Below are 72,089 nucleotides of genomic sequence, written 5' to 3' on the forward strand. Positions count from 1 at the left end.
AAATGTAATTAGCTTGGGGTGTTACACATAGTATATCTTAAGCCCATACATGTGCTGAAGGTGAGTAGCAAATATGGTAAAGTCAACAGAGAGCTCACACAAAATCAATAGAGAAGAAATAGTTTGTTATCTTAAAACTACATGAAGATTTCTAAGACATTACAAGTTCCTAGAGACACAGCTGGCAGTCGTATTCCTTAGATTAAAGTGTGTTGAACCAGAAAACCTTTGAGGGTGTTGAACAAAAAAGCACAATATCATAAAATGTTTGATCAGATCAACTGAGAAAAACTGGCAATGTACAGCCAAAGCCTTGCAAGACGACCAGAAGAAAGGAGGACAAATATTTCATTGCTGTGTATAAGAAGGACACTAGACAAGTATAGTCTTCATGTTGAGGAATCTTGCTGAATACCATTCTTGACCAAGAAGAACAAAAAGCTGACTTGAACATGCTAAAATTCATTTAGTTAAAGACCTGTGGAGTTCTGGAAGAATGTTTTATGGAGTGATGTGACCGAACTGGAACTTTTTTGGATGTATGGATCAGAGGTATGTCTGGTGCCAAAAAGACAAAGTTTATAAGCAGAAGAACACCATCTCCATCATCAAACACGGAGGTGGGCCAGTCCTGTTATGGGGTTGTTCTACTGTAGCAGGAAGTGGAAAACATGACCATACAAAGGATATCATTGATTTATTAAAGTATCACACCATTTTGGCAAACATTGTGATGCCTTTTGTGCAATGTCTGAAGCTAAAAATCAATGGACTTTCCTGCAGGACAATCATCCCAAAGTATACATTCAAATCTACTTACGCTTGGTTCAGGGATCAGTCATAGAATGTTTTTTTAATAAGTGGCCTGTTCAGTTTCCAGATGTAATTCTCACTGAAAATACATGGTTGAATTTGAAGCAAGCAGTGGCAAAGTAAAAACCAAAGATTATCAGTGATCTGAAAGCTTTTTCAGGGGAGGAATAATTTTGAACATGAATGTTTAGAGCCAATTCGATTTTTTTAATTATTATTCATCAACTTACGTTCTCAGAATTACTCAAATGTGTCTTAATAAACTTTCTTTAATAGTTTACTGATGCCTTTGTTTAATTTGTTTCACAAAATGTTGTTCTCTGTAGCAAAATGTCTTACAAGTCAAGGGGGTTGAATAATTTTGATTGCAACTGTATATATATATATATATATATATATATATATATATATATATATATATATATATATATATACACCGTTCAAAAGTTTGGGGTCAGTACATTTTTTTTTTAAAGTAATTAATACTTTTATTCACCAAGGATGTATTGAGTTAATAATTAAAAATGTATTCAAAGTTAATAATAAATAATTTACATTGTTATTAAAAAAATACATATTTTGAATATATATACTTTTTAAACTTGTTATTCATGAAAGAATCCTGGGGGGAAAAAATCACAGGTTCCAAAAAATATTTGGCAGCACAACTGTTGATATTTTCCAACATTGATCATTCTAATAATAAATCAGCATATTAGAATGATTTCTGAAGGATCATGTGACACATAAGACTGGAGTAACAGCTGATAAAAATTTCATCACAGGAATAAATTCTATTTTAAAGTATGTTAAAATAAAAACCATTATTTTATATTGTAAAAACATTTTGCAATATTACTGTTTTTTCTTCTGTATTTTTAATCAAATAAATGCAGCTTTGATGAGCATAAGAGACTTCTTTAAAGACTATTACAAGTCTTACTGACCCCAAACTTTTAAACGGTAGTGTATATAAAAATAAAAATATAAATAAAATAACATATCAAGGAAAAAACATGTAACATGGGCAGCACTAATGCATTTAATTTGTCTGCTACTTTTTGCCAGCCCTCTCCTGGCTTTTGCATGCTTTGAAATGTTTCCTGTCATTTTAATTAAAGACTCAAATTCGGCATAACCTTCCAATAAAAGCTCTTGTTCTGCTTGGGAGAAAAACTGGGCACGTTCTTTGGCCATGCTGAACAGCCAATAACAGCGTTGCTAATCATTGTTTCTACTATCGATACATATCCCCTTTTAAACCAACGCATGAACGCGCACTTATCTCAGATAACTCAATCCAGCGATACTAATCATGAACAACAGGTGTGTTCGAAGAACCCAGTTAGCCGGATCATGATTAGCCCGATCTTGGATGTCTCATTTGATCTCGGATGTTGTAAGCAACGTACGAAGAACGAGCCCCAGGTCTCTCAGCGAGCGGCGATTCGAAACAGTTAATCATTTTGTGAATCAACCGATTCAATTGACTCGGAGTTTGTAATTCGTGTTTCTGATCTGAATCACTAACAGAGAGAGAAATCAGACTGATCTGTGGATGGGCTTTACTCTCTCAAAATAACGTTCATTATTAGATCAAATATTACAATGTTACACGCAGTAGTTATACAGTTTAAATCGCCTGTAAACCATATAAAATAGCCTGAACGCATATGAATTTAAACACTTTAAATCATTAAGACTGCAAACCTTTCTTCAGCTGAAACCATTCACAGATGCAGCAGCGCGCCGCAGCCTCATGACGTCACACTCAGTGTTGCCAGATCAGGTTGACGATTTCCAGCCCAAAAGCTCACCAAAACCCGCCCACTTCAACAAAAACCAGCCCAAATTTTAACTGCCAAAATAATGAGAATTTTATTGCCATGTCAAGGTTGATAAGGACCATTTTTATCTCTTTAAAAAAAGAATAATGACAAAATAAAATAAAGATAAATCAATTTCACAGGAATATGGATCAAAACAGTCCGAAAATATGCGTAAAATGTCCAGAAATCTTTTCAAAGTGGAAATTAACCGATGACTTTAACCCTTGGAAAAACGCATGCATCATTTTCAAGGTCCACAGTAAAAAATATGCTAATTTCTGTGCAAAAAGTGCACAATAAAGTGATGATCAGAAACAAATGTAATGTAAAACCCCGTCACTCACAAGTCATCACATCTCACTAACGTAAAAGACGTAAATTGATTGACAGGTCTCTGTTAAACTAAACCAGTAAGGGTTACGTTAAGCAAAAATGAGTTGATGACTGCACTTCACATTATATTACTGTGATACTTTGATCTCGAACCGAACGTACTAAAATAACATGACTAATGGTAAAAGCGAAGAAAAAAACAGCAGATTGGGCGGCTTTTAATTTTTTTAAGCAGCCCAAATTTTGTCTACCCGCCCAATGCGGGTCCAAGCCGATTAAAAGAAGCCCAATTGGGCGGAAACCCGCCCAATCTGGCAACACTGGTCACACTACCAGATCAAAAATAAAAGTCCTGTTCACGCGCTTCTGTGTCTATAATCCAAAGAGTGCACTGATATCTACAGGGAAACACATATGAACTATAAAAGTTATGTCAGTGGTTATGTCATATTTTTTCTTGGTGAAATACATATTAAGGTATTTATAAAGAATGAAATGATAAAACTATTATTTTACAATTGTTTACAAATGGTGATTTATAATTTTAATTACTTATTTGTGCATTTTTTTATTTTTCCAAAATGCATTCATTCATTCTTTCATTTATTCATTTATGTATTTCTGACAATGTTTATGTCCACAATGGTTTCTTTCCATGTTCATTTAATATTTACTTAATTTTGCATTTATTCCTGCATTATGTCTACATTTATTTACTTATTTACTAAGACATTTATTTAGACCTTTCTTTGTCAGAAAGGGAGAAGCTAAAGGTAAAGGTTGCGTAGTTGCCACTTTTCTGTCTCTCACAAACCTTCATGCTAAATTTTATTTTAGTATGTTAGAACAAAATGTGTGTTGACTGAAAACTAGCCTCTACATGTTGCTGAAAGGTAACCTGAGACAAATCGAAGGAATGACTGAAAATGTAAAGCATGTGAATGATAATGATAAACACACTCCTGAAGAGGATTCCAGCATTTTTTTTCTACCACTTCCAAAACAACCCCCTTTCAAAAATTTGGGGGCATCTGAGTCCTCAAACATGCATTTAACATGATGTGAAACATTTATAAAAACATTTACATTTTCATTTCAAAGGTGAAGAAACAAATGACTTCATTAAGTACCCAGTACAGCTGACTACTGAAGCCCAAGATGAGCTGCAGTGGAGATTCATCTATTACAGCAAAGCAGATCTGGCTTCTTAAAAACACAATGCCATGCCTCACAGAGACTAGTGTAAGTATTCCACTTTATCCTCCATACCTAAAGTTTGTTGTACTGAAGACAGCGAGTTGTGTGATTTGTAATACGTAACTGTGGACCTGGGCATATCATAAAAAAAAAAAAGTTATTCCACACTTTCTAGTACAATTAAAAATGATAATTGTGAACTGACAAATTCAGATCCTCTTTTGAATGGAGAAATATCATGACAACGATGTTGAAAAACTGATTTAAACTGAAGTGTAAAAGAAAATTTGATAAATGTATGTTCCAATTTTATTACACTTTTGTCTATTAAAATTACTCTTATTGCTTTTTACTTAAGTGTACTGTTTTATTCCAACAGCAAACAAGGAAATGTTTTCATAATATTAAATATTACTTTTGTGTGTTATATGTATTCAAATGTATTGCAATACTTGAAAAAATATGTGTAATATGTAGATCATAAAACTAAATAAATGTAGTTTTATGAAAGTTTAGTATGAAAGTTTTATGAAAAGTATATGGTGTAAATATCTATACATTAAAGAAGCATAGTTTAGCAAAAATGGAGACATTGTGCATTTGAAACCCCATACAACAAAGTTTCATGTGAACATCTGACAACTGGACAACATTTAGCGTTATGAATGTGTTTATTCAGAGGCATGTCATTAAAAATGACTGCAGTAACGCAACATTTAATATATGTCAGAATAACCTGGAGTACTTGTTATTTAACACATATTAGATATTGCTGACACTTCTTAGATAATTTAAAACATTGTTGAAAAACCATTTGTAGCAAAGTTTGATTATTTATTACTTTCCCATACCAAGATTCAGACAATGCAGCAGTAAACCAACAATAAAGTCATGACATTTAGCTTCAGTTCTGTGAGTTTATTATGCTTTACAAGCCAGTGAAATGTCATATTTTTAAGGAAATGTATGCTTTTCATTATTTTCTCTGTTGATATGTTTGCTTTTTTAACAAATAGATCAACTCTGTACGTTAGAAATATTGTTTATATTAGGTGTAAACAGTGATTGACAACTATTAATCTTAAGAGCAGGGTCGGGGGGGGGGGGGGTTGCTATAAACCATTATTGTTTATTTGATTGGAGAGAATACAACCTTGTACCTCTTTTGCAATGTCTGTGTCACACCTTCCACCAAACAACACACTACACCACGCTCAGCTTCACCCATCACCACAGCCCCGCAGCCCTAAAATTTACTTCCTGTTCCTAGTGCTTGCTTGTGGAGAAAAAACATTCACTAGAGTGCATGTGCCTTGAGAAACTCTTAAACGGAGTTTAAAAGAGAAACTGAGACCTAAAGCCTCATTGCACACAAAGTACTACATTTTTGTCTGAAATGTTTGAATGTTAAAATATAAATTCGATCAGGTTAAATTTTCTGCGTTTTTGCATCCTTAGCAAGAATTTTGATAGGAATAGATGACGAATACGGAACTGGATTAGGGATTAAGTGTGAAATGAATCTGCATTCAGAAGCTTCAAATGAAGATCAAGGATTCCAAACATTCTATTTCTGTTAATGACTCTGTCATTGTGACATCATATTCCGTATCTTAATCTGGCAGTGTGTTTTTTGTGAGCGGTAAGTAAACAAATTGAACTCATTATATTGCCCCTCTGCAGGACTGGTGTAGTGTGTGTTTGGTGGAGGGTGTGACACTGATTAACAAAAGAGGTGCAGGGTTGTATTCTCCCCAGTTAAATGAGTGTTAACAGTTTATAGCGACCCCACACATCCTTCAGATTAATTGTTATTCATCAATAGTAACACCTGCTATTAACCTTATTTACATCATATCTGTAGAAGAAAATGTGTAGAAAAGGTGCGTCTCATTTTGCTTCCTATTATCATGAATCAGTTCATCTTCAACACGAATTCAGTCCCTGGCAAAGTAGCAATGGAGAAACGTATCTTTTGGAATCATGAGTCAATGAAACCAATCTGTCTTTTCAGGTGACATTACACTCCCAACAACTGAAGTGCATTTTGGGTATCGCCGCCATTTGTAAAGTATCAAAGCAGAGCTGTTCTGTAGTTTTCAAAACGGTATGTTCTTGTTGTGTTAAAGTCTGCGATAATACGATAGAAAAAGTTAAAAAGTCACTATGAAGAAAGATATTTAGATCTCCTACTTGAAAGAAAGACTAGACAACATGCAGTGGAAGTAACCAAAAGGTGTCAGATGGCCTGGAGCTGGGCATGTAGATAGTCAGCATGTTGCAATTTGACAGATAGGCTCCCTGCAGTATTTCATCTTCTTCAAGAGATTGTTTATGACAGTAGTGGGCATCGCTCAGTAGAAGCTCGAGGGTTACTAGCACAACTTGATCTAAGTTTTATTGGTCTTTTGACCTTCAGCAAAATACTTGGCAAGTCAAATTTTCGTCTGATATGCTCCAGTCATCTTCAGTGGACTCTGCAACAGCTGTTAATCTTGTTGAAGCATTGCTTGACACGTTTCAGCAGCACAAAGCTAATAACTTTTTTGAGGACATGTGGAAAGAGGTGGAGGAAATGGTTGTGAAGTGCCAAGTCAGTTTTGAAAGAGACCGTGGAAAGAGATTGTAGATCCATAATTACTTCCTCAACTGGTGCACGCAGACAGAACTTGGGTGACTTTAAAAGGCATATATTTAATCCAGTGATTGACTCCTACATAGGTGATATGCAAAGACGATTCTGTAAAAGAAATTGTGAATTTATGCATAGAATCCAAGCGCTCTACCCTAAAAGCAGCACTTTGTTGCATGAAAAACCTGGATCAAAAACTATCTAAGAACAACAATAGAGGAAGAAAGACTGAGCCATCTAAGAGTTTTGAGCATTAAATCAAGACGGTCTAAATCATTAAATATGGACAAATTTGTAAGGTATTTTAGCAGCAACCATAAAAATCGCAGAATTGTACTTTTTTATGAACCAGGTACATATACCTGTCATAGGCCACATTTTACTTAATTCACTGTAAACTAAATTCAACGTATTAGGTCTTGTTGTTTTTTTTTGTTTTGTCAGTATTTACAGTTGTGAGGCTGAAAGGATTATATAAGTTTATATATATAGTTAATATTTTGAGTTTTTTTGCTGTCTGAATCATAAAATAGATGCTGTTTTTTTTTCTTCAGATATCTTGTAGTGTGTGGCACAATCTGGCTAAATTCTTGAATTTTGTGTGAAGCAAAGTGAAAAAAAAACAAAACAAAAAAAACATATACCCCCAGTTTCACAGACAAGGCTTAAGCCTAGTCCTAGACTAAAATGTAAGTCTGAGCTGTTTCAACTGAAACAAAATTGCACTGATTGATCTTTAAATATATCAGTGCCTTCGTTTGTCTCAAGATGCACACCAGTAATGTTTTTTTCTAAGCATGTTTATAAAAATTACTTAAATGTCCTAATTGAACTATGGCCTAATCCTGGCTTAGCCTGAGCCCTGTCTGCGAAACCGGGCCTTAGTGTGTACTGCATGCAGTTTCTCTGAAGAAAAGCATCTGTAATGATTAATCCACTGAAGGTGAGTTGAAGAACCCAAATGCAGTTTATTTACAGGGAAGACAAAACACTTCAGGCTTTCATAGTTTTCTGCATTCTACCTGAGGCATGGCAAATCAGGTGACGTTTGTTTGCTTTATTTCAGACAAACCAGAAGCTATATAAATGCTGTTATTGTTGCATGAATTTGAGCACAATGAGCAACGAAGGTGAGTAAAGGTTCAATGTAACTAGTATTGTTTTTTTTAAATAAACAATTGATATGCTTGATGAAACTTGATTTTAAAAGGTACTACCTGATCTGAAGAAAACAAAATACTGTATTACAAACCAAATTTAATTATTCAAATTGTTTCTAGTTTTAGTGTTAAATAAATAAATATTAATTATAAATAAATTGCTATTGGCATAATTACAGAGAGCTAGTTATTTTCTGTTAACAAGTTTCATTCAAAGTTGAACATTCCTGTAAACCCTCATTATCTGAAATGTATCCCAGTTCAACATAAAACAGTGAAATTACAATTTTAAAGATTAATTTTTTGCCTTTATTGTGATGGGACAGATCAGTAATGACAGGAAGCAAAGTGGGATAGAGATAGTGGGCGGGATCGGGAAAGGTCCACGAGTCGGGATTCAAACACGGGACGCCTAATACGCAATATGTCGACACACTGACCACAAGGCTATCTGCGCCAACATGTGAAATGGCAATTTTAGTCATTTACATGTATATAGTAAGTACAATTAATGTTTCTGTTATATGGATCGGTTTCCAAAAATACTGAATTTTGTGAAGAAGGTTGTCCCTCCATACAGTCCCACAGAATTTCGAAGTCATTTCAGGCTTTCCAAACAACAAGTAGAGGTGCATATTAGATAATGTAAAACTCATTTAACTATTCAACACACATTTGAAATGAAAGATTTTTTAAGAGAATACATTACGGCCAGAGGCGGACAGAGTACACAGCTTCATTACTTGAGTAAAAGTACAGATACCCTTTGCTAAATTTTACTCGAGTACAAGTAAAAGTACTACAGTCAGATGTCTACTTAAGTAAAAGTACTGAAGTACTTGTTTTTAAAAGTACTTGAGTATCAAGAGTACATTTTCTAAATATTGCATTACTACTCCCACAGTGCTTATATTTATGTACAGAAACGTCCTACATGGAGTTGGAAAAATGTTAATGTTAATACTGTACCTTGGAGAATGTAAAAGGAATTGAAAGTAAAATCAAGTCATTTTCATCTTTTTACTATGTTGCTTTATTTAACATTTCTCACTTGCCCACAAGGCAATACCACAATGGCAATGCTCTGACAAACCTCTGCTAGAGTTTTAATGGATTTTTTGCTTTGGCGGAAAGCTGAAGGTGATTGCTGATAGGCTGTCCCAATCAGTGGCGCCTGCACAATCCAGACGATAGTATTGTGTATCGACAAGATATTATATAGATATTGCCTGTTGCTGATGCCTTTGACCACAGCAAGACTATTATCATTTTTATCTATTATACATCAAAAATCTTTACTGATGCAGCACAGAGAGCCGCGTAAGATGCTGCAATCAGCTCTGTTATCTGTGTCAGAGCCGTAACGTACCGCAGACATGTGTAGTGTAAAAAAGGGGTAAGAGATTTATTAATCATACAATGCAGATAGCTTTACTGATTGTAACGGGATTGTTTTTTAAAGAGCACAATACTTGCTCTAGACTGAAGTCAGTTATAATGTCCTTTGCTCATTTTGAATTACTGAGCAAATGTAACAATTTGATTGACTAACCATTTAATCAAATATTTCAAAAACGTTCCTTCTCTCCTGAAAGATTTGTGCATGTGTCTGTCCCCACAGCACCATCACGAGCCCCTACTGTAAACTTCTAACCACTTGAGAGACCCCCCTTAGTTTTAAGAAATTTGATAACTTGTTTTTACACTTAAGTTTGAAAGTAGGAGTACATTTCATGAATTCTCAGCACTTAAGAATAAAATGGCACTTTGAGAAGCTTGATAAATACAGGCCCTGGAGATTGTGAACGGGTATAGGAGGCTGGTTCGCCTGGTGTGGAAGGTGATTCCGTGACAAATTGCACATGTATCTGTGCTGTTCTTACCTAGCAGTTCTCTGCAAAAGATCTGAGTTAAAACATTCTTTGTAGTAGTCTCAGATTTAAAAAATTTAAAAAAATAAAAAATAAAAATTAATTACAGTAATATACTGTAAAGTGGCTAAAGAACTGTAAAATTACACTAAACTGGCAAATGTGCTACCAGTATTTTACTGTTAATTTACTGGAGAACTTTAACTATGCTGTAATTCTCTATACAGCAAAAAAAGGTGAGGCTGCTGCCAATTAATTACTACAAATTTACAGTGGAAATTTTTACAGTGTGCAATTATTAACCTGGAATTTACTGGAAAATGTTATAGTGCAGTTAGTATGTCCAATCTACCTAAAATGTTCCCATAAGACTGGAAAAAATCTAGGCTGAATGAAAATGAAAAACAAAATCACTTCACATATCAGCATTTGTCCAGGTGACAGTCTTGTTCAGGATGTGTTGTTTTGAGTTTGTGGAGCTTCCACTGTCAAATACTGTACAATAAAGAGAAAGATAAAATACACTAAGAACTGCTTTAATAGAAGATAATAAATACAAATCATTGACGCAGTAACTTACTATAGTTTCTTCAGTATACAGTGTGGATCCTCCAGTAGAGCAGACTGCAGCTTAATTCCTGAGACTCCTGGTTTATTTTTTCTCAGATCCAGTTCTCTCAGGTGTGAGGGGTTTGATCTCAGAGCGGAAATCAGAGCAGCACAGCCTTCCTCTTTAATACTGCAGTAACCCAGACTGCAGAGAGTGAAGAACATGAATGATCTGAGATTGTGTTTAAATTTTAGGGTGAGAGTGTGTTTATATGAGCACTACACTGTAACTGTCAGGGTTGTGTGCAGGACGAGACGAGACGAAAGACAAGATTAACAATTAACAATCTATTTAATATAATACTTCAAAGGATCAATGCAGGAACAGGCAGGTACAGGCAGGAACACACATCACAAAACTTTAAAGACCGACATGAACTGAAGATACAAACAGACTTATAAAGGGTGACTAGATGATTAAACACAGGTGACACAGATGACTAATAATTAAACACAGGTGATGGGGATGACAGGCTGATGAGGGTGAAACCAAAAATGACAACATGACAGGGGGAGACCAGATGAACAGACAGGACTGTGACATTACACCCCCCTCCGAAAAGGCGCGTCCTCGCGCCGTGGGGAACAACAAAAAAAAAAAAAAGAGAAGGGGAGCGAAAAAACAGAGTCCATGTGGGAGGAGGCTTTGGCGGAGGACGGCACCCCTGGAGGGGGACAACAAACAAAGTCAACAGAGTCCAGGGGGGCGACGAAGGTGGGAGGAGCCAGGGAAGAAACAGGAGGGACCCGGAGCAGGAGGCACAGAGCAAGACCCAGGCCACAGCCATGAAGATCCATGGTGGAGCCGACGGAGGGAGGAGCCATGGTGGAGGATGGGCTGACGACTCCAGGGGTCCGACCGACAGAGGCAGAGCAGGTGAAGGATGAGCCCGAGGCGGAGACGGAGAGCCGAAGATCCTGGGCGACACCGAGGATCCGGAGGGCCAAGGCGGAGCCAGAGGCTCTGGCGACCAAGGCGGAGGCGGAGATCCAGAGGGCCGCGGTGGAGCCGGAGCGACAGAGGACTGAGGTGGAGCCGGGGGGAGGGAGGAGCCCAACGGAGCCGATGGGACGGAGCGACGAGGCGTAGCCAGAGGAGTAGAGTCCGTAGGCGATGGCGGGACGACAACCGACCAAGGCGGAGCCGGAGGGACGAGGAAGCCCGGTGGAGCGGGTGGGCCGACGGGCGACGCTGAAGATGAGGGAGCTGAGAGCCGTGGTGGAGCCGCAGGGTCGGAGGGCCGAGGCGGAGTTCTGGACTCTGAGGCTGGAGGTGGAGATGAGGGATCCTCCAGCCGAGACGCCGATGGAAGCTGGCAGACCTGCGGCGAGCCCACTGCACAGATGGAGGACTGAGGGTGAGCAGGGGGATTGACAGGTGACAGCGGGGTTTCTGGAAGGCTGGATGGAACCAGCAGAGATTCAGGATGGCTGGACGGAACCAGCGGAGATTCAGGATGACTGGACGGAATCAGCGGAGACTCAGGAGAGCTGGACGGAACCAGCGGAGATTCAGGACGGCTGGACGGGACCAGCGGAGATTCAGGACGGCTGGACGGGACCAGCGGAGATTCAGGACGGCTGGACGGGACCAGCGGAGATTCAGGACGGCTGGACGGGACCAGCGGAGATTCAGGACGGCTGGACGGAACCAGCGGAGATTCAGGACGGCTGGACGGAACCAGCGGAGACTCAGGATGGCTGGACGGAACCAGCGGGGATTCAGGATGGCTGGACGGAACCAGCGGGGATCCAGGATTAGGCAGAAGAGGGCGGGTGGGTGGGAAGTTCAGGCAGGCCAGTGTTTCTGAGAAGAAGTCTATTAAATCCCCAGAGTGTTGCTCAAGCTCACCCCCAGTGGTGGTGCAGTGGGCAGGGCTCTCTACCGCCCTCTCTTGCTCCACGCAGCACTCCACCGTCGCAGATGTAGAGGTCGGCTCACGCTCTTGGTCGGAGGTTTTGATCCCATCGGCAGTCCATACTGTGGCCGCTCCGGGCTCAGGCTCTCCGTCCGCGGTGAATGCGGGCTCATACTCTGCATGTCGGGGTGATGTTTGGCTGGGCTCTGGGTCTGGAGTGGGGCTGGTGTCATCCTTCGCGGTCAACGAAGCTCTGCTGGACACCAGCACCCACTCGATGTAACCGGCGAGGCTCTCTCGAGGACCCTCCCCGGACAGCTGCGCTTTAGTGGCGATGTTAAGTCCTGCACGGAAGAACGTGCACAGGCAGCGGTCCGGGTAATGCGTCATCGGCGCGAGGTACATAAAGTCACTTATGTGGTCCTCGAGAGAGCGGTTCCCCTGCTCCAGCAGGATGATGCGGACAGCAGGGATATTCATAAGGGAAAAAAAAATAAAACAAACACTGATTCAAAAAACGGAAAAGAAACGCAGGGGAAGACGCCGTGAACTGTTTTGGGTCGGTCTTTCTGTCAGGGTTGTGTGCAGGATGAGACGAGACGAAAGACAAGATTAACAATTAACAATCTATTTAATATAATACTTCAAAGGATCAATGCAGGAACAGGCAGGTACAGGCAGGAACACACATCACAAAACTTTAAAGACCGACATGAACTGAAGATACAAACAGACTTATAAAGGGTGACTAGATGATTAAACACAGGTGACACAGATGACTAATAATTAAACACAGGTGATGGGGATGACAGGCTGATGAGGGTGAAACCAAAAATGACAACATGACAGGGGGAGACCAGATGAACAGACAGGACTGTGACAGTAACAAATAGCTGTAAAAATTACAGCAATATTTTACAGCAGCGGGTTGTATTTCTTATAATACAGCATATTGCTGTAAACCACAATGCATTCTGGTAAATTTCAAATCTAAAGAGGCGGGATTATCTTCAATGGTTGACATTCGGGAGCAGCAAGAAGAACCATTCACAGCTGTGGTAAGTGACTTATTTCTGTTTTATTTTTATATGTCGTAACTGTATTAGTATATTAAGGTGTCATAAACATTCGCGGTAACCGCAGATTAACGAATTCCTGTCAGTGGAATTACTGACATGTAAGTACACATACACCAAGATCTTTTTCCTTTTATTATGTTCTTTTATCCTTTATCTACACTAGCGTTCAAAAGTTTGTGATCAGTAGGTTTTATGTTTTGAAATAAGTATCTTCTGCTCATCATGGCTGCATTTAATTAATCAAAAATACAGAAAAAAAATATAATGTTGTGAAATATTATTAAAATGTAAAATGTTTTATCCATTTTAATATACTTTAAAATGTAATTTATTTCTGAATTTTCAGCATCAATAGTCTAGTCTTCTAATTACTCCAGTGTCACATGATCCTTTAGAAATCATTGTATATGCTGATTTATTATTAATGTTAGAAGCAATTGTGCTGCTTAATATTTTTAATAACCTGTGATACTTTTTTCAGGATTCTTTCATGGATTTTTTTTTTTTTTTACTTTTATCCAACAAGTATGTTACTTTGAAATTGATTGTAAAGATTTATATTTTTAGATAAAATGTATATTTTAAATAACTGCTGTTCTTTGAAACTTATTCATCAAAGAATCCTGGAAAAGTATCACAGGCTCCAAAACATACACTGACAACATTGACAATAAATCAGCATATTGATAATAAATGAGAATGATCTCTGAAAGATCATGTAACAGTGGTGTAATGATGCTGAACATTCAGCTTTGCATCTCAGAAATAAATTATATTTGAAAGTATAGTAAAATATAAAACTTGTAATAACTTGTAAAAATTGTAATAATTTTTCACAATTTTAGTGTTTTACTGTTTAAAATCATACTGATCTAACTGTAACACACATCACTCACTCTGTCTTTGACTGTATCTGTCATCCCTCTGTTTGTGTCTGACTGTGTCATTGTTTTGTAAAATATCTAATGTATTGCCCTTTTTGTTCTTTTCTATATTTTTAGCCACTCTTTGCATCCTGGGATGGAACAGCATCTGGAGCTGAACTGTTCTCCTTTTTTGATCAGAAGTTTTGTTGGACTCACTTGAGGCCTTGTTGTTTGGCCATGTTGGACTGTTCATGAAGTTGTGAAAATGCATCACTGTCTTTGTGGTATTTAGAACCATTTAATTATGACCATGTTGCTTAACTTGATGTTGGTTAAACTTTGGCTAAATATTGGTTAACCTTAAAATTTAGCAGGGTAATATATTTTTTAAGTAAATATTTTCATGCCCAATTTATTTTGGAATTCAGAATAATACTAAATACACTGTTCTGTGACATTTCTTTCATGCAAATTTGAGAGTTATTAAATAAGAGAGTTGTTGAATAAAATTGGACCTGTTTTTCAAGATTAAGAGGTGTCAAATTATTATTATTATTTTTGTTTTTATTAAATAATAGGTGCACTGAGTTTCATACTATAATTAAATATTGTTTAAAGCTTATGCAGTTAATAAATTGTTTAAATTGCTAGTCATTATTATTCAGCAATCTGGAAAATAAATACTGCAAATACAGAATACACAAATTAAAGTAGTACAATATTTTTACAGTGAAACGTTATTTAATGATTTCCAGTACACTTGTAAAATTGCAAACTATTGCTGCAATTTCACAGTAGCAGCTTTAAATAATGTATATATCGTTGCTTGTATATATAAAAAAAATGTATTTTAACAGTAAAACTGTAGTTAATCATTTACAGTGCACTTGTAAAAAAATTACAGTATTACTGGCAACCAAAGTTGCCAGTAACTTGCTGTAAATTTTACAGTAAATTTTTTACAGTGTACTTTTTCTATACACCAGGATTGGCACTATAGAGATTTTAACTTGCCAGCAGCTAAATTAATCTAAATGCACTCTACCCACATGATTCCTGATTGTAATGCTGAACTAGTTTATAGTACTATATAGGTCAGCGGTTCCCAATTCCAGTCCTCGCGACCCACCGCTCTGCACATTTTGTGTGTTTCACGCATCGCTTCCGACGTTTGTTCTATTCCAACGTTACTGCCCTTCGAAGTGGACATCACAGGATATTCCACCATTATTCATTAGTTCGAAGCGAGCGTATGTGTTCCATTTGAAGGTCATTAAAGCGTGCGAGACGTAAATTTAAAATGCATTTATTTACAGATGCACTTATGTCACACTTCTCTAGTAAGTTTCATCTGTGTGTGTAGACGCTGCATGCGGTGGCGTAGCGTAAATATGTGAATGAATGTTTCGAAGTATAGTAAACAGATTTCCCCCGCTTAGGGAGCAGGGAGCAATGAACACTTTGCAGGGACCATGTCAATCGGATCGCAGTTCCTGCACGGACCTCACTTCTAATGAGCTGGTTATCTGAATCAGGTGTGTTAACTAAGAGAGACATGCAAAATGTGCAGAGCGGTGGGGCGCGAGGACTGGAATTGGGAACCGCTGATATAGGTTATAGACAATGTTAAAATAAGAGTAACATTATAGTATAACTATGACATATTTTTTACTTGTGCTTCTGTAAAGTTCACTTAATTTGTTAGAATTTAGTTTAAATTTAATTGTACCCCCGTGTTTAATCTGACTAATTTTCAAGTGATTCAATGATTACATTTAGAATGTGTTTTTAATTAGTCACTAATCACAAATATTGATTAATATTAATTGAGATATTTGATTATTCTGGACATCCTATCCACCTTATTCCTCCTGTAAAAAAATGTGTCTTACCTTATTATTTTTATGTATTATCTTAATTTTGAACATACTGGTTTGTAGTGCAAACAGTTTTACTATTTACTGCATGCTGTAATTCTTCTGGCTATTTCCCTATAGCAGCAAATTAACTGGAAGTCTCGTCCATAGGCTTACTGCTGCGTTGAAGAATAAGGTGGATACTTTCAATTATTCATTCATTAGGGACCCGTTGTTACATTTGAGTCTCATGCTGACTGGAGGTCGTGGATCTCACAATCACAAACTCGCTAGTCTGAACTTAGTCTTAGTCTTACACTTAGGTTATGTATTTAAGTCGGCCACCTACTGCTTGTTTTGAACAAATGTGTAGTTTGTTAGGTCACTTCGGTACAACTTGCTAAGTCAGTGATAGAGAGAAATCAAAAGGTCTCTGATGGCATTCCTACTGCTCCATTCATCCATGAGCCTTTAGTCTGTTCTATCTTGGACACAGATTTGAAGAAACATCAGCCTATACATGATCTACTACTCATAATGATTTCAGGAGGGTTAATAAATCAATTATAACATTTTATTTGTCAGGTAAGAATGTATAATGCTAGTTACATAATTAAACAATAAGAACTCAATTCAAAGAGAATAAATAAATAACATCAATAACTCAAAGATGAATCTTAGAGTGAGAGGTGCAAACCTGACAGTGGAAAAAGTAGCATTTATGTGTGCAGGCAAATGTGCTGCCAGGATTTGACTCTTAATTTACAGGATATTTTTTACTATACTGTAAACTATAAAAATATACACTGTAAAAACATGAGCTGTAAAACAACAGTAAAATACTGGCAGCAGGGTTGATGTATTGTTCAATTACAGCTCTTCATTTGTACAGTATATTACCATAATCCTACCATGGAAATTAACTCATTTTATTTGATAAACCAATTGCTTCAAACTGTTCTAGTTAACTAGTATTCATAGGGTGTTAGTACTATTTACTTATTTCATATCAGTCTAGAAACAATTATTATTTTTTAATGTAAAGTTGAAAGCAGTTAATGTGTACTAGTGAAATAATTAAAAACTTGACTATAACTCAAATTGTTGCAGTTCATTGTTAGCTAAAAATAACACACATGTATGTGCTAAAGTAGACCATCGCTGCATCAATGACTACGTTTACATGGGCACGAATAATGCGATTATTTTCAATAATCAGAGTAAGGACTTAATCGCAATATGATGTTTACATGTCAAGAGCAAAGTCTTCACTCCGGTTTACATGGAATTTCCATTATTCCTATTATTCATATTGTCCGTCAATGAATTGCATTATGTTCATATCGCGCAAAGTCGACAACATAAACTCAGTTTCCTGAGCTCCCTAAAAGTGTCGCCTTCTTCGCCGTCGTCGTTTCTAGTCTGCAGGCATGCGCTGCACCAGAATATTTTCTCTAACGGGGTTAGGGGGCTAACGGGGGGCTAGTCCAATATGTGGGGGTGCTAAGAAAATAATCGATGTTCGTGACATAAAAGTTACTTAATAAAGAAATTGTGTCCTTTTTTTAAAGAAAAGCCTACACACCACATTTAACAGAAGTATAATTTAAATTTTATTTAAAACGGCCTTTTAAATTATATTTAAAACTGACACGAACTAAAAAAATAAGAGACAAACTTAAAACAAGCCCTGCATTCCAGCCCGAGCCCGACAGGCAGCAGTGAGCGCGCCTTCAGCGCATTTTTTTTTTTTTAGGAGTTCCACAAATCTGCAATCAAGCGCACATAAAAGGCTAACACATTTGCCTCACGATTGCCTAAAGATTCCCGTTCCTGAACAAGAGAGCCCATTCCATTTTTTTATTTTTATTTTTTTATATAGAAAAAGCACATCAATTTGTTGATACTGTTTGTGAGGGCACGCAAATATACATAAATCCTTTACAGTTACGAATAACAGCTATTACTCTTACCTTTACGTGCAAAAAAGTAAAGCGCGCGTTAGCCTCCACTCTCCACACAGACGATAGAATATGAGTCTAACAGCGCACATAGGCCTAGAGGTTAAACGTTTAAAACTAACATTTAAAACTAACTTTTGATATGCTTGAACTCTTTAATATCTATAGATTTTATTTTAGGCAAGTTGTGATGATTTAAGAAAGCTAAATTGATCAAGCATATGAACTCACCGTCTGCCGCTGGTCGCTTCTTAAAAAAACAAAAAAAAACTTAGCCTATATTTAACGGAAAAAAAATGCTTTAAACTTTTTTCTAAATTAACTAAAAAAACCTGAAACGAAATATAATTACATTGTCATTTGGCCTATATACAAAACTGAACTATTTTAATAGCTAAAAAATGGTAGTATAAGCTGTTTTGGGAGAAGTGGCCAAAAAGACGATCTTGGGTCGGAGTCTGGCCAGTCTCTTACCAAGAATTCTGCCAAGAGCTGGGCTAGATTTTAGGCCTTTTCAGGGCTCTATACACAAAACAACGAAAAAACCTGTTACATGCAAAGGAAATACTTCAAAGCTGGACAGCACCATGCGCTCTGTGAGACTGGGTTGTGCGCTCATCATTAACACAATTCATATGAATGCGTAATTCAACTGTGTATACTTTACACTTATATTAAAAATTAAATGAATGGCACATCTTAATCTTAGTGATGTAATGGATTAAATGTAGCCTAATGCACGAAACTGCGCTCACATGACGCGTGTGGAAGAATACTGTGACAAACAGCACGGGACAGCAGCACTCCTCTATCTCAGCTGGTTGGAGGGGGGGCTAAACCGAGATATTCAAAATTCTAACGGGGCTATAGCCCCCTAGCCCCTTTGTAGAGCAGTCCCTGTCTACAAGTGAGTGGCACGTCATTCGTGTAAGTCAGGAGCGCATGCGCACTCTGGTGAAAGCGGCAATACTGCGATTAAGGTGTTTACATGCCGGTATACTTCGATTAAAATCGGCGTGCGCCACCTATGTTAATACGATTATGCTTGCTGCGATTATGAGCTTAATCGCATTATTATAATCGAAGTATTGCGTTTACATGGGGAAAAGTTTAATCGCAATATTGCCAAAATCTCATTATAATCGCATTAAGAGGGTCCATGTAAACGCACTCAGTGACACCATACTTACTGCATTTAAGTAAAGCAGTAGTACATCAGTGTTTGTGGCTCATCATTGACTGATGCACAGGCTCTACTCTCCAGCACAATGGTGACCCACAAAACTAAATTAAACTATCAGATCTCTATTAGCCGGTTAATTTGCCGCTCGCACTCCATTCACGCTTTTAACTCTTGTTTACTATTTTTAGCATTGCGCTGGCCGGTTAACTTGCCATCTGCGTTCCATTCACGTTTTTATTTATTTTTTCTCGTGTTTAATATCGTTAGTACTCTTTTAGCCGGTTCCGTTCCATTTTTTCTCCCCCTGATCTGTTCTTCAGGAACTCTAACAACATTGGTAAGTTGAAATCATTCTACAATCACGGTGAGTAATGGCTTCTTCTCCTACAATTGTAGTCTGCACTGCTTGCCACATGTATAGCTTATCTATCTCTGTCAGCAGTGAGCCTTATACATGTGATAAATGCAGGAATATAGTCAGGCTGACAGAGAAGATTTCAGAACTAGAGTCACGCATCCAAACTTTAATGGAGGATAGTAAGAATGTGAGGGCCTTAGATACGGTTTTGGATGTGACTAGCTCAGAAAGCCCTGTACATTGTTCGGTTCCGGTAACAACGCCCATGCAGCAGGGCAATTGGGTGACTGTGAGGCGGCATAGTCGCGGGTCAAAACACCGCTCTTCCGTTCCGATCAGAACATCAAACAGGTTCTCCCCACTCAGTGAAGCACCCACTGAGAAACCTGATGAAAGTGCTCTAGTAATTGGCGATTCTATTGTTACGGAACGTGAAAATAGAGACACCAGCCAACATAGTCCAATGTTTACCGGGAGCCAGAGCGCCTGACATCTTGGCAAATTTAAAAGTGCTGGCTAATGCTAAACGTAAATTCAGTAAGATCGTTATTCACGTCGGCGCTAATGATGTTCGACTTCGCCAGTCGGAGATCACTAAAAATAATGTTAAAGAGGTGTGTGATCTTGCAAGTACGATGTCAGACACTGTAATATGCTCTGGTCCCCTCCCGGCTTACCGTGGTGACGAGATTCACAGTAGACTGTGGTCACTCCATGGCTGGATGTCAAAGTGGTGCCCGCGAAATAACATAGGTTTCATAGACAATTGGACAAGCTTTTGGGGCAGACCTGACCTGTTGAAAAGAGATGGTCTTCATCCCTCCGGATGTGGAGCATCTCTTCTATCTAGAAATATGGCACATAGTCTTAGAGTTTGCACTTGACTCACTGGGGCCCAGGTCAGGAAGCAGACAGACTGGCTAAACCGACCGTCTGCTAGCCGCCTCACGTCACAGAAATCAGTTAATTCTCTGCACATAGAGACCCTTTCACCTAGATATCACTCTATAGAGACTGTGTCTGTTCCCCGAGCTAGAAAATACAAAAAACGCCTGAATCAAATCAGGACCAACAATTTAATTAATGTTCAACAAATAAAAAATATATATAATACAGAGAAACAATTGATAAAGCTTGGCTTATTGAATATCAGGTCCCTTTCTACGAAAGCACTTTTTGTAAATGATATGATCACTGATCATAACCTAGATGTGCTCTGTTTGACAGAAACCTGGCTAAAACCAGACGATTACATTATTTTAAACGAGTCCACCCCCCAAGATTACTGTTATAAACATGAACCGCGTCTAAAAGGTAAAGGAGGAGGTGTTTCTACTATTTATAGCAGTATTCTTAATGTCTCTCAGAGAACGGGCTTCAGTTATAACTCGTTTGAAGTTATGGTGCTTCATATAGCATTATCCAGAGAAACAAGTACTAATTATAAATCCCCTGTGACGTTTGTGTTAGCTACTGTATACAGGCCACCAGGGCACCATACAGACTTTATTAAAGAATTTGCTGATTTTCTATCCGAATTAGTGCTGGCCGCAGATAAAGTCTTAATAGTGGGTGATTTTAACATCCATGTTGATAATGAAAAAGATGCATTAGGAACAGCATTTATAGATATTTTGAACTCGATTGGGGTTAGACAACACGTGTCAGGTCCTACTCATTGCCGAAATCATACTCTAGATTTAATACTGTCACATGGAATTGATGTTAATGGCGTTGAAATTCTGCAGCAAAGCGATGATATCTCAGATCATTATCTAGTCTCTTGTAAAATCCAGATAGCTAAAACTGTTAATTCAATTCCTTGCTACAAATACGGTAGAACCATCACTTCTACTACAAAAGACTGCTTTGTAAGTAATCTTCCTGACTTATCTGAATTCCTCAGCATATCCAATAGCTCAGAAAAACTTGATGATGTAATAGAAACTATGGACTCTCTCTTTTCTAGCACTTTAGATACAGTTGCTCCAGTGCGCCTAAAAAAGATTAAGAAAAACAGTGTAACACCGTGGTATAACGATCATACCCGCGCCCTAAAGAGAAAAGTACGAAAAATGGAACGCAGCTGGAGGAAAACAAAACTAGAGGTTTTTCGTATTGCTTGGCGTGAATGTAATTTATCTTATAGGAAAGCATTAAAAACTGCCAGATCGGATTACTTTTCATCTCTCTTAGAAGAAAACAAACATAACCCTAGGTATTTGTTCAATACTGTGGTTAAATTAACTAAAAATATAGCAGCAACAGGTTTAGACATTTCCCAAAAGCACAGCAGTAATGACTTTATGACGTACTTTACCTCCAAGATAGACACTATTAGAGATAAAATTGTAACCATACAGCCGCCCGCTACAGTATCGCATCAGATAGTGCGTTGTAGATCTCCTGAGGAACAATTCCATTCATTCTCTATTATAGGAGAGGAGGAATTGTATAAACTTGTTAAATCATCTAAACCCACAACATGTATGTTAGACCCTATTCCATCTAAGCTACTAAAGGAGGTACTTCCAGAAGTCATAGATCCTCTTCTGAATATTATTAATTCATCACTATCATTAGGATATGTCCCCAAAACCTTCAAAATAGCTGTTATTAAGCCACTCATTAAAAAACCACAACTTGACCCCTATGAATTAATTAACTACAGACCAATTTCGAATCTCCCTTTTCTGTCAAAGGTACTAGAAAAGGTAGTATCCTCACAATTATGCTCCTTCTTAGAGAAAAATGGTATCTGCGAGGATTTCCAGTCAGGTTTTAGACCATATCATAGTACTGAGACTGCTCTAATTAGAGTAACAAATGACCTGCTATTGTCAAGCGATCGTGGTTGCATCTCTCTATTAGTGCTACTGGATCTTAGTGCTGCATTTGATACTATTGACCACAACATTCTTTTAAATAGACTTGAAAATTATGTAGGCATTAGTGGTAGTGCACTGGCATGGTTCAAATCGTACTTATCTGACCGTCATCAGTTTGTGGCAATAAATGAAGAGGTATCATTTAGATCGCAAGTGCAGTATGGAGTACCTCAAGGCTCAGTGCTAGGGCCATTACTTTTTACGCTTTACATGTTACCCTTGGGAGATATCATCAGGAAACATGGTGTTAGCTTTCATTGTTACGCTGATGATACTCAGCTCTATATTTCTTCGCAGCCCGGAAAAACATATCCATTCGAAAAACTAACAGAATGCATAGCTGATATTAAAAACTGGATGGCGAATAACTTCTTACTGTTAAATTCTGAAAAAACAGAGGTATTAATTATTGGACCTAAAACCTCCACAAGTAATGACCTAAAACACAGTCTAATACTAGATGGCTGCTCTGTAAATTCGTCGTCATCAGTTAGGAACCTAGGCGTCCTATTCGATAGCAATCTCTCCTTTGAAAGCCACATTTCTAGCATCTGCAAAACTGCATTTTTCCATCTTAAAAATATATCGAAATTACGACCTATGCTATCAATGTCAAATGCTGAAACATTAATTCATGCGTTCATGACCTCAAGGATAGATTATTGTAATGCTTTATTGGGTGGTTGTTCTGCACGCTTAATAAACAAACTCCAGCTGGTCCAAAATGCAGCAGCTAGAGTTCTTACTAGAACCAGAAAGTATGACCATATTAGCCCGGTTCTGTCAACACTGCATTGGCTCCCTATTAAACATCGTATAGATTTTAAAATCTTGCTAATTACTTATAAAGCCCTCAATGGTTTAGCTCCTCAGTACTTGAACGAGCTCCTATCGTATTATAGTCCTTCACGTCCGCTGCGTTCTCAAAATTCTGGCAATTTGATAATACCTAGAATATCAAAATCAACTGCCGGCGGCAGATCATTTTCTTATCTAGCGCCTAAACTCTGGAACAATCTACCTAACACTGTTCGGGAGGCAGACACAATCTGTCAGTTTAAATCTAGATTAAAGACACATCTCTTTAACCTGGCTTACACATAAAATCATTAACACATTTCTATAATTCAAATCCGTTAAAGGATTGTTAGGCTGCATTAATTAGGTCAACCGGAACCGAAAACACCTCCCATAACACCTGATGCACTCGTTGCATCGTAAAAAGAATGGCATCTACGCTAATATTAGTCTGTTTCATTCTTATTCCGAGGTCACCGTAGCCACCAGATCCAGCCTGTATCCGGATCAGATGGTCACTCCAGTCCCCCGGATCCAGTCCGTACCCAGCTTAGAATATGGATCACCACCTAGAGATGACTTCAATAGCCGTGGATGTCAACCAGATGAGCTCCAAGGCGGATCACCAATAAAGACCTCGCCAACCTTGACGGCCATCGGCGCTACACCACAGGATCCTGAAGAGTTCTCTACAATCAGACATTGGTACAAACTGTTGTTTGGTCTGGCCAGAGGAGAACTGGTCCCCCGACTGAGCCTGGTTTCTCCCAAGGTTTTTTTCTCCATTTCTGTCACCTGTGGAGTTTTGGTTCCTTGCCGCTGTCGCCTCTGGCTTGCTTAGTTGGGGACACTTTCCAGCGATATCGTACACTATTTGAACTGAACTGACGATGATATCACTGAATTCATTGATGAACTGTTTTTAACTGAAAATTGATTGTTACAATAATGCGTTACTTACACACTATTGTGCTGTTTAAATACTGTGCAGTTGCTTTGACACAATCTGTATTGTAAAAGGCGCTATATAAATAAAGGTGACTTGACTTGACTATTGTGCAAAAACACACACAAATAGTTCAGGTTAATATTTACTCTGCTTATTAGTTCATGACTTTGCAACATTTTTAATGGACCTTCACTAATATTTCAGTGAAAATAAGTGATTAAACAACTCCTAAATCAGCAATACCAGCTTCACTTATTACTGGATTAACTTTGTTTCTGTCAGATGTTTACAGAAGCTCATACTGAGAATTAACAGGTTTAGATGTTGATGTTTTGTTTTGTTTTGTTTTGTTTTGACACTACCATGATGGAGATCAGTGTATGCATTAGTTAGACTCTTGACCCTTGACTTTTAACATTAACTTTTCTTTGGATGCTCTAACCATGTGTTTTTAAACACATTTGTGGCAAAACGTAGTATTGTTAATTATGTTTTAATTATGTTTTGCTAATCTCAATTGAATATCCAGTGTCTTTTCTATTGATAAAAAGCAATGTTACAATAACACACTACAGTAAAAGAATGAGCTGGCTGTTATGAAATAGTTAAACATCACTCACATCAAAAAAAGCTTTGAAATTCTATGAAACACAGACATCAAGAACCAGCATTTGAATATCAACAACGGTAACCATCAATAAAATAAATAAGCAGATCAACTCTGAACATCACAAAACACGCTACTAAAACTCAACACAAAAACAAAAGCAAAACTAAAAGCACATGGTAAATAGATGGGCAGTTAATAGTTTATTATATATTTTAAGCTTTTGATTGTCACCAAATGTGCTACAGTGGTCACAAGTCACAGCTTTCAGAAGACTACCAGTTCACAAGTTGTAATTACAAGTTCTACGAGGACGTGAATGCTTTTTACATGTTGGAATCTCATAATAATCGGGAATTCCGATATGGCGTGAACGCACCAATATATAACAGAAATAAAGTCAAACTGTAAAGCGTGAAGCTGGTAATGCTGTTTGTAGTTTCATTTCTTGCTCTTTTCTTCTGCTTGTTAACAGCAGCTGTTCATCAGAGTCTGAATTCTGAATGTTTTCATTCTGTCAGGTGGACTATATTAGTAAACTTATGAAGATAATAGTGAATGAGGGTTTAGGGTGTGATTTGAAAGAGTCTCTGAATGTCGACTTTGAACGCTGTTAATGTGCGGTAATGTTCTCGAAAATGTCAAATAATACCCAGAATGCACTGTTTAATGGAAAACAGTATGTTACTGTCAAAATGTAGCCATTTATATACAACCATACATTTGTTTTGGACACATTCAGTATAAGGATTGTATTCGGTCCTTTACATTTGATTCTTGATGAAGCCGTTCACCCAAAACTAAAAAATATCTTAATTTACATAATTGAAAGTCATTCTTTCTTCTTTAAAACACAAAAGATGATATTATGCATACTGTTGGCATCCAAAGTTTTGTGGACAAAAAACAAAAAAAAAACATTTCTGAAAATATCTTCTTTTATTTTTCACAGAAGAATGTCGTACTGTTTTAAAATGACTTGAAGATCAGAAAAGTGATGTCAGAATTTTCATTTTTCTGTGAACTATCCCTTAAATACAAAATGCAATTTTTGTTTGGCAGTATTTTCACAGTTTTTTTGTTCAATAATATAATAACACTCACCATAGTTTCTCCAGTTTACAGTGTGGATCCTCCAGTAGAGCGCAGAGCAGATTCACTGCTGAGCCTGGTTTATTACCGCTCAGATCCAGTTCTCTCAGATGTGAAGGGTTTGATTTCAGAGCTGAAATCAGAGCAGCACAGCCTTCCTCTCCAATACTGCAGTTCCTCATCCTGCAAGGAGTGAAGAACATGAATGATCTCTGAGATTGTGTTTTAGTTTTGGGGTGGAATTGTGTTGAGCACAACTTTTTCTAAAGGATTGGTGCTATAGACATTTCAACTTGACAGCACAAGCACAAGCTAAGAAACTAATGCACAAACTAAATGCACTCTACCCACATAATTCTCATTACTGAACTAGTTTATTTTTTCATTTTTTAAACCTTTTGTAGTACTATATAGGCAACAATGTAAAATATTATGAGTAACATTGAAGTACAACTATGACATATTACTTTGGTGTTTTTTAAGATTGTGGGGCGGTTGAGAGAGCAGGGAAATTTGGAAAATAGAAACCACCATTTTTTCTAACACTAGGGAAAGTAGCATTTATGGATGCTGTTCCTTCTTACGTAAATACTCTAACATTTAGTCATTTAGCAGATGCTTTTATCCAAAGCGACTTAAAATTTAAGAAAATGGAAGCAATCAAAATCAACAAAAGAGCAATGCTATGTACAGGATTTCACAAAAGTGAGTACACCCCTCACATTACAGCATCCATTTTAATATATCTTCTCAAGGGACAATACTATAGAAATGAAACTTGGTTATATTTTAGAGCAGTCAATTTCCTGTCACCTGAAAATTACTCAACATACAGCCATTATTGTCAAAATAGCTGGCAACAAAAGTGAGTACACCCTAAGTGAACTTGTCCAAAGTGTGAATATTAAGTGTTAGCACCATTGTTATGTTGCACTGCCTTAATCATCCTGAGCATAGAATTGACCAGAGGGCAGGTTGTTGCTGGGATCCTTCTCCACTCCTCTATAATGACACCACAGAGCTGCTGGATGTTGGACATATGGTTATTTTTCACCATCCGCTTGAGGATGCCCCACACATGCTTAATAAGGTTCAGATCTGGAGACATACTTGGCCACCCCATCACCTTCAGCTTCCTCAGCAAGGCAGTTGTCATCTTGGTGGTGTGTTTGGGATCATTATCATGTTGGAAAACTGCCGTTCTGCCTAGATTCTGGAGGAAAGGCATCATGTTCTGCTTCAGAATGTACAGTACATAATGGAATCCATGTTTCCCCCAATGAACTGCAGCTTCCCAGTACCAGCAGCACTCATGCAGGCCCAGACCATGATGCTACCACCACCATGCTTGACTGTAGGCAAGACACAATTTTCTTGGTACTCCTTACCAGGGCATCATCACACATGCTGAACACCATCTGAGCCAAACAAGTTTATCTGAGTGTTATAAGACCACAGGAAATGGCTCCAGTAAGTCTTGCTCTTAGACGGGTTGTCTTTAGCAAACTGTTTGCAGGTTTTCTTGTGAACCAGCTTCAGAAGAGACTTTTTTCTGGGAGGACGCCCATGCAAACCGACTTGTTGTGGTGTGCTGCGTATGGTCTGAGCACTGACAAGCTGAGCTTTTACTTTTGCAGCCTTTAAAGCAATGTTGGCAGCACTCATGCATCAGTTTTTTGATGCCAGGTTCTGCACCTGACGCACAGAACGAGTGCTCAACTTCGTTAATCGACCCTTGCAAGGCCTGTTCCGAATGGAACCCTTCTTGATAAAACCTCTGTATAACACTGACCACTGTAGTGTAACTTGGTTTCAGGGTGTTACTGAACCTCTAATAGCCTTGGCCATCTTTGTGATGAGCAAACATTCTAATTCTCAAATCCTCAGAGAGTTCTTTGCCATGAGATGCCATGTTGAACATCCAGTGGTCAGTATGAGAGAATTGTACTTAAAGCACCAAACTTTACCTGCTCTAATACAAGATACACAAATTTGTATGGTCCTGTCAAGCAGACAAAAATATAACTATGATGAATAAGACATGTGGCTTTGCATGGTTAAACAACATACTGCTGTTATCAATTAGCGTGTTCTCACCTTTGTTACCAGCTGTTTGACAATAATGGCTGTATATTGAGTAATTTTTAGAGGACAGTAAATCTGTACTGCTATACAAGCTGCACATCGACTGCTCTAAAATATATCTCTGTTTCATAAGTTTAATTTCTATAGTATTGTCCATTAAGAAGATACTCACATTTGTGACATACAGCAAGTGCTATGACAAGTCTCAGATTAGCTTAATGCAGTATACGACATGTTTTTTTAATTATATAGTAAATAAAAACAAAACAGATAGTAAACAAATAATAAAGAATAGTAAACGAATAGAGCAAGCTAGTGTTTTTAGTGTAATTTTATAATAAATAAAAAGAAAAAAGAGAGAAAATATAAAAAGAGGGTCAAATAAAAATGGAAGAGATTTTAGCTGATTCTTGAAGATGGCTAAGGATTGAATTGGGTAGGTCATTCCACCAAGAAGGAACAATTAAGGTAAAAGTCAGTAAAAGTGAATTTGTGCCTCTTTGAGTCTTCAAACAGATTAAAATATTCAAGTCTTGGTATTCAACTGACTGTTATTTATGAATTGGATTTTATAAAAAAATAACGGTTTCACAAAACATAAAGTGTAATGATATTAATAAAATTCATTTACTTTATTCTTCAGCAAAGCAATGTAGTTCCTCAGAAATGGTTGTGGTTGCAAGAAAGTGGTTGCCGAGCAACACACAGATGTAAACAGGTGTATGTTTGTAGAGTAATTTACAACATCTTTGAACGCGGCTTAACCAGTCAGAATCAAAAATCATAATTGATATTTTGTGACTTACAATACAGCTAAAGGTGGACTCATGTAAAAGGCACACTTAAATTATTACACTTGTGTAGCAAATGAGAATCATTACAATGACAGGATTATATTTTGAAACAAATGTCTTGTTAATGTTTTCAATTTTATTCAAGATATTTAAAATCAACAGATTTTCAGTAGCTGAAACATTTAAAAAGGATGGTATTTGGGGTTAAAAAAAGATAATCATCATATTTTTTAATGCAAAATTAAATTTAAAAATATGATATCCCTCAAAGATAAAACAATCTTTTAATTGAGATGTTGTAAATCCCTATTAAATTATTATGGGATCTTCAAGCAGTGTAAGAATCTTTCACAATCTTTTTCTTTATAATGAAAAAGTCCTGTATTTCTTTTATTATAAATCCTTTTTGCAGTGTACGCCGTGAATAAAAGTAAATTATTTTATCAAAGCAGAATATGGTATACACATTGCTCAATGGGTTTTAAATAAGAATTAACTTAGATATTATGTAAAACATATTACTTTGTATCAGTTTTTTAAATAATTGTATCAGTATTGTGAACCTTTTGCCCCATACTGGTGAATCTTTTTTAATTTTTTCATTGAGTATTCATTTGTCTGATAACTGAGGAGACGTGTGTCTTTGGCCTGATTGTACTATAATACTGGTGTGCAGTAATGAGAGAAGCATTTCTAGATTCTAGCAGTCACTGTAGCTGTGATATTAAAGACAAATTATAAAATGCTGGTGTTGAAAAAAAGGCTCCATCAAAATATAGCAATATTGATAAGATGCCAATTAAATTATTTTTATTTATTTATTTATTTATTTATTACATTTCTTTTAAAAGGGTTTGAACTGAGGATGAGAGAGCAGCAAACAAAGCTACTGCTACAGAAAACACATCTGAGTTTTTACTTTTTACTCCAAAACTTACAAAAGAGTTACTGAGATGTGATGAAACTCACTGTAGTTTCTCCAGGTAACAGCGTGGATCCTCCAGTAGAGCAGAGAGCAGTTTCACTCCTGAGTATTCTGGTTTATTACGGCTCAGATTCAGTTCTCTCAGGTGTGAGGGGTTTGAACTCAGAGCTGAAATCAGAGCAGCACAGCCCTCCTGTGTAATAAAACAGCCGGAAAGACTGCAGAGAATAAACAGAAAATTAAAGAGGGGTTAGTAGTGCTTGACTCTTGTGTCTAATGTAATTGCTGAAAAAAAAGATTAATTATTAAACCAGGCACTGAGCGTGATTCAGAGTCAAATCCCATTTTAATAGACTTCAGACTCAAACTGAAATTACTCCAGATTTTTTTTCTTTAAGATTTATTTTTGGTATTTTTGCCTTTATTGTGATAGGACAGATTAGACATGACAGGAAGCGAAGTGGGAGAGAGATAGGGGCAGGATCAGTAAAGGTCCTTATGTCAGGATTCGAACATGGGGCACCCAGAGCGCAACAATGCTGTATGTCAGCACGCTGCCCACAAGGCTATTGGCGCTGACAAATTACTTCAGATTTGACAAATTTTTTGTATTTTAATTTGTAATCAGCCTGCTTATAGTGGAGCAGTACATTTTTTTTTAAGAAAACAAGCAATTAGAAAATGAATAGAGTGCAAGTCCTAAAGGATCAAGTTTTTTTTCAAGAAATAGAATAGAGAATAGAAATAGAATATAGTGCTAGAGTTTGAAGATGGCTAAGGTCATTTCACCAGGAGGGATTTTGTGCCTCTTTGGTATGAACAATGATACACTGTAAGCTTTTGAGGGCAGTGTTTATCGTGATAATTTGTTTTCCTGATTTAATACTGAAAGCAGAAAAATGAGAAAGCAGCACATTTCTCATTTTATAAAAAAACAAAAAAACAGTTAAACTGGAAAAAGTAATTGTCTGCATTAATAGACTAACTTTGATAGAACCAATATATATAAAAATGGAATATCCTGAAAAAGTTCATTTTTTGTTTGTAACTTATTTCAAAAACTTAAGCTTTCATATATTCTAGATTTATTACATGTAAAATAAAATATATCTCAAATTTTTGTTTTAATTTTGATTATTAGAGCGTACAGCTCATGTAAGTCAAAAAACAGTATTTTTTAAAATATTAAAATATTTCCTAAGATCAATGGATGTGCAAAACAGAAAAGTTCAAGTTCTTTAAAGTATGTTTATTTATGCACTCAATACTTCACATCTCAGAGAACCTCAGCTGGGCTGAGATGTCCGCCCCTCATCCAATGTCTATAGAAGCCTTGTTGAGAGCAACATCACTCTAGCTGAGAAGAAATCGCTGCAAAAGTTCATAAGAACTGCAGAGAGGATCCTTGGTTCTAACCTCCCTTCTATGGACACTATTTATACATAGTGCTGCAGGAGAAAGGCATAGAGCATTCTTAGGGACAGACACCACCTAGCTTATGCTCTGTTAAAGTGGGTGCATACAGGCTATAACTTGAGATACCGCAGGCCTGTAAGTATCAGCACCCACAATGCGTGCCTGTTTCTTTCCAGCCACTGTTAGGCTAGTGGCACAGGATATAAAGGAGGGAAAGAAATATTTCATCCCATAGCGTTCTTTCATAACGGACAATTACTATTTAAATTAATGTAAACTGTTATTTGTTGTGTGTGTGTGTGTGTGTGTGTGTGTGTGTGTGTAATATCACTGTGTAATGTTATTGGTCCTGGGTAAAATTGTTCCACTTTAAAATTTTAGTTAATTGCCACTTATTCTTTTCTTACTTCTTTTGACTCTGTAGTACAAGTACATCAGAATTTGTGTGCGTCTCTCAATGTACCTTTGCAAATGACAATAAATTTGCTTAGGTTAAAGTCCCGCTGGAAAAGGACATCAGTATCTCCATAAAGCTTGTCAGCAAATAGAAGCATAAAGTGCACCAAAATCTCCTGGTAGATGGCTGCATAGACTTTGCACTTGATAAAACACAATAGACTAACACCAGCAGATGTCACGGCTGACTTCATTACTGACTTCAGAAACTTCACACTGGACTTCAAGCAGTATGGATTCTGTGCCTCTCCAGTCTTCCTTCTGACTCTGGGACCATGATTTCAACATGAAATGCAACATTTACTTTTACCTGAAAAGAGGACTTTGGACCACTGTTCACACATTCATCACAGTTGTTTTTCTCCTTAGCCCAGGTAAGATGCTTCTGACCTTGTTTCTGTAATCAGAAGTGGCTTGGTAGCCCTTTTTCTTTAGATATCTGAGCGTGGTGACTCTTAATGTGTTAACTCTGGCTTCATTGTACTCCTTGTGAAGCTCTCTCAAGTGTTTGAATCAGCTTTTCTTGACAGTATTGTCAATCTTGCGGTCATCTGTGTTGCTTGTGCACCTTTGCCAACCCAATTTCTTCCTTCCAATCAACTTTGCATTTAAAATGCTTTGATTCAGCAGTCTCTTGGACCAAGTCAGCAGTCTTCCCCATTAGTGTGGTTTCAAAGAACAAGAAATACCCGGAATTACAGGTCTGCACCATGGGACCCAACCAGATTTCTTGCTATGCAGGAATAAATTTCCAAACAAAATGCGGTAGCGGTCGGTAACTCTGGTGTAATTTGAACAGGAGCGGGCGGTAAGAATATCCCATTCCCGAAGTTCTTTCTGAACAGCATATCTGCGTATTACTTATTCTTATTGAGCACCTGCACAGCCTGCACACACAACTGTTTATCAGTTTATCAATGTTACTCTAGAGCAGTGGTTCCCAACCATGATCCTGGAGCCCCCCCCACGCTGCATGTTTTCCATGTCTTCTTAATCAAACACACCTGATTTCGATAATCAGCTCATTAGTAGAGACTCCAAGACCTGAAATGGGTTTGTCAGCCAAAGGAGAGATGCAAAATGTGCAGTGTTGGGGGGCCTCCAGGAACGTGGCTGGGAACCACTGCTCTAGAGCACAAAGCCACGTTTGGTGTGCCAAAATCTTCATAAGGTTAGATGCTGACTGTTTTTTCGCAAACCGTGTGGTTGTTAACTCCTGACCTGAGCCCATCTTTTTTCTGCTCCTCCCAAAACAACTCACTGTTTTAGCAATTAAAATAGTTCCGTTTTGTATGTAATGGCAAAGTGATTATACTTTTAGTCTGTTTGATCAATTTTGCCTTTTCATATCACGATTTGGCTAAAATAAAATCTATAGATTTAAAACAGTTAAAGCATATAACAATAGTTTAAACATTTAACTTAATGTGTGCTATTATATCATATCCAATCGTTTTATAATATAAATCAAACAAACATGATGCACTTTCTGCAGTCTCAAAAATGAACCGAAAATCAGCTAATACATGCATCACAGACATGATCAATATATATAGAAAGCTTTAAATTACTTTGAGAAAATAAAACAATATCAAAAACAAAAAACTTTCATTCTGTAGCTAATCTGTAGAGATTCATTACTCTCTAAAGGCGCATCGAATGAGGAGATTTATAAAATAAATAATTCAAATATCTCCTTACTATTTCCCCTGACACATTCATGGTAATTACTTTTGCTGGTGTGTTGTGGCAAGCTTTAGCCTATTGCGTGCACTTATTTTGCGGAACCCTTACAGCTGCACTGAAGGTGCGCTCAAGGCTGGTGCTGCTGCTGACGGGGCCATCCAAGCCGCTCTTAACTGTCACTTTGACAGATTACACTGAGGGTGATCTATTGTAATTTGTAGCTCTAATTCCCACTAGAGGTTGGATACCCGAGCCGAGCCCGACGGTACCCGACGGGTCGGGCCGGGTTCGGACAGATATTTAGAAAGGATGCTCGGGTTCGGGTCGGGCTCGGTCACATCAGCGCGATAGTGCGCCTGTGTTATAACGCCGCTGTTTGCCCAGTGTGCACTGATGCTCTCATCTGTTGACATTTCTGAACGCTTTCCTACAGTTGCTTAATAAAAGCGGGCTTTCCACACGAAAAAAGTGCATGTGTCATTAGTATGAGAAAAAAAGAGATTTAACTGTGTCGGGCTGGAATCGGGCTCGGACATAAATATCTTAATGCTTGTCGGGCTCGGGTCGGGTTCGGTTACTGCTCTGTCGGACGCGGGCCGGGCTCGGACAGAAAAATGCGGCCCGATCCGCACTCTAATTCCCACCCCTGTCCAGTTGGTGACTAGTGCACTCCAGTGTAGCAGAGCACTAGATCTAGAACAAAAATGAAACGGTCACAAATCTTTTGCTATGCATTTGATTACGCACAGGTGACTACACAGAAGCTACAACAATCTATCATGCCACATTAAAAAGCACCAAAACAGTATTTACTGCTTGAATTTGAATTGAAATGAAATTGACAGAATTTTAAATTTGAGACTTTGTTTCATTGCGATTTATTGGATGAGAGGCGCACTGTTCATTCATCAAATGAAAACAGCATAGACCAAAAGATTGTTGACTATATATACTGTATATTCCTCAAATGGCACTGACTAAAAATCTTTTAGTTTTTCCCCCAGTTTCACCAAGAAACATTTTGTCTAACAACTTATAAATTATTAAATTGAATTGAGTTATTTTTATTTATTTCAAACCTGAATGTAACTTTTAAGTGATTGATAATGATCCCAATCCAATATCTCTAATATCATAGATCACAACACTGTTCCTGAAGGCACCTCAACTTTGCAGATTGGATGAATCTCTCTAATCAAACATACTTGATTCAACACATCAGGTCATTAGTAGAGCGCTTTATGATGTTAGCTGAGTGTGTCAAATAAGAAAGACCTCAAAATATACAGAAACAGTGTAGAGAAACACAGGCCTATAATGTATAAAATAAAGTCAGTAGAACAAAGACACTGTAAAAAACTCACTCAGCCTTTCTAGATGCTTTGATCACTGGCAGCAGCCTCATGAGACATTCTTCTGATGGATCATATTTATTCAGTATAAACTCATCTGGCTCTTCTGAGTTCAACAGCACAAACACCAGAGCTGACCACTGAGCAGCAGACAGCTTGACTCCAGAGAGACGATAGTCACCTGTTCTGCTCAGGTATGTTTGGACTTCCTGCTCTAGTGAATGATCATTCAGTTCATTCAGACAGTGGAACAGGTTGATGAATTTCTCTGGAGATGGATTCTCTCTGATCTTCTGTTTAATGTATTCAGCTGTTTCCTGATTGATTTCAGAGCTGCATTCTGTCTTTCTCAGTAGGCCTTGTAAGAGAGTCTGATTAGACTTTAGTGAGAGACCTAGAAGGAATCGGAGGAAAAGGTCCCAGTATCCGTTCTCATTCTGTAGGGCCTTGTCCACTTCTCTCTTCAGTAAACTGGTCATTGGTGATTTGAAGTCATTCGTCAGTCCTGTGTTTTGTTCAGAAAAGGACAGCAGCTTGAATAAAGCAGCAAGAAATTCCTGAATACTCAAATGAACAAAGCTGTACACCTTCCCCAGCTGCAGTCCAAACTCCTCTCTGAAGATCTGGGTACAAACTCCTGAGTACACTGACACTTCTCTGACATCAATGCCGCTCTCTTTCAGGTCCTCCTCATAGAAGATCAAGTTTCCCATTTCTAGCTGTTCAAAAGCTAGTTTTCCTAAAGACAGAATAGTCTTTCTAAAATGATCAGGATCAATTTCATAATTCCCATCATACTTCTGTGTCTTCAGTTTGGTCTGAAAGACCAGGAAGTGTGTGAACATTTGTGTGAGATTCTTGGGAATCTCTGCACTCTCTGCTTTACCCATCATCCTCTTAAGAACAGCGGCTGTAATCCAACAGAAGACTGGAATGTGACACATGATGAAAAGACTTCTTGATGATCGGATGTGTGTGACGATTCTATCAGCCAGACTCTGATCATTTATTCTCTTCCTGAAATATTCATCTTTCTGAGGGTCGTTGAATCCTCGTACCTCTGTGACCTGGTCGACACACTCGGGAGGGATCTGACTGGCTGCTGCTGGTCGAGAGGTGATCCAGAGGAGAGCAGAAGGAAGTAGATTCCCCTTGATGAGGTTGGTCAGCAGCACATCCACTGAGGCTGATTCTGTTACATCAGACAATCTCAGATTGTTTTGGAAATCTAGACGTAGTCGACACTCATCCAGACCATCAAATATGAATATGACTTTGTAGTCTTCATAATCTGCTGACTTAAATTCTTTTGTTTCTTTGTTAAGGTGGTTTAGAAGATCCACAAGACTGAGATTTTTCTGTATCAAATTCAGCTCCCTGAAAGGAAGTGGAAATATAAAATGAACATCCTGGTTGGCTTTTCCTTCAGCCCAGTCTAGAATGAACTTCTGCACAGAGACTGTTTTTCCAATTCCAGCAACTCCTTTAGTCAGCACAGTCCTGATGTGTTTGTCTTGTCCAGGTGAGGGTTTAAATATGTCATTGCAGTTGATTGGTGTTTCCTGTGTCTCTGCTCTCCTGGACGCTGACTCAATCTGTCTCACCTCATGTTCATTATTGACCTCTCCACTGTCTCCCTCTGTGATGTAGAGCTCTGTGTAGATCTCATTCAGACGGGTTGAGTCTCCATGATTGGACATTCCTTCATTGATTCTCTGATATTTGTCCTGTAGTCTGGATTTGAGTTTTTGTTGATACACAGGCATCAGTTCTGAGAAAATGAATTAACTGTTGTTTTTGGCAGAACAACGTTTTTTATAGGTTTGATATGTTAGATGTGTCATGACATTCAGGAACATTACTGACTGAAGACAGAAAGTTCATAATAAAAATAAAGGCTATAATCAGCTGATTCAAAGCTCTTACTGGTCTGTAGGGTGTTAGCGAGGTCTGTGTGGTTCATCTTCCTCAGGATGAGCAGTGTGATCTTCAGAAGCCCCTCTCTGACTCTGTTATGACCCTCATCATCATAACGGTCTCTTTCAGAGCATTCTGGGTAATCTGGACTCAGTAGTCTCTTAAAACCTTTTAACTCAGAAATGATTTTGTGCTCAATCTCCTGAAATCATATTTTCAAACAAAAAGCATCCATTCAGTCACAAAAAAGGTGAAACAAAAGAATCCATACACGAGTACTTTTTTTTGTAGATTAGTCAAAAGCATGAATACCAATTAACATCACTGAATTATATCACACCTGCTAATAACTTTCACTGTATGCTAGATTGATCTTCATCTTTGTGCAGCAGTCAGGTTACATATGGATTCAACTTCTCTACTTTAGTTGTAACTGATCTGTTTTATAGTGGCCTGCAAATTATCTTTTACTTTCACCCAGATGGTTATTGTGTTGGGACACACACACACACACACACACACACACACACACACACACACACACACACAAAACCAACCTTGAAAATGGACTCTAAGTTCTTCTTTGATGTATGTGATTCTGGTCCTTCATGTTTTTGACTGTAGTTAAACAAACATTGAATATTTTTGTAAATATGTATTAGTGTACTTAATATACATCAGTATATATATATATATATATATATATATATATATATATATATATATATATATATATATATATATATACATACAAACATACATACACACACACACACACACACACACACACACATATATATACAGTGAGGGAAAAATATTTAATTCCCTGTTGTTTTTGTATGTTTGCCCACTGACAAAGAATTATATTATAAAAAAAATAAATAAAAAAAATAATATATATATATATATATATATATATATATATATATATAATATCTATATTGTAAATTAAACAACACCTCAGATCAGCAGAAGTTGTGTCTCTCAAACTGAATCCAATTGGCTGATTCATTGACACGTCACTCTTCATGGACACACAGCTGGGTTCAGGAGATTCATTCTGCCACAGTCTGAAAAATAAGAGCAATACAAACTGTTTCTGAAAATTTCACACTGCTCTGACAGAAACACATTCACTCTTTCAACATTCCTTTAATGTTCATCTTTCACTTGAAAAGTCTGCTCTGACTTGAGCGTTAAAAGATTACAATTTTATTTTTAAATATAGTGAATATAACACTCAAAATATCTCACCTGGGCTCAAGTGCTAAGTTATGTTTTGCGATTATAGGTTATACTTATTTCACTCATTAAAATGCAAATCAACTCATAACTTTTTTGAAATGTGTTTTTTTTTTCTGGGTTTTTTGTTGTTATTCTGTCTCTCACTGTTAAAATAAACCTATCATTAAAATTATAGACTGATCATTTTAAAAATCAGCAGGAGATCAAAAAAATTTTTCGGAGAGAAACTAATTAATTGATCCCCTGCTGATTTTGTACGAAAGAAATGAAAGGAATGATCAGTCTATAATTTTAATGGTATATATTATAAATAAATATATATATATATATATATATATATATATATATATATATATATATATACACACATATATATACATATATAAATACTAAATAAACTGAATCCAATTGGCTGATGCATTGACACGTCACTCTTCATGGACACACAGCTGGGTTCAGGAGATTCATTCTGCCACAGTCTGAAAAATAAGAGCAATACGGTATATATTATAAATAAATAAATATAGTAAATTAAACAACACCTCAGATCAGCAGAACTTGTATCTCCCAAACTGAATCCAATTGGCTGATTCATTGACACGTCACTCTTCATGGACACACAGCTGGGTTCAGGAGATTCATTCTGCCACAGTCTGAAAAATAAGAGCAATACAAACTGTTTCTGAAAATCTCACACTGCTCTGACAGAAACCATTTACTCTTTCAACATTCCTTTAATGTTCACCTTTCACTTGACGAGTCTGCTCTGACTTGAGCGTTAAAAGATTAAAGTGCCCCTATTATGCCTTTTCAAATATGATATTTCATGTAGTGTGTCATGTAGCTGTATGTGAACATAATCTATCTGCAAAGTTGTGACGCTGACAGTGCACTATAAATGAAGTTTTTGTCTATCAAAAAAAAAGAGTCGGCTCACATTCGCCTAAACGAGTCGTCAGCAATTCTAATCTTTTTCTGTTACGGCCACACGTCACGAGCTACACATTTGTGTAATGTCCGCCCACAAACAGTAGGCCTACCATACCATTTTCACGTGGATTACATCATGTCAAGAAGGCGTCCTGCGCTGTGAGAGTGAATTTGTTTTATATGCCCTTCCGAAAGATGAAACTACCAAGAATGAGTGGTTAACATTCATTTTTTCAACACCTCAGCAGTCTTATTCCAATCTTGTGTTGTGTTCTCGTCATTTTACTGATGACTGCTTTTCCAATCTTGGGGAGTAACGTTACAACGCGAGATTCACCAAACGCTTGGTTTTAAAAAATGGAATCAGTGCCCAGTTTATTTGGACCGGCTTGCTCCTCTGAACTTCTACCTGTAAGTATGATTAATAATTGATGATTGTATTTTCTAGCGATCGTTCAAAATACGTCTTTGTGTACGTTATGTTGTGTAACAACCCCGCACATGTCTTGGTAACCGGCTAACTTGCGTTTCTGTAGTTCTGTTGTTCAGCTGTGAGTGCAATGTAGTCTAAAAATTGTGATTGATGCAGCTTGACTGTCTGTCTGCCTTATTAGTTTAAGTAATGATAAACGATGGCTTAACGCAGTGTTATGGATTGTACAGTGTTGAAGTTCACAACGTAGAGGTGTGCCGGTTCGCTTACAAAAGCAAATTGCAAGCACTTTCCACAGTTAACATATGACACCCACTGAGAAACGTCCTGCTCCGGTCGTGCTTGCAAAACAGTTTCTTGTCGATGTGCCACTTCAACCGCTTCATCGTCAGACTCCGGCTCGAATTGATACGGTAAAATCGAGGCCATCTTTTCTATGTATTGACAGGTCTCCACAGCTGTCATTCAGTTATGCCAATAAATCTAATTTTGGAGAAAACTAAAGTGTTTTTTGAACTTGCATTCATGTAAACCTGTTTTAAGAGACTATTACAACAATATTAACTACCTTTAAAATTGCATAATGGGGCACTTTAAAGTTTTCTTTTTATATAAATAAATAAAGTATAGTATATATAACACTCATAAAATCTCACCTTGGCTCAACAGAAGAGTCTTCCTCTCTGCAGACATCTGAAAGATCCATCAGTTGTTGTTTTCTCACAGACACATCGATGTGTCCAGGTAAATCTGATTCACCTCCCTGAATCAGACTTTAAATGAAAATGCTATTGTAGTATGCATTTATTTTTTTCTGAACATTAAAAATGTGAAACATTTCAAGTTCTCACCTCTTCACTGTCTTTTTCTGTGTGTCGTGGCTAAAGGCCATAATTTCATCTAAACACAGATACAGATGTTGATCCACAGAGTGAGTTATGAATCATCTCAGCAGTTAATTTTCTTAAATCCACATCTGTCTCATCTGTCAGTCCAGAGCAATGACCTGGACACATGAAAAACAATTTCATACTGACATTTTTAAAACACAATCAGATTATTCATAAACCGCATAACAAATCCAGACAAGCACTGTTTTAAAGTAAAGTGAAATAAAGGAGGAACCTGACCATTTACAGACTGTGTTTGACCTAATGTCATTTAACTACTTTCAAAATATCTGATACTGATTCTTGTTGTACTTCACTTGAAACCAGTCAGGATCGATTTTGGCTATCAAAGATAACTGTGAAATTGCGATGCTCACTGTGTTTTTCTCTCTTAATGTACATCCTGCTGTAATAGTTTCACTTCCATGTGTCACCTGACTATTTACAATTTAACATCAAAATCCAAATTAATTATTAGAAACAAGTTTATTTTATTACAGTAGAATTTGTAATACAGTCTCAATAATCTCTCAGTGCAGCACCTACTTATAACTACAGCAGTGCTTGGTAAAGTACAGTATTTGTAGCCCATCCTCATGTTGTCTGTAATGAAGTGAGAAAGCTGACAAGATTTTAAGCAGCAGTTCTGGTACTTGTGGCTACAATGGAAATTTCAGTGAAACTTAAGGAGTACGACCCATCTACGAAAACTTCCCAGGAAATGTGTGCTGGGTCCCGTACACGTCCATACTCTCAAGATTAGGGGTGGGACGATACAGGTAACTCACGATTCAATTCTGTGGCGATATGTGGCCCACGATATCGATAATATCACGATTCACGATATCTACGATATTCAATATATTGGAAGAAATTTCATCAACGATATATCACGATATATGTGACTGAAAAAGAAAAAAAAATACCCATAATAAGGAAATCTTATGCATTTATTAATGCCAACATTTCCAACACTGTGCAAAGAAATATGCATTTGCATAATAACTCACTGCCTCCTGGTCTTAAATGTAAACACTGTACAGCTAGACAGATAAAAGTGCCTGAACATTAAAAAACAACATGAACATTAACTAACATGTGTAAACCGTGATACTGAAACGTCAGTAGTAAGTTACTGTAAAGTGCTTTATGTTAACCTGGACAGTGGTCTCATCAATGCATATTCTTCTTGAGGAACACTAACGCCTGTTTCACACATACTCCGTCTGCAATGCGTATGCAGTCCGTGTGCGTTACGTATGCGGTGCAGAAGCAGCACGGACTCGTTTTGCTTTCACACAGGACACGTTTGCAGTCCGTTCCTGATCCGCGGCTGTTTACCGCAAACACACCATTTATCCGTTATTTTGATTTCAAATACAAACGTGCTTTTTCAGCATTGTGATACTCTTTTATCACAGTACACTAATACAATTCTAGATATATTCACGTTTAAACTCAACGTATAATAAACAACGTATAGAGCTTGGCCAACTACGTCACTGCGCGTAGAATTATGGGTAGTTGCCGCCATGTTTTATGTAACGTCGTCAGCCGTCAGTATTACAACATGCAGTATTATACTATTAAAAAGAAAAAAAAACAATGCACAGATCCAAGGAAAAGCTAAATCTTCCATACCGAGAAAAGCTTAATGAAGTGTCAAAGCTGAGGTATTTAGAAAAACTAAAAATAATCAACGGCTCGATCCTTACGAGCATATAGAGTGGTGGACGATCTAAATGAGTTACCGCCTTAACGCACGTAACATTCCCAGGTGGTGTTTTCCTACTTTGTTTGTAGTGTTATTTGCCGTTTTACCTACTGCATTGTTACCTGTGTTCTTGAGACTTAAAGTTTACAGCACTGTTGCATCTTACACCTGTTGTGTTTGCACTATAGTAGTAGTGGAACTGAACTTTTCAATTTAGTTGATTCTTATGTTACTGTGAACTGTGCACATTTACCTCAGTGTGTTATCCACAAATAAAGGGATATAGAAATGTTCATGTTTTTTCAATTTATTGCTGCAACGTGGCATGCAATATGCAAAACAGATAATGCATGTTTAATGCTGCGTTCCAGGCAGATTTTAAAGCCCGTAAATCACGACTTCAAACCACCAGTCACGCGTTCCAGGCAAGTCGTGCCAAACTGTCTGAGCGCATTTATTATTATTAATTTGAATGCAACGTTTTATTGTCCTAAAGTCTATTTTTCCACCATGTACCACTTGCATAAACAACGCACCGTATATCAGAGCTCGGAACTGGGAGTACATTGATCTAACGTTAGTACGAGTTCACAGATGGGAAATCACAGGTTTGACTGCCGCTCCAGTGCACTTTCACCGGTAGAAGGCTGGAAAAACACGGGTAACGGGTTGCCTGGAACGCGGCATAACTGAAGGCTGGAAAACATTGTTTGTGTATGTATAAGTACACATACATGTGTATATTTTATACGTGTTATATCTATATCTACAGTGTATATATATATTAGTAGTCAACATTCGAAGTGGATCAAAAAAGTTAAAGTCCTAAGACATGATTTTATTATGACAACTTTGATGAAAGCTTTCGATCCACTTCAAATGTTAACTAGTGTATATATAAATTATTTAAATTTTATATATGTACATGTGTATATACATATAAATACACGCAATACATGAACATATTTACACAGAAAAGTTTATGTTGGATGACATTCCTTGAGAGCAACTGATTTGACAGCATTAATTTCTTAATTCATGGTTTCATAACAACGATGGGGCACATATTAGTCAACTAACGTTAATGCTTTTCCGTCTAACTGCTTGTACCCACGCCATGCAACGCCGTTTTGTTAACTCGGACACTTGGGATCCACGGTGATTGTCCAAGCTGGAAAGCTGGAAAATCAAATATTTGACAGTCGGCGTACATGCTGGTAATCGGTGAGATTGTGGCAATTAACAACACAACAATAGTTCACCAAAAATTATTATTTATGCAGAATAAAGTAGACTAAAACTTCACGATCACAATCAAACACAGTGTTCACCGCAGCTCCGTTACCTAAATTCCCAACATGCATTGCGTTGCTGACGTCACATTCCCAGACTCTATTAGTCAATGCACTTGCACAGCAACCGCGTGCAGTGCGAACGCTCTAATCCGTTAACATGGGTGCGGAAAAAAATACTCAACGCATAAGCACAGCAGACGGAGTATGTGTGAAACAGGCGTAACTGATCAGCATGCTCAACTAGCGGGTGCGTCTTTGATTTGTTTTTCGTTATCTTCCGCCATTCTTCTCACTTCTCTTTTTTTCTGCGCTTCTTCTCTGATGTTGTAAGATAACTTGTGTTCTTCACTGGCCGCTGCTTCCGCCACTTTACCCCTATTTACTCGAACAGCGCCCCCGCAAACAGAATGGTAGATATTGGGTAGTGGCAGTGACACTGACGACGGGTAAATTAATCATTTGTGTTGTAATAAAATATCGATATTGGCCGTTAGTGTATCGATTATTTATTGCGACAGAGAGCACAACAATATATTGCAATATCGATTTTTTTTTCCCACCCCTACTCAAGATGCACTGAGATTTTCGGATATAGGATATTTCCAAAAACAAAAAAGGCTCATTTTGGTCAAATATCATTGACGACTATTATCAGCACAAACTACAAAGCATTTTCCTGCAGAACTCTGCAGCCCTCATTTACTCATTTAAATATCAATATGTCAAAGCTCCCCGGGGAAGAAAAAAAAATTCTATATTTACGAGTGTGCACATTCCCCTCTTGCCCAGCCAACTACTCTTTCACAAAGCAAAATAATCCTGCTGCACTTGGACAAGATGTACACATGTTAGTCCAACAAACTGGAGATATACAACACAAACTTTCAGAGAAAAAGGGAAGAGACACTGCAAAAAAAAAAAAAAAAAAAAAAAAAAGGCTTGTCTTGCATAGTATTTTTGTCTTGTTTCTAGTCAAAATGTCTAAAAGTTCTTAAATTAAGATGCATTTACTAGATAAGCAAAATTACATAAGATATTAAGTCTTGTTTTAAGCAAAAAACACTTAACAGATTTTTCCTGATAGAAACAAGGTAAATTATCAGTGGGGTAAGTAAAATATTCGTATTTTACTTACCCCACTGACAGATCATTTTAAAACTTTTTAGTTTTTTCCCCCCTGGAAACAAGACTAAATATCTTATGTCATTTTTCTTATCTATGAAATGCATCTTTATTTTAGAATGTTTAGATATGTTTTATTTATTTTTAGAATTCTTGCATCATAATTAGGAAATAATAATTTTAGGTCTTTTAAGCATTTTGTAGATACTGGCCAGGGAAACCTGGTCAGACTGCAGCAACAGTACACATTTTGGAGCTTGGAGTTTGTTCCACCATATCAGATTTTATTAGCTGTATATATAGCTGCATTTCAGTGTCTTTGGAGTATGCTTAATAACATTTTAGTGCTTTGGGGTTAACTTGAGTAATCACCGAAAAGTTATTGAAACGTTAAGGTGCTGTTAGGATCATGTAGGACCTTCAGCACCACATACCTGGACAGCACCATGTCATACAAACATAACCAAATTTTTCTTAAAATTAAAACTGTCAAGTTCATTTGAGGTTTAATGCTTAGCAGTAGTATATTTAGTAAAGTTAGAGAAAGGCATTACAGACCATTTTTCCTTTCATCATCACTGTATTCTAATGGTTTCTGCATTGAGACACCTTCCAGTTCAATAGCTTTTGAAAAGAGGGTCACATCGCTCCAAAACAAGTTGCAAAATATTTGACTCTAAAGAACTACTACTGTACAAGTCTTTGATGTACAATTATTTGCTCTGTATGTTCAATTTGTAACGTTTTCTAAATCATGCATCTATAAATAAATCCATGAAGTAAAGAGGTGACTATTTTCAGGTATTACAGTAATTAAAAAAAAAATGTGGATGACTTAATATTTTTTGATGGCAGGTGTCAATAAAGAAAACCATAACATTATGATAGATATTGAACATCTGTAAATACTTCTGCATTTAAGACTTGAATGTTCTTTAGGGTCAGATAAATATTTTCCAACTTGTTTTGGAGCGATGTGACCCTCTTTTTAAAAGCTATTGAACTGGAAGGTGTCTCAATGCATATTTCTCCGGGACTGTAAACATTAATCAATGCACACAAATTGTGTAATTGTGAGAAATTAATGGTAAAAAAAGAATTCATACAAAAAACATAAAAGATAGTTTAGCCATTCTTTTCAGTCAACACCAGGAGAACAGTTAATTCTGTCAAGTAGGCCTATGTATCACACTTAAAACCAGAAAAACAGAGAATGAACAGAGAGTATATAAAACTGCAAGACATGGGCTGAAGTATGTTTTGTAGGGTCCAGACAAGAAGTTCCAACTTGCTTTGGAGAGGTAAACCCATGCTTTAAAAAGCTATTCAAATAAATCATGTAATTGTTAAAACCAACATATCAACCAAGTTCTTGTTCATTTCAAGGCAAATAAAATTAATAAAAACTAAAGCAATTAATTATGTTCAGGAGATTGCAGGTGATTTCCCATTTGTCTAGATTGTTACCAAATTACAGTTTATGTACATGTTCATTCTTTTTAAATTTCCTAAACACCATCATAATTTAATTTGTATTGTTCCTAAAAAAAAAAATCTATAGCATTAGAAGACATCATGTGATTAATATTTGCTAGTACATCTGTTGTTGGCTAAAATGTATTTGTCTGTTTGCACACAATGAAAAACAATTATAACTTTTTATTTAGACGATCCCTATCTTGTTCACCGCACTACATTGGACATTAAGAGGACAATCGCAAGTAAATATGCCATTAAAACAATAATTATTCATTTTGACTGACTGTAAAAACAAATGAAGTAGGTTGACAATCATATTGCTGATCAGAATTTGCAAAAAAATAACTTTATTGCATATGGAGCTCATATTATGACAAAACTTTTTGAATTTGAATTGTACAAATTTGAATTATTGACAAGTGTCATTTCACAAAACTGAATATTATATGGTATTTAACATAGTTCTGAATTCGATTTTTTAAAACTTGAATATTGAACATTTGAAATTGAACACAACTGAATTTTCAAATCGCAGATTTTCAAATAGACATGTATTTTTAAACAGCAGATTTTTGTTCTGATTTCAAATATTCAGTTTTTAAAAATACAACTTCAAGTTTTCAAGATGAAAAAAAAAAATCGGAACATCAAATTCAGTGTTCAAAATTCAAAGCGCAGAAATTCAGATCGTACAGAAAGTAGGTCAGAGGTTATGCACAGGGAAGAGTAGATGATCTACGAAAAGTCGAACGAAGCATTTACTGTGACCGAGAGGGGGCATGTTTGGTTCACTTAGGCTAGTTTTGCCGTGGTCACAACATATTAACTCGTGGGTACGTGATAATGCGCCGTGGCCACAAGTTATTATCTAGTGGGAACGTCATATTAACTCGTGGGAGTATGCATGTCATGGCAACAAGATCTTTTTGTAAAGATAATGACATGCCGCGCGGCTGCTGCCTTCTCTTGTAGTGGAAGGGTTTTGTGCAGTTGAGGCGGTGTTCGCGACACGGTCACAGTGTGGACGCTGCCGCTCACAAAAAGATTTTAAAAAAAAATTATCTTTGGCTGCGCCTGCTGCGAAGCGCCGTGTTCGTGGAAGCGGCAGGATTTTGGGTGCAGTAGCAAAACTTGCACTTCGCCTCCGCGCCGCTCCCATTGAAAATGAACTAGACACTCGCGACTGCCGCGTCCCGTGTGAAAAGGCCTGAAGTGATTTGTGCTGTTTTGGGAAAGACATTGCTATAGTTGCAAACAACAAGATCACATTTGATTTCATTAAAAATAAACACAACAGAAATGTACTATATGTGTTCTTGTATTTATAATTCATAGTCCCATGAATAGTCTTCATGTCAGGCACATCTCTGTAATTTTTTTTTTTTTTTTTTGATTGATCATACTAGGAGAATTCCATTACATGATCTTCGTTTTCAACACTACCGACAAATGTTCTATTTGTTGTTAAAAATCTGGTTAAAGGACATAACATATTTTTATCTCTGGCGGCGCCTGACGCAAAGAGACGTAAGTGGCAGTATTTTAGCTGCAGGAGCACTGCTTGCCTGTTAACGGATCGGTTCTTTATATTTCATATTTGTATATTATTATTATTAAACAGTAGGCTAATACAATAGGCCTAATTTTATAATAATTATATTAACTGGTTAGGGCTATATTTATGGGCTATATTTATTGTTTTATATGCTTATTTCCCTTTCAGTTCGTGTAGTGCTTTAATTAACTCTCTGTATAATTATGCTAGTATTATTAATATGCTAAAATATTTTGCAAATACTGTAAACGCCTGACAATTATGCCAATTAAGTTTTTACTTTATTAATGTATTTACCCCAGTTTGTGACGGTAAATGAGTATGTTTTGTTCATTGTGTTTCAAATGAAACTGCGTGAATGATTTATTCCTTAACTATAAAAATGTAATAGTTTATCAATAAGCCGAAATGAAATATGTTATATTCACCCTTTAATCTGCACTTCCAGTAAAAATTCCTCGTCGGCAAAACTTTCAGAACCTGAAGTCAAGAGATCTCAAGTATGATACAAAGCTATAGACAACTAACACAACCTTTTATAGCCCGCATACTAATAACAGCCTAGATATGTATGTAGTCTAATTTGTTGGGGAGTCGCTCTCCAAACATCGGGTATTAAAATTGCCTTTGAATACGCGTGCGCGTTTTGCATTCAGTTTCGTTTTACGCAAAGCCGTGTAACTATGTATACACTGCCATCTTGTGGCCACGACATATTATCACGCTCCCACGAGTTAATATGATGTTCCCACGAAATAATAACTTGTGGCCACGGCGTATTATCACGTACCCACGAGTTAATATGATGTTCGAACGAAATAATAACTTGTGGCCACGGCGTATTATCACGTATCCACGAGTTAATATGTTGTGACCACGGCAAAACTAGCCTAAGTGAACCAAACATGCCCCCTCTCGGTCACAGTAAATGCTTCGTTCGACTTTTCGTAGATCTTCCCTGTGTATAACCTCTGACCTACTTTCTGTACGATCTGAATTTCTGCGCTTTGAATTTTGAACACTGAATTTGATGTTCCGAATTTTTTTTCATCTTGAAAACTTGAAGTTGTATTTTTAAAAACTGAATATTTGAAGTCTTAGAAATCAGAACAAAAATCTGCTGTTTGAAAATACATGTCTATTTGAAAATCTGCGATTTGAAAATTCAGTTGTGTTCAATTTCAAATGTTCAATATTCAAGTTTTAAAAAATCGAATTCAGAACTATGTTAAATACCATATAATATTCAGTTTTGTGAAATGACACTTGTCAATAATTCAAATTTGTACAATTCAAATTCAAAAAGTTTTGTCATAATATGAGCTCCATAATTGCACATATAATCAGAACGTTATTGAACGCGGAAATGTGTGAAAAGGTCTGAATGTGTGACTATAAAACCAACTTTACCCCGGTGATGTAGCTTGGAAGCGGGAAGGCCAAGAACATGTAAATTCGCCACTTCACTTTAGAAGCAACCAAAAGAAAAGAATTGGCTTGCGCGTTCTTAGAAGTACTCACAGCCTCATGGGATGTAGGACACCCCAACCCAAACGGCAACAAGTACAGGCAGGTTCAATGCAGCTCAGCAGAAGAGAAAGACTATAGGCGTGGTCCTGAGGAATCAGGGAGATGGTCATTTCCCACTGACGAGGAGGTTATCGGTCAATAAGTTTCATCAAAACAACTGTCCGTTTTCTTCAAATCATCAGATAAGCTTCCTCAGAAGAGAACAGCGACCTGCCATCCCTAATATTGGGTGTGCATTATCTTATTAACGAGAACTACGACGGATTAGTTCTTTTCAGCTGTCCTCACCAGCAGCTCTACTTTCGTTTTCTTCTAAGCCCCGCCCCCCGGTGAAGCGTAAACATGGATGAATGAATGAATTTTACTAGGGTTGATCAATGTTTTCACTAGTGTTTGTAAGAGGTTTTCAGTAATGCATATTATTGAATATCAGTAAGGTTTATCAATGTTTTGTTTGTAAGAGGCTTTTCAATAATTCTGGCCTATAGTTCCAAAACTTTTTTTTTGTCAACTAAACCTTTCAGATTTGTACGTTATGAATATATATACATACTTGTATTCACACTTTTACAAGAACCAACAAACATTTGTAATAGTTATAATTCTTCACTCTTTAATGTTCAAGCTTTTAACATAATTCTTACGCATTAAACTTCTGTCCACAAAAAGGTTGGAAATTATGTGAATGTATGATTTATGTGAAATTAATTTTATAAAAATGAATGAAAGCATGTTCCACATCAGGACATTTCGGAAGGACTTCTGTCTTTTACCTTTTCCGATTCCATTTGAAATAGCAAATTAACTAATTAATCTGTAAATAAAATTGGTTACATTGAAAAGTATTTTTTTATTGAGCAATAAAAGCAGTAATTATAAAAAATAATTTATGAATGAAATATTAATCCATCAATAAATGTTTTGTTTTTTTTGTTTTACAAAAAAACAACATAAAACACTCAATAAATTCAGCTTTTAAAAGCTGGGGTTAAGCCTGCATCGCCTACAACCATTTTCCCTTTTCCTCTACCTGCAGAAATTAGGATATAGTACTTTAAAAACACAGAAGGGTTTGCAGAACATTTGCAAATATATACATCTGTAATATGCTGCATCACTTATACAGGTATACACAGAATTGCTTCATTCCACGTGTGTTTGATATCAATTCAGTTGAATTTTACGAGAAAGACCTAAAGTCCAAACACACTCAGGCTACTTCAAGAGGTGGTGTCAGTAGTTTGCTTCAGGTTTTGAGTGCAGTTCACTTAAAAAACCAACCCAGTCTCACGGCAGTTCGTGATTTAGTCACGTAATTTAATCTATTTATTCGTGGCAGGGACACGTTTATTTCGTTATTTTCGTAAGTCCAGCACGTTTTTTAAACTAATGCATTTCAATTGGATGCATCTTTCGTGCAACTGCACGTTTCTTCTTTCTGCCAGTCTGGCTGCAGCAGAGAAGCTGTTTAATTAACATTTATTCACGAGATCTTATCACGGATTATATATATGCAGTGCTGTTGCTAGCGATTTTGGTGCCCTAAACATAATTCCTTTATGATTTTAAACATAAAGACAGTTTGCCAGTCTTTTATGTAGGCCTACCTCCTACTGTCAAAGTCAAACTTCGTCAGGTGCTGCGCAAATTGCGCATCCAACGGACCACTGAGCAATTAAATACTCTTTGCCTGAAAGGTGCCTAATAATATATACTGAAATAATATCGGCATTATAATTATTGACTATGATTATTGATTTTTTTATTAGACTAGTTTTGGTGCCCCTCAGTACTGCGCATGGTGGGAGTGGCGGCGTTGTATAGCCTATTTATTATTATTTATTATTATTTCCGTCTTTTTCGGTTATTATTGCGAAGCTGGATTGCTTTGCTGTTTATTGGTATTTTAAAAACTATAACGATACATCTATTATGTATTATCTTTATTTAGATGTTATCATTGTATTAATTCATTTCTTTATTTTAATAATATTATTTACAGTAAGCCAGAACACGGGCTGAGCAGGGCTCATTCTAAGCGTATCAGAATCTGACAGCGATCAGCCGGTCATTAACGACACTATACTATCGCATTAAGCAGCCTTTACTATATATTTAATCTAAAGTTAAGAAAGAAAACACACACACACACACACACACACACACACACACACACACACACACACACACACACACACACACACACACACACACACACAAACACATTGAAAAGCCCAAAGATATGTGGGCCTATCTCTGTCAGGTCGTAGGTTTGATCTGCCACTTCTCCTGCATGTTTGTTTTTCTTTTCCGCATGTCGGCCGCTGACAGCTGATTGTTTTTTGCAATCAGCGCGGCTGTGCATGCGCTTACAGCTGAATCTCATCATCTCATTTAGTTTTTTTCCTATTTATTCTGCTTATGTTCGTTTTTCATTGCTAGTGTGTTTTGTCGTCTTGACTTTACGTTTTTTCAGCTGTCCCGTTTGGTTGTTATGTTTTGTTTTTTCTCTTTTTGTTTATCCAGTTACTCCTCTTGATGACCACTCCGCAATTTTTGGCCCAATGGCTTGTGGATGAAGTGTTTACTCGTTCCAGTGTGAGAGATTCTTAAACCTGTGTGGAGAGACTGTTTATCTGGAATCTTATCGTTGCCCGTTCTGGAGGACTGTGCTTTGAGAGAATTGGCTTCGGGCTCGGATCTCGACTTTCGCCCGTTTCTGTCTATGCGAGCTGCCTTGTATGCTGTGGTCACCTGTCTGGACCTGGATTTTTGTCGGGACTCTGATCTTCTGAATATATTGAATAAATCCACTTGAGTCATTTCTGCATTTGAGTCCTTTATTCCTGGGAAACTTGACATCCTCTGCTAAATGAATTTTACATACGTTTCTGATGCCCTTTATTTTAAGTTTCTTTTTCTTTTTTTTCTTTTTTCTTTTTGGTTCTTTTTATTTAAACTATATTGTTACGTAATGTGAAAATGTGTAAAAGTAATGTTTCAGTTTCAGTTTATTTATAAAGCACTATTCCAACAACAGGAAGTTGTACCAAAGTGCTGTACAAGCAATTCTAAAATTAAAATAAAACAATAAAACAACACCACAATAAAATCCACATAATAAAACAGATGCACAAGAGCTCATCCCTCTTCACCTAAAGAAGACATATGCAGTAAGTGAATTTTCAAAAGGCTTTTAAAAGAGACTACAGTTGGGGCAGACCTAATATAAAGTGGTAGCATATTCCATAGCTTAGGGGCAACTACAGCAAAGGCCCTATCACCCCGTTGCTTGAATTTTGTGCGCGGTACAGACAGCAGGATCCCTTTCTCTGCAGATCTTAAAGATTTAGAGGGCTTATGGACTTCAAGAAGTTCTGAAAGATATGATGGAGCTAGTCCATTTAAGCTCTTATAGGCATAGACTAGCATTTTAAAATCAACTCTATCTCGAATGGTCAACCAGCCCAGGGAGGCCAAAACAGGAGAGATATGATCATACTTACGGGTGCCTGTCAAAAGTCTGGCTGCAGCATTTTGTACTGCTTGCAGCCGACGTAAAGATGCTTGGGAGACACCAATGTATAATGAATTACAATAATCAAGTCTTGAAAACACAAAAGCATGGATCAATATCTCTAAATCTTTTTTAGTTAAAAAAGGCTTCACCTTTGCCACGAGTCTTAAATGAAAGAAAGCAGATTTCACCACTGAGTTTATCTGTTTTTCAAACTTTAAGGAGGAATCCAACATTACCCCAAGATCTTTTACCACTGGTGTACAATAGGGGTGCAGTTCTCCTAAAATAGGAAGATCACTCAAGGCAGGACCTCCAAACCAGACAAGCTCAGTTTTGCTTTCATTTAAGTGTAAAAAATTATTTGACAACCAAGTTTTTACCTCCTGTAAGCAGACTTTAAGGGAATCCAATGATGATTTAAGATTTTTACTCATAGGCATATAAATTTGCGTATCATCTGCAAAGAAGTGAAAGGAAATACCATACTTGCGAAAAATAGACCCTAGTGGTAGCATGTATAGGGAAAATAACATAGGCGCAAGAATGGATCCCTGCGGAACACCACAGTCCAATGAAGTAGATGACGAAAAGGTCTGTCCTAGATTAACTGAAAACCTTCTGTTTGTCAGAAATGATCTAAACCATTTTAACGCAATACCATGGATGCCTACCACATTCTCGAGGCACGAGATTAAGACCCCATGGTCTATAGTATCAAAGGCTGAGGTAAGATCTAATAGCAACAAAACAACAGAATGGCCAGAATCCCTAAATAAAAATATATCGTTTAAGACTCTTAGGAGGGCAGATTCTGTGTTATGCTTGGTTTTAAAGCCTGATTGGAACAATTCAAGTGCCACATTTTGGTCCAAAAAACTCTGCATTTGATTAAAAACAGATTTTTCCAGAACTTTTGCTAAAAATGGCAACTTAGAAATTGGACGAAAATTAGACAAAACCTCTTGGTCTAAATTTGGCTTTTTAAGAAGAGGCTGGACAACAGCATGTTTCAGTGAAAGGGGCACCGTGCCGGTAGACAAACTTGTGTTTATAACAGAAAGAATACTAGGCCCAATAATATCAAATGTTTTTTTTAAAAGCCAAGAAGGAATCCTATCACCAGGACAGTTTGAGGGTTTCATCTGACCCACAATATCTGTCAATGTAATGTGTCAAGGACTTGATATTGAATTCTGTAATTTTAAAAATTAAAAAAATAAATTAAAAAAAAGTTTAAAAAAGAACCATTGCGCATCTTGCTCAGTTTTGTTACAGTAAGTTAAGCTCCGATTTTTTTAAGTTCCAGTGAGTTTCTTCTGTTGGAGAATTTTTTTTTTTTTTAATTCATTTAATTTAATTTTTCGCAATTTTTTTTTTTTTTTTTTTTTTTTTTAGCACAACAATATCCGGGTGACGGCGCTACCGCCAATTAGCTACTACTTCCTCTGGAGTAGTTGAGTAAGGTAGGATAAAATTATAGGCAACCTCATGAACAAGTAGCCTATATAATTCGATGAAATATGTATGCAAAAGTGTAATAGTCAATAGTATGTTGCTGGGGTATTGTCATGTCATGCCTTATGCCCTATTTTAACTGTTTGTGACATTGTTTTGGTGTTTCCATTTGTCTGATATCACCCTCTCGGGGTTGTATTCACTATAACAACCGCATCTCTCTATATTATCCTATTACATGGCTACTTACCAAATAAATCAATCATTTGACACAAAATATTGAGTTTATTTTATTGATTTATATACGATTTTATTGCTTCCGCTAAAGAAAATAGTCCGTTCAGTTTTTTTACGGTTGTAATCCTGCAACCTAAATTTCTGTTTAATTATCCGGACTTCTTTCAGCGGATTGATAGTCAAGTAGAGACGCTCCTCTTGATAGTTGTCCTCCAGACTCCGAGTGAACAGAACTGCTTACATTTTAGTTTTTGAGATCTTCAGTGCTCATTAAAAGTTATATTTACCTGCACCAGTCACAAAAATGTTATATATTATTTATTGTTAAGTAAATTCATTGTCTCTGTCCCATTAACTCCCTTCCCCTAAACAAGTTTTTTTTTTTTAGATTCTACCAACCTTCCTACCAGTAGATCACCAGTAGATCACCACAACCAAAGGCCCTTTTAAGCGCAAACCTATCTGGATTTGTGCTCTGTCTCTCATTTCTGTCTGTGTCTCTTATCTCTGTCTGCCCCTCTGTCCATCTCAGTGTCTGTCTGTCCCTCTCTCTGTTTCTGTGATGAACACTACACGTGTCACCGACTGTCAAGATGGCTATTACATGGAGGGGAGACGGATGGCTCTTGAAATGAGCTTAGAACATGCTCTGACTAAAGCCAGGGTAGGGGCTTTTTAGGTGTTGAATTTTTGGATGCAGTGAAGTAGAGTGCCTACATCAGGTCATATTCTATGTATTGCCACGTACAAAAAAACAACTATTAATTGTATCTTAATGGTTTAAGAAATATTTAGGCTATAATAATCACTCTGTAGCTTATCAGAATTAAAAGGCTATTATATAAGCCTAGGTACCTCAGACTCATTCAGTTTGTGATTGCATCTAGCGGCTCTCAATTCTCAAACATTTTCATGAAAGGGGTGTAGAGTTTGTTTTTACTTTTGAACTCCTTCGTCCAGCCAAACTCAATGCATTGATAAAGGATTCTTTCTTGAATCCCCCCCCCCCCCCTCTCAAAATATAGAGGGTATTAAATGTATGATAAGAGTTTTTTCATATCCATTGCATTTTTTTGTTAAAAATAAATTAACAGCCTAATCATGATTTTCACTTCAACCCCCAGAAAAAATCAGAGGAGCAGAGGCAAGTTCCCCCTCCGCCAACCCCAAAAAGGGTGCGTTTAGGGCTTGGCAAGCCAAGGGGGAGGCGTGGAGGACGGCCCAAAGCTTCAGCTACAGGTATTAATACTAATAGTAATTGGTTACACATTATTCTTGTCACAGTTTTGTCATTGGTTTTTTCCATTTGTCTTCCCCCTGTCATTTTGTGATCATTTGGTTTAGTCCTCGTTTGTGTAATCACCGTCACCTGTGTTTAATTATTAGTTACCCTTTATAAGTCTGTCTTTGAGTTCAGTGTATTGTCGGTCCTTAACGTTTGATGTGTGTGAAAGCTCTTCGTGTTCCTGCCTTGTTCCTCTTGGAGAATTATATTAAATATATTGTATTTGTGAATATCGTCTCTCGTCTCGTCTAGTCCTGCATACACCTATGACAGAAGGACCGACCTAAACAGTTCCCCAGCGTGTTTCCCCTGCTTTATTTTTCGTTTTTCTCAGTGTTTATTTTTTGGTTTTTATCATGGACCCTGCTGTGAGCATCATTCTCCTGGAGCAGGGGGATCGCTCTCTCGAGGACTACACCAGAGACTTCGTCCACCTCGTGCCTTACACGCACTACCCGGACTACTGCCTCTGTACCTTCTTCCGTAAGGGACTGAACAACACCATCAAGAGGCAGTTGTCCGGGGAAGGTCCTCGAGAGAGCATCGCTGATTTCATCGTGTGGGTGCTGGTGTCCAGCAGATCTTCGTCGAACGCGGAGGACGACACCAGCCCCACACCTGACCCAGAACCCAGCCCAACATCACCCCGACAAGCGGAGTTGCAGCCCGAGCCCACCGACGATGGAGAGCCAGAGCCAAGAGCGACAGAGCCAGAGCCGGACACATCGGACCAGGTGCGAGAGCCGACTGCAACATCCGCGACGGTGGAGTATGACGTGGAGCAAGAGAGGGCTACAGAGAGCCCTGCCCACTGCACCACCACTGAGGGTGAGCTTGGACAAAATTCTGGGGATTTAATAGACTTTTTCTCGGATCTCGTCGAAGATAACTCTGGTAACTTAATTGACTTTGATATGGAAATATCCGTCTATCCTGTCTGCCCGGAATTCCCACCCACCCACCCTCTGTCATCTGCTGCCATGTCTGTCTGGCCACCGCTGTCCCCTGACAGCCCCTCAGCTCACCCTCAGCCCAACATCTGTGCAGTGGGCTCGCCGCAGGGCTGCCAGTTTCCAACGGCGTCTCGGCTGGAGGATTCCTCAGCTCCGCCTCCAGCCTCCGAGTCCAGGACTCCGCCTCGGCCCTTCGACCCTGCGGTTCCACCACGGCTCTTGACGCCCTCCTCTCCACCGTCGCCCGTCGATCCACCAGCTCCACCGGGCTCCATCGTCTTTCCGGCTCCGCCCTGGTCAGTCGTCACCCCATCGGCTCCTCAGGACTCTGCTCCTCCGGCTGTGCCTCGTCGCGCCGTCCCACCAGCTCCTTGGGACTCCTCCTTCCTGCGGGCACAGCCTCCATCCTCTGTCGCTCCGCCGCGGATCTCCGGGACTCCGCCTCCGCCTCGGGCGCCAGAGCCTGTTCCACCTTGGCCCTCCGGATCCTCGGCGTCACCCCGGATCATCGGCTCTCCGTCTTCGCCTCAGGCTCCTTCTCCATCTGCTCCGCCTCTGTCGGTCGGCCCCATGGAGTCGGCACGCCTTCCTCCACCATGGCTCCTCCCTCCGTCGGCTCCACCGTGGGCCGTCATCATGGCTGTGGTCTGGGTCAGTTCCTCCTGCTTCAGGTCCCTCCTGTGTCTTCCCTGGCTCCTCCCTCCGTCGTCGCCCCCTTGGACTGTCTTTTTTTTGCTCTCTGGACTTATGTTTTGATCCCCCTCCTTCGGTTGCGTCCTCGGCCGAAGCCCCCTCCCTCATGGACTCAAGGTTTCTGGTTTTCCGCCCCTCTCTTCTTTTTTGTTTTTCTACGGCACGAGGACGCGCCTATTCGGAGGGGGGCGTAATGTCACAGTTTTGTCATTGGTTTTTTCCATTTGTCTTCCCCCTGTCATTTTGTGATCATTTGGTTTAGTCCTCGTTTGTGTAATCACCGTCACCTGTGTTTAATTATTAGTTACCCTTTATAAGTCTGTCTTTGAGTTCAGTGTATTGTCGGTCCTTAACGTTTGATGTGTGTGAAAGCTCTTCGTGTTCCTGCCTTGTTCCTCTTGGAGAATTATATTAAATATATTGTATTTGTGAATATCGTCTCTCGTCTCGTCTAGTCCTGCATACACCTATGACAATTCTCAAGAAATCAAGTTGTGTTGCTGGTAGACCTAAGTAACATGTACTTGTATCCAGATAATGAGCCCATTATAATGAGGTTGAACCATGTGGAATATGTTTATACTGTTATCAAATCAAATACTGCATAAACATATTCCACATGGTTCAACTTCTTATTGCATCCACAGGTTAACTGTACTATTATTTACATTTATTATTTCCTAGTTCTTTGTTATTCATTTTTTAAATGTAATTTCCCCCGTATTTGAAATGTATAGATATGTAGATTCAACCAAAAAAGTATGCATTGGTGGTCTAACTTGGTTTTATTCCTCTGTGTGCTGTTGCAGTTAGACACAACCAGATCGGGAACTGCCTGCTCACTGAAGAGCTTCCTGCAGCCAGTCTTGATCCTCAAGTGGAATTTGGTAAAATATGGTCAAATACATTTTAATTATTATTATAAGGTAATTTTCTGAGGCAGATCTGAAAGCAGGGTTCACAGAAATCCTGGAACACCTGTATCACTGGAGACTAGATTGCCATTCATGTAAAATCCTTTTAAAAAAAATGTAAAAACTGGAAAGCTTGCCAGAACTACCTGTGGCAGTTTTCGGGCTTTCACGTTTTTTTTATAAATCAGAAAACCACGAATTGTCCACAATGGGCTGAATCCTATTATTGAACCACTTTCTTGTAGTAGTTTCAATTTTGTCCCACTGGAATTCCATCTCAATTTTCACGTTGATACAATTTACCCTGATCCATGTTTCAAAGTATGGTGAATTTGGCACTAGACTGTGGGAAAGTTGATTTGGAAAAGTTCTGACATTGATGTTATTGAAAGCATTGGCAAGATATTTACCCATTATCATGAAATAATGGGTCTGCATAGAAATGGTCTTTTGTTAATTAAATTATTTGTATTTGCAGAAAAAAACATGGAGAGCCTCTCTGCTATGATGTCTGACTCCCCTGAAATCCAGAGGGCATCATCATCATGGACTTTCAGGCAGCAGCAAGCTTCACAAAGATGGAAGGAGGCAAGGCCATTCCACCTTAAATGCCTCATCCAAACTCAGGATGTTGGCCAACCATTTTGTAGCCATTGCAGCAAGCCTGCGGTTGTTAGGTGAGATCTCATTAATGTTCTTTCATACTTTGTAGGTTTTTAGAGTGCATCACTAATTGATGTCTTCATGTTTCGGATAAACTCCATGTTTATGGTGGAATCAGGGCTGTTTCAAACAGTTGATTCAATGACTAAATTGGTTCATTGATTTCATTCCTAGATGCAGAGAGTGTCTACCAGATCAGTGGTTCTGTGAAACCTGCGATACCAAGAATCACAGGAGATGGCCACTCCATGACAGGGAGTCAGTCCTTGAGGGCTTTTTTAAAGCTATTCCCCCATCCACATATTTTGTAAGAGGGGAAGGAGGATACAGCTCACACGACCAAGGTAGGTAATTGCAAAACTATTTTGTACTCTTGTCTAATAAATCTGGTAGGCTAATTTTGTGTTTCTTTCCTTTACTAGCTTGTATTTTGCCAACGGTGAGAGTGACTCAAAAATGTCCCTGTGAAGTCCCCAGCATAACTTTATCACCTGGCAAAGCAGTCATTTTAATTTCCATCAATGTGTAGCGTCTCAGCGCGAATCAGACAATTCAGAAGATTCAATTAGAAGTTAAAACACTTCTACAGACTCAAATTCCACAAGAGGCCCAGCATGACAAGACTCCAGTCGTAAAATTTGTCATTTGACACCCTGGCGCTATACCAGCTTGAAGCAAACCTAACCAACTCAGAATTTGGAACATTAATACAAAAGGAAGCTTGTTTATCATCCCAAGGAAGAAGATTGTCAACATTGGGGCAAGTTACCAAGATTATTGGTCAAATGCACATCATGAACATCACATGAGGAAAATCACTAGTAGAGTTTGTGCTTGGTTGCCTCCCCCACCGAGATTCCAGGACACTGAGAATTCTTCCCTTACCTTTTGTTCCTCACAGAGAACGTGCCATCACATTCCCAAAATGGCATAAAACTGCCTTTACATTTAGATATGCACCCAAAATTATGCTAAAGAACTTAGGAGCAACTCATCTTTTCTATGCATAACTTCCTATCCTCTTTGTAACCCATACATTTGCCTATTATGTTTTAATCACTTATTGTGTATGTCCTTTTTAATAACTATTGAATAGCTTAATGGTTTATATTTGTGTTTGGTATGCTCGAGCTCGAAATTCCATTCTCTAAATGTTTCTGTAATTCAATTCTTTGTAAAATGTATTTTAATCTTGTTATCGAAATCATGTCCAAATTTAACTCTGCCAAGAGCGGGAAAGTTGGGACCCAAGGGACTGATAAGATAACATTGTGATTTATGGTTTGGGAGGGGAAACTAACAGCAACCTAGTAAGGACATTGTTTTAATTTGTCAAGACACCATTTGGGATGTGTCCAAAAGCTGAGTTTAAAAACTCAGGACACCCTCAAATCTCTCTTTTTACACTCTTACTCTCTTCACTCTTCGCGTGCTTCGCGCTGCCACGTTTCAACGCTGCCTGGCCTGCATGCCAGCCGTCTCCTCTAAAGGAAACATGAGGAGATCATTACACTTCTGTCGTTTACTTTAATTCTTTTATTTCTTTCCGTTGAGAGTTTCGTGTTCTAGTTAAGTTTGCCGCAAGTCGTGACCCAAACGTATTTGTCCACCTGAACTTTAACCAGCGCACAACTCCGCATCATCAGCCAACGCCCAAGAATTCACATCGAATGACCATCGAACTTCCAACCAATCAACAACCTCGGGAAACCCCTATCTGGAACGACGCTACGAAAGGAATTCCCTCAACACAAAGGCAACGCAAGTACAGCCTCCAGATTCTAGCTGAACTGGTGCATTTTATATAAAGTTAAACAACCTCATTGAGAGACTCAATACGAGGGTTAATGCAAGTGATTGATGGTTGTTCAGGTCTTAGCAATTGCACATATTGCTATAAACGTGGGACTTCATATTCTCATTCCTTTAAACTCATTCCTTCCGCACTTTCTCTTTCTGCAACCTGTGTGAATGCGTGTGTTTATGTGTTAGACTAGTTTGTATGTTTTAGGTTTATCCAATAAATCGTATTTTTATTAGAAAAGATAAATATCTTGTGTTTTGTGCTTACAAGTTAATGTCTTAAACTGTCGATTTTGCTACTGTGCTGATATATAGTGTTAACACTATATTCTGGATAATAATATCCATTGCAGAGTGATGTTGTACGGCTAGTTCCAGGAATCGCGAGTCGACTCTAAACAGCTGTAAAACAGCTCCTTATTGAATCATTTGATTCCCTTTGAGCTAAATATTTAAATGTAACAAACCCTACAAATGGTAATATTTCCAAACTCTGATCTTTTTTCTATATTTAGCTTTCCCCCCTTTTTTGGCTTTGCTTTGCAATGAAAATAGCAGTACTCAAAAATTGCAGAATACATCTTGTCACTATGATAAATCAAAAGAAATATACTAATTTGAACTATGCTTGTGTGATTCTACTCAAGATGTAGTCCAAGTGTCTTAAAGTGTGCCAGCTAATTGTTTCTAAAAGCTCAGGTATCCATGGGTTTGTTTTCTTATAATCCAAGGGCGTTATGACATGCACCAGCCATTGTTTGCATGCCAAACATGCCAGCAGCAGTGGGCTCCAGAGTTCATGGACCTCGTAAACAGTGGATATTGGCCAGCTTCCACCAGTTCTTCTACTTTGTATTCCCTCAACCTTTTCAGCAGTGTAAGAGAACTGAAAGTCATCGCGCCGGCACTGTCCAGACAAGCCTTTGCAAAGCTGCTGGAGCATCGTACAAAGTGTGGTGGGCGGGTAAATGTTCACCATATTATAGAATTGTTTAACATATGCAGACATCTCCGAAGTTATAATTAATATAATGCATCTTTCAGTCAGGACCAGTGTGCGGGGACACGCTGCAGCGCAGCTTCCTGGAGTTTTCCTATTGTGCTTTTGAGGAAGATAACTTGTCCTGCGGTGCACCTTTTACCTGCCCCGCTTGCACTCCAGACATGCTGGCAATCTCTGTGGATGGCAACAGGAAGCTATACCGGTTTCTCCGAAACGGAAGGTGATATTTTTTTTCTTCCAGTATAGATTGATCTAGATTTCTTTAGATTCTATATTCAGCATGGATACATTTTCTGTTTCGTTTGTTCCTCAGCTCCGACTCTTCGTTTTTTGAAGGGGCATTTATCGCAGAAGACACATCTGTGTCTGCATTTGTTGATGTCTTGCATAAAGCTGTGAAACAGGCAGGTTTCAAATTATTTGTTAATTAAATTACTATGTTTTTCCAGATTTTCGTTGCATTGGTGAAAAACTGCCCTCAACTTCAAAATACAAGGTGCATATACAGTGTGTTTATAGTGTGTTTCATTTACATCACAGCTACCTGGACAAGGCAGATGTGGGAGCTCCTCGTGGACAGCAGCGAAGGAGACTTCTAGGAGGACCTTCAAGTTGGACGAAGAGGGCATGGAGGTTGCGGTGTGTCGGCATGGTTTCCTCCTTAAAGCGCTTAATATGTTCAGAGGTGAGATTATAATAAATTGTTTGCTGTTACATGTAACTTTGTATTGTTATTTGTGTGTCGCTTTGGACAAAAGCTAAATAAAATAATAATATGGAGAAGCATCTCAATTATCACTATGGTTGAGTTTCCCGTTATGAAGCTCTCTTTAGAATCTACAATAACAGGATATTTGCATTTCTAATACAATTTGTATATCCCTAGGTGAAATCTTTGCCTACCCCATGTATCTGCATAAGGAGTTGATGAGTTCAAAGCCAAGGTTTATCGCCATGGATGTAATGTGTAAATACTGGCCATATTTACACAAATCAGCAAACATCCTTCCTGATCTCCAGGGGCTAACATCAATCAGGCCTTTCCTAAGCGTCATGCATGCTAAAGCACATTCCACTAAGTGTGAGGTATGTCCAGAGTTTATGTTTAACTGTATCATTGGAAAATAAGTCCCTCTTCTGCACGTCAGGGTCCGGTTCACCTTGTCGTTACCTACTTATTATCCGATAATGACCGGCGGACATTACATTATCCCTTACATGTCTTCTTACTACTAGATTACATGGAGTGGCAAAAACCAAGAAGGAGCAGGGTCAGCTCCAGGGGAGGATGTTGAACAGGTGAACAGCTACCTCTCTCGCTGTGCCCTAACGACTAAATACATGTCAAAAGGAGGTGATTGTAGTATTTCTCTTCTAATGTAATTTTTTTTTATTGCTTACTGCATGACATTCACTCAACATTTACTCTCAACAGCACATGCGGATATGCTTACAATCCATGCTCTGGCCTGGAACTACAAAAATCACAACACTACATCGGGCATTGTCTGCAAGATATGTGAAGGTGTGTTCTCTGTAAATAGTTTCAATTTGTGGTTATTGTGTAGCTTTGTGTAACTGCATTGTTTAACGGTCGCATTAGACTTGCAAGGGGCTTCAGGAGGAGACTGCAAGTCTAGCGGAGCTTAAAGAAAGCTTGGCTTGCACCGATGAAGCAGTGTGGGTGTCTGATGTGAGGGAATGGGCAGCTGGTGGTAAGTTTGAACCAATAACGTGTTTCACTTTGTGCTTCCTCATTGGCGGTGATCATTTAGATCATGATATTTAAGCTGCCTACTGCTTACTATGCTGCATGCCACTATCTCTGTAATCCTTTTTTGGCACCCACCTCCTCCCAACTCTTCCTTCTTTACACTATTGTGGTTTTGTGTTGTGTTTCCAGACACAACAGGTACTTCCCTATAGCAGTCCATTGAGGGACGTTACCTTAACGTGAGGCAGCGGAAGCAGGCTCTATACCGCCAAAATGGTATAATTACATTGTCTATAAATAATTGCTCACTGTATTTTTGGTCATTGTTTTTACCTTCTACTTCATGTGTTTACAGATAGTGGCAAGTTCCGTCACCGCCTACGGAGGAAAATTGCTGAGAGCAAGAGACTGCTATTGAAAGACATAGAGACCAATAACAGTCATGAGCCTGCCATGCCAATTGATTTTAATAAAGTGGAGCAGTCGCTATCAGGAGACAACCCGTCCCCAACATGGCCGTGGGAGGTTCATGGCAGCGGTAAGCGGAGTTTCCTGAGGCCTCTGATTTATTTTGTAAAGACTGAAGTCCAAATTGTTATTTATACATTTTCTTTACCTCTGTTGTAGCACAAATCGAAGACAAGTTAAAAAATTTTAACAAAGCCATGCTGAAAATGAGACTGGAGGAGGAAAGGACAATACTTGTTCTGGGGTCCGTTCTTCGTACCTCGCTTACTACATCCAAGATCAAATCATCGCGCTAACTATAAGCTCGCTATTCCGGTTCTCCGAACGCACCTGTTGTTGATGATCAGTATAGCTGGATGAAGTTATTTGAGATCACTGGGTGGCTTAAAAGGGGCTACGTATCGATAGTAGAAACATTGATCGGCAACTCTTTGATTGGTCGGCGAACATGACGAAGGAGCACGCTCAGTATTTTTCTGCAGCAGAGCAAGAACTCTTGATTGAGGGATTTCAGGAGTTTCAGAGTTTAATTAAAACGCAAGGGAAAACTGCAAAGGCTGGAAAAGCAAGGAGAGAGGGCTGGCAAAATGTAGTGAACAGATTAAATGCGTTAATGCTGCCCATGTTACATGTTTTTTCCTTGATATGTTATTTTATTTATTTTTTTATACACTACCGTTCAAAAGTTTGGGGTCAGTAAGACTTGTAATAGTCTTTAAAGAAGTCTCTTATGCTCATCAAGGCTGCGTTTATTTGATTAAAAATACAGAAAAAACAGTAATATTGCAAAATGTTTTTACAATATAAAATGTTTTTTATATATATATATATATTTTAACATACTTTAAAATAGAATTTATTCCTGTGATGAAAAGCTGAATTTTTATCAGCTGTTACTCCTGTCAGATCGGTGAGAACAGAACGAGAGGATTCACGAGCTAGATGCAAATAAAACAGTTTTATTTGAGAAACAGAGTGAATAGAGAATGGTCAGAAGGCAGGAGAGTCTGGGAATGGCTGACTGGTGACGCAGGATCAGTGGACAACCCAGGCGGTGATCCGGAGCAGAAGCGTCAAGGTCCAGACGAGCGAATTCCAGCAAGGGGAGACCAGGAGGGAAACAGGAACGATCCGAACTGGAAACAACACCAAACGATCTGACAATGGGGACAGGACAGAGCTGATCTTAAATAGAGGTGGTAATGAGCCGCAGCTGAATCCGATCAGCTCGACACAAACAGCCACACCCACAAACACACAGACACCTGAGCACACACACACACACACAGCAAGAGAGGAGAAAGTGATCCCGTAAACCGTGACAGTACCCCTCCTCCTAGGAGCGCCTCCTGGCGCTCTCAGAGGAACCTACCCGTAGATTGTAATCATCAATAAGGGAGTGATCCAGGATGTCCCTAGCCGGAACCCAACTTCTCTCCTCCGGACCGTAACCTTCCCAGTCCACCAAGTACTGAATTCCTCGTCCCCTCCGTCTCGAGTCCAGAATGCGACGAACCGAATAAGTAAGTTCCCCATCTACGAGACGCGGCGGTGGGGGAACAGGGGTAGGCGGGTTAATGGGTGAATGAAAAACGGGTTTAATTTTGGAAACGTGAAAGACGGGATGAATTCTCCTGTACGCCGGAGGAAGTTTGAGGCGGACTGCCACCGGACTAAGAATCTTGGTGACAGTGAATGGGCCTATGAATTTGGGTGCTAATTTGTTAGAAACGGAGCGAAGAGGAATGTTACTAGAAGAAAGCCACACTTTTTGACCAACGACGTATACGGGAGGTTTAGACCGGTGGCGATCAGCCTGAACCTTGGTGCGAGCTCTCACGTGGAGAAGAGTCTCACGGGCTCTTCTCCAGGTGCGCTGGCACCTCTGGACGAAGGCGTGGGCGGAGGGAACCGCGACTTCGGAATTCAGACTGGGAAAAATAGGTGGCTGGTAACCTATACTACACTCGAACGGTGAAAGGCCCGTGGACGAAACTGGTAACGAGTTATGTGCGTACTCAACCCATGAGAGCTGTTGGCTCCAGGAAGACGGGTTCTGAGAGACCAAACACCGTAAGACCCTCTCAAGATCCTGATTAGCCCTCTCAGTCTGCCCGTTGCTCTGCGGATGGAAACCGGAAGACAGACTAACAGTCGCCCCCAAGAGATGACAGAACTCTTTCCAGAAACTGGAGGTAAACTGGGGACCCCTGTCGGAAACCACGTCAATCGGGAGGCCATGAATGCGAAAGACGTGATTCACGACAGTAGCCGCTGTCTCCTTAGCAGAAGGTAATTTAGGTAAAGGAATAAAATGGGCCGCCTTCGAGAACCGGTCCACTACGGTCAAAACAACCGTGTTGCCCTGGGAGGGTGGGAGACCAGAGACAAAATCGAGTGCGATATGGGACCAGGGTCTCGAAGGGACCGACAGCGGCTGAAGTAACCCTTCTGGGGGACGATTGGAAGTCTTAGCACGCGCGCAGACTGAACAAGCCAAAACAAAATCCCGGGTATCACGGGCTATAGATGGCCACCAAAACCTCTGTTTAACTAGAAACCTGGTACGATTGATCCCTGGATGGCAAGCCACGTTGGAACAATGGGCCCACCGGATAACGTCTGACCGTAATCTCTCCGGCACAAACAACCGACTCGGTGGTCCCCCGGGCGGAGGCGTTACCCCTTCTAAGGCTGCGCGGACCTTAGCTTCCACTTCCCAAGTGAGAGTAGAAATAACAAGTCTCTCCGAAACAATGCGCTTGGGAGTGGAAGGGCGTTCTGAACGGTCGAAAACACGAGATAGCGCGTCGGGCTTGATGTTCTTAGACCCTGGGCGATAGGAGATGGAAAAATCGAAACGACCGAAAAAAAGGGACCACCGAGCCTGCCTGGAGTTGAGACGTTTGGCGGACCTGATGTACTCGAGGTTCTTATGATCGGTCCAGACGATAAAGGGTACCCCCGAACCCTCTAACCAGTGACGCCACTCCTCCAACGCTAGCTTAACCGCCAACAGCTCTCTGTTACCAATATCGTAGTTTTGCTCGGCAGTGGACATGCGATGTGAAAAATACGCGCAAGGGTGCATCTTGTCGTCCGAGGAAGAACGCTGGGACAGGACCGCACCTACCCCCACCTCTGACGCGTCAACCTCCACCACAAACTGGCGTGTGGGATCAGGGGCAACAAGAATAGGGGCCGAAACGAAGCGGCTCTTGAGGTTAGAGAATGCGGCGTTGGCCGCATCCGACCACCTGAACGCCGTTCTGGGGGAGGTTAAGGCAGTCAGAGGCGCGGCTAGTTGGCTGAAATTACGAATGAAACGTCGGTAGAAATTGGCGAACCCCAGAAACCTCTGCAGGGCCTTGCGGGAATCAGGGGTTGGCCAATTCACCACAGCCTTAACCTTGTCGGGGTCCATGCGTATTCCCTCGGACGAGACGATGTACCCTAGGAATGGAACAGACTGTGCATGAAAAACGCATTTCTCCGCCTTGACAAAAAGCCCATTCTCTAGCAGCCTCTGGAGCACTCGCCTGACGTGCTGAACGTGTTCCTGGAGAGAAGAGGAAAAAATCAATATGTCGTCCAGGTAGACATAAATGAACTGATCGACCATATCTCTCAGCACATCATTAACGAGGGCTTGAAAGACCGCGGGCGAGTTGGACAAGCCGAAGGGCATGACCAGATATTCAAAGTGCCCTCTGGGGGTGTTAAAAGCGGTCTTCCACTCATCCCCCTCCCTAATGCGGACCAAATGATAGGCATTGCGCAAATCCAATTTAGTAAAAATAGAGGCTCCCTGTAACCTCTCGAAGGCTGAAGACATCAAAGGCAAAGGATAGGTATTCTTTACCGTGATGTTATTCAGCCCTCGGTAGTCAATACAAGGCCGCAGGGAGCCATCCTTCTTTTTGACAAAAAAGAACCCTGCCCCCGCGGGTGAAGAGGAAGGACGAATGAGCCCGGCTGCCAGAGAATCAGAAATATATTTCTCCATGGCCTCCCTCTCAGGAGCAGAAAGTGAGTATAACTTGCCCTTGGGCGGAGATGTACCTGGCAGTAACTCTATAGCACAGTCGTAGGGACGATGCGGAGGGAGAGAAGCGGCTCTGGACTTACTGAACACTTCCTTCAGGTTGAGGTACTCCAGGGGCACGTTAGACAGGTTCACTGACTCCTCCTGCAACAAAGAACAAGACACAGATGGACAGGCAGACATAAGACAATTAGAGAAACAGGTCTCCCCCCATGAAGAGATGGAATTAAGGCCCCAATCCACTTTGGGGTTGTGGTGAGCCAACCACGGGTGCCCCAGCACGACCGGAATCAAAGGGGAGGTGGTGAGGAGAAAGGCGATCTCTTCCCTGTGGTTGCCGGACGTAACCATAGTGATGGGTGCCGTGGTGTGGGTGATGCATGGGAGTGATTGTCCATCCAAGGCGTTGACTGATATTTTGGACTGGAGTGGGATGATGGGAACCTGAAGCAGAAGGGCAAAATTACAGTCCATAAAATTACCTTCTGCTCCGGAATCCAGTAGGGCCTCGCAGTTCTTGAAGTGGGTTGACCACTGAAGTCTCACCGGGAGGAGAGTCATGGACGATGGGTTGCTATGAGAAAGACCGCCCGACAGTAACCCACGTTCTACTGTCGGGCTTTGTCTTTTAACGGACAATTAGCTAGGAAGTGTCCCGCCGAACCACAGTACATGCAGAGCCCCTTAGATCTTCTGCGATCCCGCTCCTCCCGGGAGAGCCGAGCTCTACCCACCTGCATGGGTTCTTGATCGAATGCGGGGCTGACCGTGTTGCCCGTCGAGCTGATAGAATGGACCGGAAACTCCATCGGCGAAGAGAGACGCTTCAGCTGATCACAGCGCTGGAGGCGGGAATCCACCCGAAGGGCCAGGGAAATGAGTCCATCTAAATCCACGGGAAGCTCGAGGGTGAAGATCTCTCTTTGAACACGGTCAGCCAACCCATGCAAAAACATGTCCCACTGCGCCGCCTCGTTCCATTTGCACTCAGCGGCCAGTGTGCGGAATTCAATGGAGTAGTCAGATACAGAGCGATCCCCCTGTCGTAAATCCGCCAGCACACTGGCCGCTTCGCGTCCCATGACGGCGCGGTCGAAAACCCGTCTCATTTCCTCCGATAGCGTTTGGAACGAGGCACAGCAGGGATGTCGATTCTCCCACACCGCCGTCCCCCACTGAGCGGCCCGACCAGAGAGTAGCGTTAACACCAAGGCCACTCTCGACTGCTCTGAAGTGAAGGTGATGGGCTGCAGTGAAAAATACATAGAGCACTTAGTTAAGAACGCTCTACAGAGATTAGGCTCACCCGTGTAGACTTCTGGCGTGGGTAGGCGGGGCTCGTTGGCGCTGCGAGCCTCCGAAGCGGGCGGGGGCGGCGGTGGTGGGGTGGGCGCAGTGGGCAATGACAGTTGTTGAATCTGGGTGGTGAGCTCGGATACCTGCGTCACCAGCGCCTGAATAGCACGTCCTGTAGTCAACATCTGTTCCTCTTGAAAATCCATCCGAGCATTGGTGGCTGTTAGGAAACTTCCCAGCGTGGGCGCATCAGCTGAATCCATAATTGGTCAGATCGTTCTGTCAGATCGGTGAGAACAGAACGAGAGGATTCACGAGCTAGATGCAAATAAAACAGTTTTATTTGAGAAACAGAGTGAATAGAGAATGGTCAGAAGGCAGGAGAGTCCGGGAATGGCTGACTGGTGACGCAGGATCAGTGGACAACCCAGGCGGTGATCCGGAGCAGAAGCGTCAAGGTCCAGACGAGCGAATTCCAGCAAGGGGAGACCAGGAGGGAAACAGGAACGATCCGAACTGGAAACAACACCAAACGATCTGACAATGGGGACAGGACAGAGCTGATCTTAAATAGAGGTGGTAATGAGCTGCAGCTGAATCCGATCAGCTCGACACAAACAGCCACACCCACAAACACACAGACACCTGAGCACACACACACACACACAGCAAGAGAGGAGAAAGTGATCCCGTAAACCGTGACAACTCCAGTCTTAAGTGTCACACGATCCTTCAGGAATCATTCTAATATGCTGATTTATTATTAGAATGATCAATGTTGGATAATATTAACAGTTGTGCTGCCAAATATTTTTTGGAACCTGTGATTTCCCCACAAATATATATATATATATATATATATATATATATATATATATATATATATATATATAACAATGTAAATTATTTATTATTAACTTTTAATAAATTTTTAATTATTAACTTAATACATCCTTGGTGAATAAAAGTATTAATTTCTTTAAAAAAAATAAAAAATGTACTGACCCCAAACTTTTGAACGGTATATATATATATATATATATATATATATATATATATATATATATATATACACACACACTTTCTTGCAACACTGTTATCCCTGAAATTGTTTTAATTCAAAAGCCTTGGATACAATTAACATAAAAAACATAGTTTTTGCCCAATTATTCCATGTGTTTAGTTTGTTGAACGATTTGCATTATATTTTTCATTCTATTGAATTGTTTCAATTGAATGTACTTAACAGAGCTTATTCTAGTCCGTTGTCAAAGCAACGCTATCCAAGGAAGATTTTGATTGGCTCTTTGAACTGACGTCACATGGATGGAGCGCACATTTTATCAAGGTCTGGTTACTGTAAGTAGCACTTTACTTTTTGTCTCAAACAGCTAATAGATTATTAATCATTACTAAATGAAAGGTAAAACAGTTAGCAAATAAAACTAAATGCAAGTTTAGGCGGAGTTCACGTGCTATTTTTCGCCACGTTATTATTATAGCGATCAGTCACATCGCCACAGGCATATAAGTTAACGTTATACGTTTCTATGCAACGACATGCTTTATGCCGTCGTCACATCTAAAAATACTTTTGTCCAGTAATCCTTATTAAACAAAGCGTCGTTTTTTTGGATAAACGATATATTTTAAGAGGGTGTTTGTGCACCATAGCAGTTTTCCTAATCACAAATGTTCAACCTATAACTTTAACACAAATAGCTAAACTTTATCACTGACCTATTCGAGTTTTTTTTTACATGTCTTTGTGAGTGAAGTATTAAACACACTAGCCTAGTTTGAAACTTCCTTTGCAAGTGAGAAATACTTATCCATGTCAGTTAGCAGTGTTAGTTTTAGAAGAAAAAAAAAATCCAACCTCGTGCTCATCAGCGTGATATTAGTTATTAGGCCTATATTTCGCATAATTCGATTATATTGTACCATGACATGCTAGATAAATAAATAACTTGATAGTACTTTACTTGTTTTGGCTAGATGCTTTTAAGAAATTTGCAGATAACAGATCAAATGATGTAAATGTACCTAAAAACGATCTAATGTGGATTTTTGTAACTTGCAGATTCCAAGAAGTTCAAAGCAACTAGAATCAGAATGAGCTGGAAATGTAAGTATTGCATATTCACTTGTGACAAAAGGGGATACTTGCTAAAACACTACAGAATTAAACATGGGAGCTATGCAAGAAGCCAGCCATTTCCATGCCTACATCAGGAATGTTTATGTACTTTTAAGTCTTTCAATAGCCTTAAAATACACTTATCTCGTTTTCATCCAGTAACTGAACAACAAAAGTCAGAGGGGATAATTAAAGCCAAGTTTCGCTGTCAGCTTTGTGATTTTCTTGAGCCTTGTCAGATTACTGAATATTTTGCCCACCTTCGACGTAGACATCTCAAAGACCACCAAAAAGTTAAGTGTCCATTTCAAGGCTGTAGCTTTGAAAGCAATGTATGTTCCACATTCAGTGCACACAGAAGTAAGCATCACCAAGGCCAAAATGAGAGAATGTTTAAACCAGAGTTAATGGTAACAATAGAAAGTAATGACAATGAAGATGACACTGTAAATGAGCCTCAAGAGTGTGCTGTGCTGGAGATGCTTCCAGATGAATTGGGGCAAGATGATTTTAGTGCAGAACCAAGCGAAACACAATCTCAAGATTTAGAAAAGCAGTTGGAATATAATTTAGCTGCTCTTTTTTTAAAAATGCAAACAATCCTTCACATACCAGAGAGCTCTGTTCAGGAGGTGATTCAGCAGCTTTGCCAAATAGTTCAGTTGTCCCAGCCGCTTTTGCAAAACAACGTGAAAGCTGTTCTTCAAAAACACTTTGGACATGTAGATGAGTCAGTTGTGAAAGAGCTGGTTGAGACAGTTGAAAAGAGTGACATATTGACCAAATCATGTGGAAAAAATGGATGTCTTGCAACCAGTAAAAGAAGAGCATCTTATGTAATGTGCAATTTTCCTCTGGTAATGCCTGTTGAGTTTGTTGTTGAGAAAGGAAGAAAAACAGTAGCATATGTTCCCCTCAAACAGATGCTACAAAAATTATTGAACAAAAAAGACATTTTGGATAAGGCTATGTCGAAACATGAACATAAACCACATGAATATAGGACATGTACTGATGGCTCAGGCTTTAGAGAGAATGCCCTTCTTAGTTGCAGTGAATTCACAATCGCTTTGGGTCTGTACATTGATGATTTCGAAGTTGCTAACCCTTTAGGAACATCTAAGAGAAAACATAAA

General features: G+C 38.9%; 1 protein-coding gene across 1 annotated transcript; it reads right to left on the reverse strand.

The window, feature by feature from the left end:
* Positions 1–9,155: 9,155 nt before the first annotated feature.
* Positions 9,156–36,420, reverse strand: LOC141332961 (NACHT, LRR and PYD domains-containing protein 3-like). The gene is made up of 5 exons (XM_073837918.1): positions 34,667–36,420; positions 29,789–29,962; positions 25,953–26,123; positions 10,416–10,589; positions 9,156–10,330 (listed from the first exon to the last, which is right to left on the reverse strand). Exons 1-5 carry the CDS (start codon positions 36,418–36,420, stop codon positions 10,324–10,326), a joined length of 2,280 nt encoding a protein of 759 aa, XP_073694019.1. The 3' UTR covers positions 9,156–10,323.
* Between the last annotated feature and the right edge of the window lie 35,669 nt (positions 36,421–72,089).

The sequence above is a fragment of the Garra rufa genome, chromosome 4 (assembly GCF_049309525.1).
Source record: "Garra rufa chromosome 4, GarRuf1.0, whole genome shotgun sequence".
NCBI classification, from domain to species: Eukaryota; Metazoa; Chordata; class Actinopteri; order Cypriniformes; family Cyprinidae; genus Garra; species Garra rufa.

Bases quoted from the DNA above. Each gene is read 5' to 3' on its own strand.
- LOC141332961 (XM_073837918.1), bottom strand. From the start codon at position 36,420: ATGCCTGTGTATCAACAAAAACTCAAATCCAGACTACAGGACAAATAT. The intron at 26,124-29,788 runs GTGAGTTTCATC...CACTCCTTGCAG, and splicing joins TGTTACCTGGAGAAACTACA to GATGAGGAACTGCAGTATTG. The intron at 10,590-25,952 runs GTGAGTGTTATT...CACTCTCTGCAG, and splicing joins TGTAAACTGGAGAAACTATG to TCTGGGTTACTGCAGTATTA.